The 60,948-nt window shown below is 49.5% G+C and overlaps 3 protein-coding genes and 1 long non-coding RNA gene across 8 annotated transcripts in view; 2 read left to right on the top strand and 2 right to left on the bottom strand.

The window, feature by feature from the left end:
* Window positions 1-220: 220 nt before the first annotated feature.
* On the bottom strand, window positions 221-28,304 carry LAP3 (leucine aminopeptidase 3). 2 transcript variants are annotated; one of them, XM_077301376.1, is made up of 13 exons: window positions 28,137-28,304; window positions 21,238-21,344; window positions 20,094-20,148; window positions 16,733-16,838; window positions 12,078-12,237; window positions 9,213-9,377; window positions 7,844-8,002; window positions 6,819-6,943; window positions 5,736-5,824; window positions 4,504-4,606; window positions 2,982-3,061; window positions 1,869-1,978; window positions 221-763 (listed from the first exon to the last, which is right to left on the bottom strand). In XM_077301376.1, the coding sequence occupies exons 1-13, from the start codon at window positions 28,242-28,244 to the stop codon at window positions 568-570; spliced, it is 1,563 nt and encodes a 520-aa protein (XP_077157491.1). In that variant the 5' UTR covers window positions 28,245-28,304; the 3' UTR covers window positions 221-567. The 2 variants fall into 2 exon arrangements, with proteins under 2 accessions (XP_077157491.1, XP_077157492.1); XM_077301377.1 differs by lacking the exon at window positions 28,137-28,304 and adding an exon at window positions 23,075-23,230.
* LOC143819581 (uncharacterized) lies at window positions 26,914-43,553 on the top strand. 3 transcript variants are annotated; one of them, XR_013225010.1, is made up of 5 exons: window positions 26,914-27,082; window positions 35,382-35,631; window positions 36,269-36,530; window positions 41,273-41,910; window positions 43,406-43,553. It is a non-coding gene; the product is annotated as an uncharacterized LOC143819581 (long non-coding RNA). The 3 variants fall into 3 exon arrangements; XR_013225009.1 differs by lacking the exon at window positions 26,914-27,082 and adding an exon at window positions 28,694-28,999; XR_013225008.1 differs by lacking the exon at window positions 26,914-27,082 and adding an exon at window positions 32,362-32,467.
* Window positions 34,634-43,784, bottom strand: CLRN2 (clarin 2). Its single transcript, XM_077301378.1, has 3 exons — window positions 43,532-43,784; window positions 36,262-36,441; window positions 34,634-35,593 (listed from the first exon to the last, which is right to left on the bottom strand). Exons 1-3 carry the CDS (start codon window positions 43,782-43,784, stop codon window positions 35,328-35,330), a joined length of 699 nt encoding a protein of 232 aa, XP_077157493.1. The 3' UTR covers window positions 34,634-35,327.
* Window positions 43,785-48,377: 4,593 nt separating this feature from the next.
* QDPR (quinoid dihydropteridine reductase) overlaps window positions 48,378-60,948 on the top strand; it is a 12,572-nt gene continuing 1 nt past the window's right edge. Inside the window, exons 1-8 of one of the 2 annotated variants that reach the window (XR_013225006.1) lie at window positions 48,378-48,534; window positions 48,848-48,940; window positions 50,176-50,272; window positions 52,387-52,527; window positions 55,878-55,986; window positions 58,858-58,941; window positions 59,957-60,176; window positions 60,318-60,948. The exon at window positions 60,318-60,948 is cut by the window's right edge and continues 1 nt beyond it. Coding sequence is in view for 1 of the 2 variants with exons in the window: in XM_077301353.1 (XP_077157468.1) it covers window positions 48,442-48,534; window positions 48,848-48,940; window positions 50,176-50,272; window positions 52,387-52,527; window positions 55,878-55,986; window positions 58,858-58,941; window positions 59,957-60,062 (723 nt within the window). In the remaining variant the exon portion in view is untranslated. Of the gene's footprint in view, window positions 48,535-48,847; window positions 48,941-50,175; window positions 50,273-52,386; window positions 52,528-55,877; window positions 55,987-58,857; window positions 58,942-59,956 lie in introns of both variants that reach the window. The other variant, XM_077301353.1, reaches the window with a different exon arrangement.

Raw genomic sequence — 60,948 nt, 5'->3', positions numbered from 1 at the left:
GACTCTGGCATCTCACTGTTGCCCCTCTGTCCAGTTTCCATTGCAAGGGCCTCCGTACAGGCACCTGTCTTAGGATGGAAGCCCTGTTAGCACTGTCTTCATAGACGAAGCCCCAGCAATAACACCCATCATGTTAGATCTGACCAAAGAGAGAGGAGCACGGTGGCGTTCCAGCTTGGACAGCTGTGAACAGGTTATGGGGTTAAGAATCTGACAATACTTTGGAGGTTTCAAAGTTCAGTTTATTGCCTGTGACAGATTCGTAGTCCTGCTTTCTAGGTCGGATTCCGACAGCTCCTTCAGGATTAAATGTACAAAAAGAGCATAACAAAAAGCAGGGCTGGAGAAGAGATCTTTGTTTGGTGAGGACCTTTTACAAATGAGCCGGTAGTCCATCATTATAGTATTTCTTTGTTTAATTTGCTGAAAACACCATGTTGTCCTTCGGGTGTTCTGGTAGAAAATCCACACCTATGGGAATGTTAGCTATTTCTGAATCCGTATCACAATTAACCACATATCAGATTTTAAGGCTGGAGGTTACAGAATGCCAGATCTGGTCACTCCCTAGATGCTTTTCTTGTCTTGGCTCAGCCGGGTAATAAACTCGACTAGAGTCCGCGTGGGCCGCCCTGCCATGCCTTTCCGAAGGTACGGAACTTCGTCCATGTTTTCCATCACCCCAGCGATGTCCAGGTGAGCCCAGTGAGGGGCTGTGACAAATTCTTTCAAGAAGGCAGCAGCTGTGCACGCTCCTCCAGATCTGAGCGGAAAGACAAAGATTGCCGTTATTGGCCCTCTTTCACGATTGATGTAAAAGTGACAATCCGTGCACCGTGCAAGCTCAAATTCATTGTGCAAGCTCAAATTCAATTGAAAACACTTCTGTGCCCTCTCTCCAGGGAACCTGCCTGATGTGGCTAGCAAAACTCTACATTGTTAATCTGAACTCAGCAGTAAAAACCTGGCCAATGCATAAAAACTTTAAAACATGAAGCTAATTCAGATGAGTCTTGTGCAGTGTTTTTTTGATAGTGGGGACACAGCAGGACTTATGAGAACGATCTTATCTGATGAGCTGAACAGTCTATATAGCATGGGTGGGCGAACTGCAGCCCTCCATGGACTACAATTCCCATGAGCCGCTGCCAGCAAATATAGTCCATGGACATCTGGAGGGCCGCAGTTTGCCCACTCCGGTCTACAGGATAGGGGGTGCCAAAACTGGCTTTCCAGATGTTCATAGACTACATTTACCATGAGCCCTTGTCAGCATGCCTTATTATACCAAGTTGGACTCCTGCATGCTCATGGAAACAGAACCACAGTTGGCCACCACTGAAGGACCACAGGGGGAGGTGGTCCTTCAAGGACGTTGTTCCCAAACCATTCATACTTTACAGGTACGAAACAGCTATCTGAACTGTGCCCACAAACAGATGGGCAGCCAGTGTAGATCTTTCTGCAGCAGCTTGACAGTGGAAACACGGATTTACACAACTGCCACTTAGAACCCAAACCAAGGATTTCGCTTTCAGATGTCAAAGTCATGGTTAACGGTAGTTTAAGATTTCTATCCTCTTGACTTCGGTGCCATCTTCGTAGGGCTCCCAAAACTGATTTTCACTTCTTACCAACCTAGGACTTCTGATCTGCAGGAGTACATTTCTCGAGGGAAACTGCCTTGCCTCCGGCACTGTTCCAACCACACCCTTTAAGCTCCTCTGGCCATGGTGGCACAAGAGCCTCTCTAATTTCTCTCCTCACATACTGCATTTTTGCATTCTTACTCCTGCCTGACACAAGGACTCGAACGAGAAGTTTCATGTCGTAGCAGCAACTACAGATTCCGGCTGTCAGCCACTTACTTGGATTTCCCGATGTTGTTCAGATCGGCCAGCTGAGCATCTGTAACCTGTTTGGTGTAATGTTCATAGAGAGGCATTCTCCAGACACGGTCTCCAGTCACAACACTAGCCTGCAGAGGAAACACCGGTAATGCATTGTGAGCTAAAGGGAGGCAGTGGGGTGGATCCTACCTCTATCCTACCTCTCCACCTAATAAAGTCTGAGGCCTTTCTCCATGATCTGGAGAGTCACTTAAGGGGGGGGGGGGACCTCTTAAGCTTTTTGCTCCCTGGAGTGGTAGGATGGTCAGATGCACTTTGCTGCACTTAAAACTTCAGAATCGCATTGAGCTGAAAGAGACCCTAGAAGGGCCATCTAGTCCAGTCCTTCAGCTTCTCAGGGACTTAAAAAACAACCTCCTGACAGGTGCCCATCCGATCACCACCTAAGAATGTCCAATGAAGGAGATTCCACCATCCTACGAGGCAACACCTTTAATCTATGAACAGCCCTCACCCTCAGAAAACTCTAATATTGAAGTGGAATCTCCCCATAATTGGAACCCATTGCTCCTTGAAGTTGACTCGAAAGCTGCAGTAAACAAGTTGGCCCCTCTTCAACACGTCTGCCTTTCAGCTTTCCTATCACCCCTTGCCCCCCTCCTCTCTAAGTTACGCATACAACCTCTTCTCGTAAGGCCTGGATTCCAACCCCAAAGCCACCTTAGACTCCCCTCTATGAACACGTTCCAAGTTGTCAATATCCTTCTTGAACTGCAGTGCCCAGAACACAATATCCCAAATTAGGTCTAGCCAACGCAGAATAGAGTGGGATTATAACTTCCCTTGTTCTAGATTCTACACTTCTAGCAATGCAGCCTAACATCCCATTAGCCTTCTGTATTTTGAAAGGGAGGCATCTAAGCACTACCATGTTGGACTGGGCTCCAGAACTTCTATGTCAATGCAACCAGCCAGATTCTCCCAGAAAGATCACCATGAGGCATCCCACTTGCAGAAATCCAGGCTAATAGTGTCTATTTTCCACAGAAGGATCCACTCTTAAGGCCCCCAAGCCAGGAGCCATCACCTTCCCTGATAGGCCACAAAGCTGCTCTCTGTCCCATGACTGACCTCAAACAGTTGATCCCACAGCTGCTTTGAATTGGTGAAAACTCCTGTGGCTGCAGATCCCAGCGCAGTAATCATGGCCCCTAGAGAATACCGGAGAGTCACAATTACTGATCTGTTTTTCTCCAGGCTGGTAGGAGCATCTCTTGTGCACTCTCTCTCTCTGCTTTGAGTGGTACTTGGATAATGTCAGATAGAAGAGATCACCGATTTGGTGGAAAGGGGAGGGCTCTGGCCATTTAAACCTTTGTTGGCTGAGGCTCCTCTCATTTCCAGGGCAAGGAGATGGGGCCAGCTGTCATCAGTGCCTGGTACCTCAAAGCCTGAAAGATATTTCAGTGGTACTTCCATGCTCAAAAGATAGAAAAAGGCTGGTATAGCTGAATATCCCTGAATAAAAGCCGGGGGGAGGGGGGGGGCTTTTATTTGCGCTCAGCTATAGCAGTAACCAATCAGATTCTCTGCTCTGTTCTCCACTTAAATAACTTCCCAAAAATACCGGGAAGGGTTTATTTTTTGTCCTAGTTTCTGCTGAATACACACCCTTAGTCTGGGTATAAAGGACACCCCCTCCATTTACCTGACTGCCAGACTGGCCCAAGGATGGTGTGGATTTTAACCACAGGACTAACTATGGGACCCTTGACAGAGTCACCACAGCTGAGTGGTGGAAGCGCCAGGAGAGCTGGACGTCATCCAGCTGCAGGGAGGGCGGAAACGGCTCCTGCTCTTTTGCAAGGTGATTAGTCCTTGCAAGAGGCTGGCAGCAGCCAGGGGGCCTGCATGACTTGCCACGTTGCCTTCCCAAAGGGCCAGGGAGCCGGCCAGCGAGGAGGCACCCCACTGCTCTCTCAGCAACAGTAGGGAAGGTGGAGGAGACAAGGAGGGTGGGGAGCTCCCCTCCTATTTATTTATTTCAGCCATCTCCACGGCCTTTCTCCTTTGCAGAACTCAAGGTCCCTTATGATAGCAATAGAATACTGTAAAAACAACAATGATAAAACTTATAACAGGCAAAGATTAAAAACTCCAATTGCGACCGCAAATCATATGATAAAAGTTAGGTCAGCAGAATGCGGTCCTAAATGAAACCATCCTCAACTGCCGCTGACAGATCCACAGTATGAAGGCTGCACACACCTTCCAGGGGGGGGGGTTCTTCCACCACTGAGGGGCTGCCACTGAAAAGGCCCTCTCTCGCATCCCCACCCAATGAGCGTCTTTAATTAATTAATTTATTGATTGATTGGTGGGACGGTCAGGAGGGCCTTTCCCCGCAATTTAAATTCCTGAGCAGGAATGTATGGGAGAATCCTACAGTCCTTCAGATACCCAAGCAACAGAGGGCTTTAAGGAACAAAACCAACCCCTTTAATTGAGCTCGGGGGCAAACTGGTAGCAGATGTAATTGGGGGAAGCTCCCTTTTGGGGCCGTGACTCTATCCTCAGAGAATCTGTCATTGTTCAGCAGATAGTCTGCAACCCCGAAGGATGGAAACCACAAACCAATGAAAAGGGACAATACCTGTTAATGTAGCAGCGTCGACGATGGCCCTTGGGTTAAAGCTGTGTGCATAGTAAAGCGCATCGGCCAAGATCAGCCTTCCCTCGGCATCGGTGTTGTCAATCTTTCACAACCAGAGGAGACAGGGAGAAAGGGTTAGATCCTCTCTTTTTTTATTGGATCATCATCATGGCATTATTTCAGTACACTACGAGGAAGAAAGCCCTGACCCCGATAGCCCAAGCTAGCCTGATCTCAACAGATCCTGGGAACTAAGCAGGGTCAGCCTTGGCCAGTGCTTGGATGGGAGACCACCCAGAAAGGGCAGGGCTGAGGCACAGAGGCAGGCAATGGTGAACCCCACGGGTCCCCAAAGTTAGGGAGAACAAACATAATCTTCAAGTTTGGAAAGGACAATTTGATCTTCAGGGTATTTCCCAAATATTACAACTGCTACCTTGTAAATTGAATTCATGTACCACAGAAGGGGGATAAGGGAGTCTCAAAGCTACTGAACAGGAATCTACCCATGCAGGAGAATGAAGAATGGTGAATACCATTGTGGTTGGTAAGGGTGCATTTAAAAAAAATTCTATGCATAAGAACTTAGATAGTTAAAAAAGGCCCTGACCTAGATGGCCCAAGCTAGTCTGATCTCAGAAGCTAAGCAAGGTCAGCCATGGTCAGTATTTGGATGGCAGACCCCCCTCCAAGGGTCATGACGCACAGGCAAGCAATGGCAAACTATCTCTGAACATCTCTTGTTTTGAAAACATCTCTTGTCGTGAGCAGGTCGCCATAAGCTGGCTGTGACTTGACAGCAAAAGAAAAAGAAAAGAAGAGCTAGTTGCTATATGTTGCTTTTCCATACCCAAAGGAGTCCCCAAGCAGCATACAATCACCTTCCCTTCCTCTCCCCACAACAGACATCCTGTGAGGGAGGTAAGGCTGAAAGCTCTGACAGAACTGCTGTGAGAACAGCTTTATCAGAACTGTGACTAGCCAAAGCTAGTCACCCAGCTGTCTACCTATCAGGAGTTTTTTAGGCTAGGAAGCATTTAGAAGAACTGCTGGAAAACAGGCTAGGCAGGACTTTGACAGAAAAATCAGAAATTCAACCCACTGTCCACCAAGAGCAGATTTTCTCTACAGGGGTTGATCTCCAAGGAGAAGTGTTTCCTCTGCTCAGAGCCAACCAACCCTTGCTCCTTCTGTGCAAGCTGTGCTGGGAGAGACCCTTGAAACACACCAACCTGAATTGTCTTCCCACTCTTGGCCCTCACGACATCCCCGGGCTTGTTTGCCTTCCCGCTGGGCAGGTTTTCACACAGAGGTGCCAGACCTGAGAGGGGGAAAAAACACATTAACTCTTAATTGCCATCAGACCTCAGGATCTCTGATATATATATCAAATGTCGGTATTCCTGAAATCTCTTGGGTCCATATACTGGAATGGTCTTCAGATCCAGGATTTTTAGCAATAGACGCATGAAGAAAAACCCCTTTAAAACGGGGGAAGGGGGAGCAAGGATCAGCAGGGCCCAGGAGCTGAGAGTTCCCTGCTGCCATGACGGATCCCAGGTTAAACTAGATTGCAAAGGGAAGCAGCCCCAGCCCTGGTGGGGGCAGAGCTGGCAGCTCCAGCCTCCCAAGCCCATCCTGGGCTGGCCTCCATCTAAACCTCTCCATTTCGCTTCCCTGTTTGGGAGGAAGGTTTTTTGAAAGACTGGCAGCCATTTTTGTGGTCTATTTCACTCCCCTCACTCCCTTCCTCTCCCCACAACAGATTCCCTGTAAGGTAGGTGGGGCTGAGAGAGCTCCAACAGAACTGTTCTGTGAGAACAGCTCTAACAGGACTCAAGATGACCCAGATGGCTGCATGTGGAGGAGTGGGGAATCAAACCTGGTTCTCCAGATTAGAGGCCACCACACTTAACCACTACACTGAGCTGGCTCTCTACACCAAGCATGTTGTTGACATGTCCTGCCTCTTGGGATTAGGAGAGTGGCAAGCAGGGACAGGGTCCTGGCACCATCTGGATCTCAATCCCTGGGAGACTTTCCCATCATCCACCTGGCAGGAAAAGCTTGAGCTGTTTCCCCTGGCGATCCCTCAGCCATCCTTCATTCCAGCCACTGGGTTTAATTGCTGTCTTGACGTTCCTGACTTTGCACTTGAGTTCCGGCTGCATTCTTTTACGGAGATATTTTTCCTGGCTTTTAAGACCCAGGCATGTTCTCCATCGGTCAGCCCTGGCGAGGGCAGAATGGCAGAGCACCCATTTCCCAAACCATTGAGAGCCTCTGTTCCTCCCCGCCCCTTCCCCCTGCCTTACCAATGAGATTGATGGGGATTTTCAGCTGTGCGGCCGTCACGATGGCTGAGGAGATGGTTGCCGCTCCCCCCATGTCGGCTCTCATGGCGTCCATGCCCGAAGACGGCTTGATGGAGATGCCACCGCTGGAAAAAAAGCATCGCAGACACACCACTAGGGCTTAGTGAAAACGTGGATCCTTGGGTGGTTGCACACCCACACGACTAATGTTCCCTCTAGTTTCTTCCCCCTACTGAGTGGGACAGTTCACCTCCTGAGCAGAACAGAACTGCTGTAATCTTAAAACCATCAAGACAGGACACCCCTCAACAGGAATATGCCATCCCCAAAAGGAAAAATACCATAAAGACTCTCATATATAGCATATATGACAGAGCTTAAACAGTTCCGCAGGGCCTGCAAAAAGGAGCTCCTCCACCAGGTATTTGGCCGAGACCAGACGTAATCTACAGCGACCAAAGGGCCCCTGCTCCCCCCCCCCCCAGATTTCAATCAATAAGCCACCCCCCTCAGAATCCCATCAACAAGCCCTGGACCTGTTTGTATTACGATTGTTTACTGTTATACTGTGTTGTGTTTGGTTGCAATTGTTGGTTATCGATGTACATGTTCCACAGACTGTTTTCCGTATGGTTCTCTGTTATAATGTAAACCGCCCTGAGCGTCCGGGGAGGGTGGTATAGAAGTATGATAAATAAAATAAATAAATAAAATATTGATAAAACTCATTGAATCACAAAGATAATCCATAATGACACAAGAGCAGCCTTCACCAGCTTTACTCTTATCATCCTCAAATTAGAAACAGTAGTACTGTTGGTTGTTATACCCTGCTTTTCACTTGCCCGAGGAGGCCATTTTTGAACCCACTGCTCTCGTGGGGTCAGAAATAACCAGGAGCATACAGGTCCCGGAGGTGATTTTCAAGCAGTGTGACACTCCTGTCTGAGCCACTTGGTATATGTGTGTGTGTGTGTGTGTGTTTCAGATTCTGCTTCCCCAAATACGTGCCACCAAGTACTTACCTATCAAATGTAATTCCTTTTCCAACAAACACCAAGGGGGGCTCCTGGGGGTCGCTGCTGCCCCTGTAGTGAATCTCTAAGAAAACTGGGGGCTCATCAGAGCCTTTGGCCACACTGAGGAATGATTGCATCTCTTGGGCTTCAATCCAGGCCTGATCCCTGAAACAGAGATGGAGCTCCATCATTTCAACTGCCAACAGGACAGAAAGGATAAAGCTGAACAACTCCCACCTTGTGTGCAAAGACAGGGGTCTCCCCCTCTACGGCCTGGCAGGGGGGCTGTGTGGCAAAGGGCCCAGCTCCATCTTTCACCTGGGGATCGTCATGGTACAAACTGCCTGAAAATATTCTAGTCCAGAGTCCCCAACGTAGCGCCCCTGGGCATGACAGTACCTGCCAACACCTTGTCTGGTGACCACCAAAGGTTTTTAGGAAGTGGGTGGGGATAGGGAGAACTGTTGACCAGCAAGGCTTCTGATTGGCTGTGCAGCAACGGCCACCACAGCACATAGGTCTACACCAGGGGTAGTCAAACTGCGGCCCTCCAGATGTCCATGGACTACAATGCCCAGGAGCCCCTGCCAGCGAATGCTGGCAGGGGCTCCTGGGAATTGTAGTCCATGGACATCTGGAGGGCCGCAGTTTGACTACCCCTGGTCTACACTGTATTGCTGATGTTAATCTGTGGCAAACATTGGCGGCTGGACCCACCTCCTGCAGCAGCCATTTTGTGCTTGTACCTGCCACGCTATGTCAATATTCCAAATTTGCCCGCAGGCTCAAAAAGGGGTTGGGGACTTGACAGCACTTGACATCTTTGCAAGTTCACCTGCGCAGGTAAGAAATCCCTGCCTTCTGGGCCTGCTTCTCAATTATGAGTCTTAAGAACTAGAACTGGAAAAAGTTCCATGGGAGGTTGACTGGGGGCCATCCATCAGCTTGCTAGGTTTCTGGCATACTACGAGCTCGTAAAAGTTAAAAAGGCTACAGTTAAAAGATTTCTATCTGCCCTAGAAGCTAAATTGATCAAACTGAAGCTATCGTCCTTTGGTCACATCATGAGAAGACAATCCTGCCAGGAAAAGTTGAAGTAGCAGAGAAAGAGGGACAACCAACAAAGATGGATGGACTCAGTTAAGGAAGCCAAGGCCCTCCACCTGAGAGATCTGACATGGATGAAGTGAAGGAACTGGGCCTACTCCACCTCACAACAAACATGACACAGATGTCCCCAACGCTAGCGCCGAAGAGTAGACAGATCATGCCTGCACAGTGGTCTGTTCTCCATTCCATTCCAGCTGCCTCAACCCACCACAGGCTCCAAGTGAAAAAGGCAGCGCTAATCTGCCAGCACAACCTCAAGCCTTACCTGATATGGACCGTCACATTGCTGCTGACGCTCTTCAGCTTCTCTCCAATCACTGCAGCAAATCTGGTCGGTGTGACGTAGTTGGCTGGGCCCTCCATCAGGGTTCGGGCCAAGTTCTGGCCCTGTGCATAGATCACGCCTTTCTGCCAAGCTTCAGCCCCATCACTAAATGGAAAAAACAGACAGTGGAGTCATGCAGTATCCTTACAGGGACACACCAGAATTCAGCTTCTCTCTATTGGGAGCTGGGTTTTAGAGCATCAACATTCATTAACAGGAGCACCAGGAGAGTAAGGTAAGTCTGGGATTGTGGGAACACTAGGCAATGCAGAGGAATGCTCAGGGAAACTAAAAAGATTGGGGAGAAGGGGATCACCCAAACCTTTGGGAACCTGCAGGCACGTCTGGGAATTCTAACACAGCATGGTGGGCACAGGCAGCCACAAAATGGCTGCTCCAATTTGCTCCAAGTCACACAGTAAAAAATCTCTGTGCTGTGATGGTGGCTGCTGTCAAAGGAACATTATTTTAAACCTCCAAAGTCAAAAGCCTTGCTGGGAAATATGCTCTATCTAAAGACACTTGGCAGGCACCAGAAAAGGTGTCATTTAAGGACCCCACTGATTGTATGGGGCCTGCACCATTTTTGACCCACCTATGGATTTTTGACCCACCTATAGAGCCTCTTGTGGTGCAGAGTGGTAAGGCAGCCATCTGAAAGCTTTGCCCATGAGGCTGGGAGTTCAATCCCAGCAGCCGGCTCAAGGTTGACTCAGCCTTCCATCCTTCCGAGGTCGGTAAAATGTGTACCCAGCTTGCTGCTGGGGGGTAAACGGTAATGACTGGGGAAGGCACTGGCAAACCACCCCGTATTGAGTCTGCCATGAAAACGCTAGAGGGCGTCACCCCAAGGGTCAGACATGACTCGGTGCTTGCACAGGGGATACTTTTACCTTTATGGATGATGCATTGCTGTTGTTACCGTGCTGGACTAAAACAGCCATGCCCACCTCCTGGTGCCTGCCAATGCTGGGTTTACCCACCAAGAAGATTAGGTCTAAATATGTAAACAAATTGCATTGTCCTAATAATTTTAACTCTGACTCTGTATCTATTAGTCAATTTTAGTTTTGTGGCTTTAGAATATCATTTTCATTTTATCTCATGTTTTTGTATACTCTGTAGATTTGACAGTACTGTGATGGCCAATGGCTGATACAATAAAACTTAAACAATGAATGAATGAATGAATGAATGAATGAAATGGCATTTTGTGGGGCCCACACCTCTTTCATAAAGCAAAGAAGCTCTCTTCATCTTCATAGGGGTTGGTGGGGTTTCAGAAGAGCCCAGGAGGCATCACTTGCCTTCGTTGTCAAAGGATGCTTAGCCTACAACCTCTGAACTATTTGTTTAAGCATTTTGTGACTGGAACCAGTCTTTCTGGCAGCCATCTTGTGACTTGGTTCCCTCTCCTCACAAGGCAGCTCTTTTTATGTGGCCCCCAGTGCCCACAGGTAGGGTTCAACAAGGTTGGGGGCCCTCCTAGAATGGGAAAAATCCAGGTTCAAGCCCTCATTCTGCCACAAAACACGCTGGATGACTTTGGGACCAGGAACTCGCTGTTGGCATAAGCAACTGAGGGGAAAATGGAGGAAGGGAGAACCACGCTAAGCACTATGAGGTTAAAAAAGGGCACAATAAATGGGCCAATTGCAATCAGCCTACTGGCCACGGCTCACTTGGGTCCCCTGGAAGCCTGCTGTGCTCCACCACTCAGGGGCAGACCCCCTAAAGTTCTCTTGGCCAACTCTCTACCCCATGCATATCTTTAATAAGCCTCTCTTAGGTTCCCGTTAGCCATTTCTTGTCCAAGCAGGAAAGTCTGAGACCCTTCAGCCTTTCCTCCTAGGGAAGGTGCAGAAAATCTTCTCCCTTGCTGGGTGGCATCCTACTGCTTCTCTCAGCCAGCATGCGAAGAGAGGCAGGGGGCGGGCTAGCAGCGGGTTCTTCCAAAAAGCAGCAAGGAAAGGCACACGTCATCAGGCTGCACTGCTCAGCAGGCCTTTACAAACTTGCTTGGACAAATGATTAAGGACTGTTGCCTGCCCTGCTGTGTTTCGCTTACTGGAAGCAGAATTCCACATAGGTAATTTCAGTACCACTTATGGTGTCATCTGGATATTCAGGCCCTGTTTCAGTTCTGTTTGTTCCAGACTTCTAAAGCCAAAATGCACTTTGTCTGTACTGACTCATGATGCCTAATCCACCTTTAGTCCCTCGCAGTCTACAAATAATGTCAATCCAAAAAAATTAACTGGGCGTTCGACCATAATTGACAGCCTAACAGGTAGGACTCTACAACCACCGGAGGGTCCCGGCCCATGGATCAAAGGCAACTGCTGTACAGGGTCCTACAAAAGAACACCTTGGTGTTGTGGTTAAGAGCGGCAGCTTCTAACCTGGGTTTGATTCCCCACTCCTTCACATGAAGCCAGCTAGGTGACCTTGGGTTCATGAAGCCAGCTGGCCACAGCCCTGATAGTGCTGCTCTCTTAGAGCTGTAATAGTAGGGCTCTCTCAGCCTCACAAGGTGTCTGTTGTGGGGAGAGGAAGGGGAGGCAATTGTAAGCCGCTTTTAGACTCCTTCAGACAGTGAAAAGCAAGGCGCAAAAACTTCCTCCTATTATTATTATATCTACTTTTTCTTTTCTATGAAAGAACTCCCCAAACTATTGGGATGTGGGGGGTAGAAGACCTATGAAACCCGACGGCTGGCTATTTTAAAGTAACCATCAAGAAGAGTGAGTCTGAAGAACCTCGGCAGTCCTGTGTTGTGCAAGTCTGACTGTCTTGGCTAATCACCTTCCATGAAGCTGAACTTCAATCGCCGTCTTCTTCTTCTGCTTAAATTCATTGTACTCGTAGAGTCCCAGGATGGCTCCTTCTGCCGCAGCCTGGGGGTCTCCGCAGGGGTCCACTTCCACATAAGGGAACTCCAAGTCCTGAACTTGCCTGCATCCAGCTGGGGAACAAAATGCATTCGCATGAATCCCCTAGAATTCAGCAGTCCAAGAACCTCCTGCCCCAAGCCAGAACTTGGCAAAGTCATTAGTGCAATCCCAAAAAGAGTTAAATCCCTCTAAGTTCATGAATGTCAAAGGGTATAACTCTGCTCAGAATCTGGTTGCAGTTTACAGCTAGGGTTGCCAGCTCCAGGTTGGGAAATATTTGGATATTTGGGAGGCAGAGCTTAAATAGGGCAGAATTTGTTGAGTGGAGGGATTTCAGGAGGATGTAATGCCACAGACTCCACCTTCCAAATCAACTATTTTCTCCAGGTGAACTTGTCTTAGAACAAAACAAGAGAGTCAACCTACAGGGACTTTTTTACCTGCTCACTGCAAACACCAGAACTGTGTCTCTTTAAAGAGGGACCACCTCGCCTGTAGGAACCCAGGGCATGCCAGGGAAAAAGAAACCCAAGGAGAAAGGCACCTTCCCAGACCCAAAGCGTGCTTCTACTTGCTTCAACACAGCAGGAGCAAACCCAGGCAGGACCACAGGTGCCAGCTTTCCTCCCTGACATTGCTCCAATTCGCAAAACCCAAAAACCCAGACATGCTCACTAGCTCACTACCTCCGAAGTGACCGGCTGACCTCCAGTCCCGGATTCCCAGGAGTGAAGTCATATCACACCTTCTGTATGCTTCTACTTGATTTATTTGCTGCCGCTCCACATAATTAGCTGTTGTGCTTTGAGAAAGCAGGTCGATTCCTAAAATCTAGCTCTAGGTTTGGGTGTATGCTCGGGCCTGGCTCTGAACAGAAACCTGCAAAGAATCTAGGGCAATATTTCCCAACTCAACAAAGCAGAGTGACTGTCACAAGCATTAAGGACCCTGAGGGTGGGAGGAAGAAGCTTTCAGGGGAGGAGGCTCAGAAAATAAAACTCAGTCCCGTTTACACCAACAAACAGCAAACGTGGTAAAGGTAAAGGTATCCCCTGTGCAAGCACTGAGTCATGTCTGACCCTTGGGGTGACGCCCTCTAGCGTTTTCATAGCAGACTCAATACGGGGTGGTTTGCCAGTGCCTCCCGTGGTGGAAGGTGCCATCAGATCACAGCTGACTTTTGGCAACCCCACCTAGGCCTCGACATTGCCAACCTCTATGTCATGACCCCGGCATCCCTTGGAGGTCTCCCACCCAAATACCACCTAGAGCCAGATCTTGCTCAGCTTCTGAGATCTGATTAAGACTGGGCTAACCTGGGCCATCCAGGTCAGAGCTATTAGCAAATCACATGAGATAGCGACTTACCCATGACTAGTGAGTGCACTTTGGATGGTTTTTATCTTGCCACTTTTTGCCTGCTAGCAATTCTGCCCAGAACAGGAGAGGGTTCTGCCCAGCTGCCCCACACAGAAAAAGGATAATGGCTATTTCGACTGGTCAAGGTACAGTCGTTATTAAAAAGGGAGGCCATAAAACTAATGCTTAATTAGCACCAGGCCATAAAACTAATGCTCAGTTAGCATACTCAGCGTTTCACCTGAGAACATCCCCTGTAATCAGTTTGATTCATGAGGCAACTTTAGGAACCGGCTTAAACTCTGATAATATTTAATACCCTCTCAGCTGTAAGGGACCTGGATAGGGCTGACCTCCACCGGATTCTTCATTCATTCATTCTCATCCCAGCCCCCTCTCTCCTGCAGGAGCAATGTTCAGCCTGGAGAAGAGGAGTCTAAGGGGGGACTGGATGGCTCTCTTGAAGTATTTGAACCTGAGAGGAGGGCAGGGACCGCTTCCTGTGGGCAGCAGAGGATTTGGACTCCCAATAATAGGTTGAAATTGTGGGCAGAAAGGTACTGGCTGAATATTAGGTAACATTTTTGTACAACAAGAATAGCTCAGCAGTGGTTTCGGCTGCTTAGGGAGGGGGTGCACCCCCCCCCTCAGTCTTCAAGCAGCGGGTGATGAACGCTTGTGCAATGAGCAGGATCCAGGATTCCACAGCTCCTGTCCCACAGGGCTTCTGTCCATTCAGATGTCACGATCCTAGGCAGAGCCATCGGGAGGGGCGTGTCAAGGGAGACCCGCTCCTCTCACTTTCCACCAGCAGGAAAGCTGGTGGGATCTGGCTCCGAAGGTTTAGATCAGGGGTAGTCAAACTGCGGCCCTCCAGATGTCCATGGACTACAATTCCCAGGAGCCCCCTGCCAGCGTTCGCTGGCAGGGGCTCCTGGGAATTGTAGTCCATGGACATCTGGAGGGCCGCAGTTTGACTACCCCTGGTTTAGATGATGCAGCTCTAAAAAGGAAGGCTCCCCGCATTGTAAGCCAAGTCTCAAACTTCCTAGGGCTTCCAATGAATGCCTGAACTGGTACAGGAATCAAGAACGGTGGTTTATAATCCGGTGAGCTGGGTCTGCTTCCCCACTCCTCCACAAGCAGTCAGCTCTCTCAGCCCCACCTACCTCACAGGGTGCCTGATGTGGGGAGAGGAAGGGCAGGCGATCCTAAGCCGCCCCGAGATCCCTTCGGGCAGTGGAAAGCAGGGTATAAAACCCAACTCTTCTTAGCCCTTTTGTGGTCTTATGCAGGCACTGAGGGTAAAGGTAAAGGTATCCCCTGTGCAAGCACCGAGTCATGTCTGACCCTTGGGGTGACGCCTTCTAGCATTTTCATGGCAGACTCACTACGGGGTGGTTTGCCAGTGCCTTCCCCATTCGTTACCGTTTACCTCCCAGCAAGCTGGGTACTCATTTTACCGACCTCGAATGGATGGAAGGCTGAGTCAACCTTGAGCCGGCTGCTGGGATTGAACTCCCAGCCTCATGGGCAAAGCTTTCAGACGGCTGCCTTACCACTCTGCGCCACAAGAGGCTCTTAGGCACTGAGGGTACAGAGGCTCAAGGTGAGTCTGAGGGCTGCATCACAGCCCGATGGCGGCTTTCAATTGAATACCAGAAATTTAGGCCACCTGGGACTCCCACATCCGCCTCTCTCTTTGCCCAAGGGGCCAGTTGTGCAGTCTGAAAAAGCATGACTTCTTGTCCCTTTATTGGCTGACTCCATTTATGCCCTCCCCTTCTTCCCAAGGGAGACCCCAGAAAGGCTGATGTCATTCACCTCACCTCCCTTTGATCCTTACAACCACCCTGTGAGGCAGGTGAGGCTGCGTGTGTGTCTCGCCCAATCTTGTGTAACGAGGGGACTGAAACCTGGGTCTCCCAGACCCTAGTTCAGGCTTTCTCAGTGAAGGTTTCGTGAAACCCTGGGATTTCTTGTCAGCCCTGGAATGGTTTCCTGAATGGGTGGGAGTTAATTAATTTTAAAAATATTTTTAAATGTGTTAAACATTTATTGGGTAATATGACCATATATGATCATGTCGAACTGCCCGCCCCTCCCAAGATGGGCAGTGATGGGCCTGGAGGGGGTGGGAATGGGAGGGGCCCTGGGTGGGCGTGTCCACAGCTCTGCTTCCCCAACCATACTCTGCACCATTTCACCACTTCTGGGGTTTCTCGAAGCCTGAGAAATGTTTCAGGGGGTTCTCAATGGTAAAAAAGCTGAGAAAGGCTGCCCTAGTTGGACGTTCTTAGCTAGCACACAATACCACACTGGCTCATACAAGAAGCGAGTACAGCCTTATAAGGTAGTCTCTTATGAATTATTTCTTTAAAGAGTGATACTGTCAAAGAAAGACCATGCACTTGGATCCAGATCTGTGCTGGGATCATGTACATGACTATTCCGGTACACAGGTGAGGAGGGTATTCCTTTTAAACAATGAATAGTTAATTTTTAATTGTTTCAAAAGGTTTAATCATTACCAAAGGAATCTGCAAAGGTGTTTGCCAGTTCATCTCTAAGGGAAGAAAGCACCGCCTTACAGAACAGTTCAGAAATATGCATTCTGGGCAAAAGTACACATTGTTTTAGAAGAGATGTTTAATATTGAGTTTCCTAGGAGAGCTGAATATATGTTGTTTGTTAAGTTTGTGTCCGGACCTACTTCCCTCATATGCTAGAAACTTTTTCTTTCATGCTACGACAGTGGCAAGATTAGTTCTGGACAAGAACTGGAAATCTACAGAGATACCCGCTATTGAGCTATGGCTGGACAAACTTGCTGATCTTGCAAAAATGGCAACAGTTACATCCATAGTCAACAAAAAGCCAATGGAAGAATTCCAGGAGCAGTGGAGCTTCTATCTGGACTATCTCGCCAAATGAACCTTTAAGCAGAATATGGGGATTGTGGGAGGACAAAGGATGGGGACATATTGTAATCAACATCTATTTCTTCTTTTCTGTATACTTTTACATAAAAAATAAAAAGGGAGTTTATCTTGGCAAAAAAAAGAAAGAAAATAAATATTCCAGGTATGAGCTTTTGTGTGTATTAACATTTCTTCAGATGTCAAAGGCTTAAAGGGTAAAACTCCGCTTGGGATTGGGCTGTTAACAGATTACGTAACAACAGACAAGTAAAGAGTTAAATTTCACCTGCAATCGCTGCCCTGATATTCTCCTTGTCTTCATCCCAGTTTTCTTGCTCATTCAGTCCTGCTCCCTTCTTCCCCAACCCAACAACGACCACACTGGAGAAGTCCTACAGGAGACCAGAAAAGGAAATATTCAGTCATACACTTAAAATCAATAAAGGACTTATTGGGGAGGGGGGATTTAAAGATGGGAGACAAATCCAACTTCAAATAAAAACAATAATTCTGTATAATCTTTCTGCCATTTGGACCAAACAATGCATTAAACCTGTCAAAAACGGTATGGCTCCAATCATCCAAGATTCATGGAGGGAAGGGCTATCAGTGGCTACCAGCCTTGGTGACTGAGAACCTCCATAGTCAGAAGCAGTCAATCTCTTACTCTAGTACTAGGAGGCGACAACAAGGGGAAGGCCTCAGCCTCTATATCCTGTTGCTGGCCCTCCAGAGGAACTGATTGGCCATTGTGTGAGGCAGGATGCCGGACCAGATGGAGCACTGGTCTGATCCAGCAGGACACTTATGTTCTTCAGTGCAAATCCAGATAAAACGAATACGAGACTTCTTTTAATTAAGCCCTTCCTGGACAGGGTCCTGCGTTCCTCCAAGAGCACCTGATAAGAGCTCCAAGTTCTTACTTAGCAGCCCGAATAGACTAGCTTAGACCAAAGCATGGAAGCTAAGCAAGGTTGGCCAAAGTTGAATGAGAGTCCTCTAAGATGTCCAGGGTTGCAATAGCTAAACGCCTCTTGCCTGGAACAACCCAGGGATGAGTGAGTCAGTTGTGACTTGCTGGAGTCTTCTGTGGCTGGAGTCTTTCTTAGGCTGGGCTTGCTCCAGGTTCCTTCTGACCCCACAGCATGAGTGGGCAGCAGGAGAAACAGGGACAGGCCTTTTCTGCGGTAGCGGGAGCAATCCAATTCTGGCGGATCCCGTTCCACTCCGGCACATTTCGAAAAAGACTCCTTAAGCACAAGTTTTTTAACCTCATGAGCAGCAGCCATATCCCACTCCAGCAGAAAGAAGCATGATCAACAGCCCTTGCATTGGACATTTTTGTCCGCATTCCCACAGCCTTGGAGGATGCCCTATAGCAGAGGTGGGAAAACTGTGGCCCTCCAGATGTCCATGGACTACAATCCCATGAGCCCCTGCCAGCATTTGCTGGCAGGGGCTCATGGGAATTGTCATCCATGGACATCTGGAGGGCCACAGTCTGCCCACCCCTGCCCTATAGCTATCATCTGTCACTGGATTTCTCTGCCTCGACAAGGCAATCCAGTAATTAATGACCCCACGGCAGTGGCACAACACCCAGAAATGTGCTGAGGCAGCCTTAAGCTTTTGCCTCACATGAGCTGACTGAGTTTCAAATCTTCCCCAACATGACTCTGCATTGAACCTGCTCGCTCAGCATAAACCAATTAACTTCCCTCCGTATCTCTAAACTGCCGAGTTTGCAGTTTTCCTTCCTCTCAAAACAATTTGTTTTTAGACCTGAAGCCTTCCCTGTAGCTGAAGCAGCCTGAGGGCATAAGGAAAGAAGGCGGCAGGGAGGACGGGGAACTATATAAACCGAATTGTAAAGTAGGGGAAGGGAGGGGGGGAGTTACACCTCGCCTCAGCCACACGTCCCTCCTCAAGCAGCTTTTGTTTTGGGCTCAGAGGAGAGACAGAATCTGTCCAGTGGCTTAATTAAGTATTTAAAAAAACGTCTCTTATCTCATTTATTTAGACTTTGACTCTGCCAAAGAGTCAAAGTCTAAATAAATGAGTCAAAGTCTAAATAAATGAGTCAAAGAGACTTTTTATCTTCTTATACTTAATTAAGACACTGGACAGATTCTGTCTCTCCTTTGTTTCTTTTGGGCTCAAGCAGCACCATTAAGGGGGTTTGCTTGCCTCCCTCCTACCCACCCATATTGTGCTTCAGGTCAGTGTTCTCCCAACTGGTGGTTCTCAAAAAGGTCTCTGAAAGGCAGGGCCTCCCTCTTGCCTGCCCAGCCCTTCCCTCTTTTGGGTTTTGGAGAGCAAGATCTGACCCTGGAAACAGTTTCTTCCATGTCACACGCTAGAGGCTGTTTTTCCCTCACTGCCTGCACATGTCAGTCGAGCGAAAATTGTTACTAAAGTGAATTTCTTAGAATTCAGGGGGGATTTGATGTGTGGGTACTACCCTGTGTCGGGTGTTGATGCACTTAGAGCAGGGGTAGTCAAACTGCGGCCCTCCAGATGTCCATGGACTACAATTCCCAGGAACCCCTGCCAGCATTCGCTGGTAGGGGCTCCTGGGAATTGTAGTCCATGGACATCTGGAGGGCCGCAGTTTGATTACCCCTGACTTAGAGGTTCCTGTTGGCAGCAGATAGGACACGCAGTAAGGCTTTAACGCAGGGGTAGTCAAACTGCGGCCCTCCAGATGTCCATGGACTACAATTCCCATGAGCCCCTGCCAGCATTCGCTGGCAGGGGCTCATGGGAATTGTAGTCCATGGGCATCTGGAGGGCCGCAGTTTGACTACTCCTGCTTTAAAGTATGTGTAGAACAATATCTGCTAGATATCCGGGGGGGGGGGGATTTCACATAGGAGTTCAGCATTGGAATGGGCTGCCTAAGAAGGGGATGAGCTTCCCCTCACTGGCAAGTATATTTGGACTTGTGGGTCACCACACCAAAAGGCTGGGAGCAACTGCTTTAGACGGGCCCTTCTCTATTCTCACACTTTACAGCACAGGTGGCCAAACTGTGGGTCTCCAGATTGACTGATTGATTAAATTTCTAGCCCGCCTTCCTCCCTGGACTCAAGGTGGGTTACATATAAAATCCCCATAAAACCCATCCTAAAAACAATGCAGATCTAAAATACACTGAGAAGGCAAGATCCCTCCTCCTTCCTGCAGTCAGCTAACAAGGGTGTGCTAGATATTATAGCGGAACTTGAGGGGGGCCCATCGATCTTGCTAACCCGGCCTCAACCAAAGACTTGGCAGAAGAGCTCCCTTTTACAGGCCCTACAAAACTTTGCCAACTCCCTCAGTGCCCTCAGTTCTCCTGGTTGCTCATGCCACCAGGTCGGGCCCAGGACTGAACAGGCTCTGGCCTGGGTCAAGGTCAGGCATCTCTCTCTGGGGCCAGGGACCATGAGCACATTAGCGCCTGCACAGCGAAGGGCCCTGCGGGAGGCATAAGCAGACAGGTGGTCCCTCATACAAAGGAAACCAGTGGGCATCCCCTGGACAATGCAAGTGGGCTCTATCCTCTCTGATGCAGCGCCACAAAGTTAAATATGCCTCTCCAAGAAATTATGTGAAAGCTCAGTTGGAAGGGGGACAAGGTACCAAAGTAAAGGTAAGTGTCCTACCTGGTGTAAGGCATGGAAAGTGCGGGTCTTCCCTTTCTTCAGCGGAGGCCCCGAGCTAGAACACAAGCATGTTTGTGAGTCCTTTTAACGCACACGCAGAGTGGCCAATTGAGCAGGAAGAAAGAGGGGTCGGCTTGCTCCTGTGACTTCAGCAGAAGCCTCCTCTAGAGTAAGCAGGCCATGAAACCTGCAAGAGCAGAGATCCATCGCTGCTTCTGCATCTTTGCAAAGGAGGCTGCTGGGAGAGCCAATGGGAACGGTAGAAGGAGCCATTTTCCACACCCACATAACAGCCCCAGTTGCTGCATCTCCAGTGTGGCAACTTTGGCAGGCTCTGCTGACTTCTTTGAAGTCCACATCTAGGTCACTGCCCTTTCTGCCCACAATTCTCCCAGGAAGAAGAGCACACTTGACAATCCTCCTGATAACCATCAGACAGTTCCAGTAACAAACTGTGCTCAACAAGTATAACTTGCCAGCCTTGGGACTAACTCTTCTTGATCTTGGGGGAGTAGAGCACCTGCTACTCCTCACTCCAGAGGACAGACAGCTCCCCGTATCTATTCAGAGACAGCTGTTTGGCGGCTCTTCCCATCCAGGAAAGCCCCAGGGAGAAAAAAGGGATTTTCTGCATTCTCATTTTCCTGATTTATAAATTCTTCTTCCCCCATCCTCCCCGCACTCTCTAGTGGTCAATTCGATATTACACCAATTTATATCCGGCATTTCTCCTTGCAGATTGAAACTGAGTGAGAAGAATGAGAAAAGCCCAGAAAACTGGGGCTAAGCCAGCATCAGACAGCCAGGAGAGAGGTGCTGAAGAGCCCATTGCTGGCTCCTCCTGACCAGCAGGGAGGAAAGAGCAGTGGACACAGGATAGGAAGAAGGAAGGTGGTGGGGCAGCAAAACACATGTAGGAATACTTAGCTATTTAATCTTTGGATACTCTAAGGCAGGGGTAGTCAAACTGCGGCCCTCCAGATGTCCATGGACTATAATTCCCAGGAGCCCCTGCCAGCAAATGCTGGCAGGGGCTCCTGGGAAATGTAGTCCATGGACATCTGGAGGGCCGCAGTTTGACTACCCCTGCTCTAAGGACTGGTGAGACTCTCATACACGGGAAAGAACTCGTTTTGCTACTTACATTGATAGCAGTTCCTTGAGTTTTCCAGAAATGGCTTGATTGAAAGCATCGCCTGCCTTGGTCAATTGCACATCTTTCTCCGTGGCATAGACTCCGAGGACAAGGCCCTGAAGGAAATGGCATTGCTTTTAAAGAAATGGCATTGCTTTTACATCCCATCTATCACTACCCAAAGGAGTCCCAAAGCTGCTTCCAAACACCTTTCCTTTCTTCTCCCTGCAAGACGCCCTGTGAGATAGGTAGGACTGAGAGAGCTCTAAGAGAACTGCTCTGCAGGAACGGCTCTGCAAGAACAGTGACTGGACCAAGATCACCCAGCAGGCTGCATATGGAGGAGTGAGGAATCAAAAGCCGGTTCTCTAGATCAGATTCTGCCACATTTATCCACTATAGTACACCACAGGGTCTGCAACTGACCCTGGGAAAGAGTCCTGTCTTCAGAACCAGCTAGACGGACAAGCCAGATTTGATTTGGAAGGCAGACCATATGAATGCGATGTGATGAACTGTTCCTTATGCAGCCATACCCTGGAAATGTTTAGCATATTGGGTGAGTGCTTTTACATGCTAGAAATCAAAATGGAGGGGTGACCGAACTCACATTTCTCTACAACCATTCAGCAGTTCGCTGGTAAGTTTCTGGACTGTGCATGCAAACATAGGACCTGATCAAGACAGGCTTGAGCATTCGCTGGCAGGGGCTCATGGGAATTGTAGTCCATGGACATCTGGAGGGCCACCGTTTGCTCACCCCTGGACTAGAGTGACAGCTTGCTTATTATCTCACAGAGAAAATGCCACTTCCCAAGTTTTAAGGATCCAGATCATGCGCACATGTCCCCGGACCACTGTCAGCACGCTTACAGCCCCTCCCATGATAAACCGCCCTTCCCAGTATGAGCCTCCGCTTTCAGAGGCTGCGGGAAAGGGGGATACAAAAGGGTGCCAGAGGAAAGCTTAAAGAAAAAATTTAACCAAAGAAGAAAGGGCCAACCAAACTCTCCCAAGTCATTTTTCGACCTGAGGACAGGGCTGTATTCGGTTTAAAAAACACACACACACAATAGAAAACAGCACAGAACTTTGCGTGGTTTCTCGATTTAGCCCCAAAAGGATATGAAAGCAAAGCACGCAGCAGAAGATTGGACATTTAGCCAGATCAGATGTTATAGGCTTCAGAAGAAAGAAAAATGAAACAACTAACAACCACCACCAAAAGAATATGGGTTTGACTCAGTTGGAGTCCTGCCCTGCTGCCCACAGGTTTCTAGACACATAACAGGACAAAAGTGTGACCCAGTCAAAGGAGAGCACTGCTCAGTGGCTTCCATTTTAACTAAATTCTGCCATTAAAATGTGTTGATTTAATTCATGTATACCCTGCTTTCTTCCCCAGTGGAGGTCCACAGCAGCTCATCCCGTTCTCCTCTCCTCCATGCTGTCCTCCCAACAACCCTGTGAGGTAGATGAGGCTGAGGGAGTGTAGTTGGCCCAACGTCACCCAGAGAGGTTCCATTGCACGAGTGGGGATTCGAACACAGCTCTTCCAGGTGCTAGTCCAATACTCTTAACTAGTACCCCACACTGCCTTTCTAATCTCACAGACTATTTTTTTTAAAAAAAAAAACACTTCTCTTCAGCTGGCCAATTTGCCACAACATCCCCTCCTCATTTAAGCCACTTTATAAAATGCCACAAATAACAACTCAGGGAAACAGCCTATTCTGCAGGACCAGCACAACATCCAGTTTAAGATCAAATCCTTACGGCTTGGAGGGTCCCGGACCCACCAATGGCTCATGCACTCTCCCCAACCCCACCACTCACTTCAGCCTACCTTCCTTGCGCTACAGTTGACCGCGCATGGCTCCTCTGCCTCTGTGGGGAAGGCAGGACAGAGAGGGAGGAGAGAGAGCAAGACGTAAGATGCCCACTGCATGGCTGGCGCTCCTCTCGGGGCCAGAAGCGAACCCTGTCCCTTTATAGTCCTCTGAACCGCTCCCGGAAGGCCCAATTCCTTTCATGAGCCGTCATCTGGCCAGTCGTAGAGGGAGGGCCCCCTTCATTGAATCAGAGCCAGCAGAGTTGGGCAGTTTCCCAACCAAAAGGGGCAGGACAGGCCTTGACCTACTTTCTGGCCGGGCACGTGCCGAAAAAAACCGGGAAGGGCAAACAGTGTTTTTGGGAGAGCCGGAAGAAGAAGAAGAGTATATGCCACTTTTCTCTACCCAAAGGAGTCTCAAAGCGGCTTACATTCGTCTTCCCTTCCTCTCCCCACAACAGACATCCTGCGAGGGAGGTGAGGCTGAGATTCCTGCTCGGTCAAAACAGAAGAAGAAGAGCTGGTTCTTATATGCAGTTTGTCTCTACCCAAAGGAGTCTCAAAGCGGCTTACAGTTGCCTTCCCTTTCCTCTCCCCATGACAGACACTCTTTGAGGTAGATGAGGCTAAAAGAGCCCTGATATTCCTGATCAGTCAGAACAGAAGAAGAAGAGTTAGTTCTTACTTTTCTCTACCTAAAGGAGTCTCCAAGCAGCTTACAATCGCCCTCCCTTTCCTCTCCCCAGAACAGACACCCTGTGAGGTGGGTGAGTCTGAGAAAGCCCTGATATTACTGCTGTTCAGAACAGCTTTATCAACACCCTGGGCAAGCCCAAGGTCACCCAGCTGGCTGCATGTGGGGGAGTGGGGAATCAAACCCGGCTCGCCAGATTAGAAGTCCATGCTCCTAACCACTACACCAAGCATCTCCTGTTGGCTGCGGAGGGCAGGACCTGCAAGTTTGGATTTAGATTATGGGCAGAAAGCTACCGGATGGATACTGGGGGTGGGGGGCAGGATTTACAGTACGAGTGGTCCAGTAGTGGCTCGGCTGCCCGGGAAAATGGGGTGAGCTCCCCTTCCTGGCAGTCTCCAATCAACCGCTGGATGAACACTTGTCACGGATGCTTTAAGCCAGGGGTGGCCAAACTGTGGCTCGCCAGATGTCCATGAACTATAATTCCCATGAGCCTCTGCCAGCCCCATGCTCATGGGAATTGTCATCCATGGACATTTGAAGAGTCGCAGTTTGCCCACCCCTGTATTGAGATGGGGGCTGGACCAGATGGCCTCTGTGGTCCCTTCCACTGCTATGATTCTAAGACAGGGGTAGTCAAACTGTGGCCTTCCAGATGTCCATGGACTACAATTTCCATGAACCCCTGCCAGCGTTCACTGGCAGGGGCTCATGGGAATTGTAGTCGATGGACATCTGGAGGGCCATAGATTGACTACCACTGTCCTAAGAGCATTCATCCTCAACCTCTTCAGAGCACCAGACCCTCTCATGTGGGTGAGGGGAACCCCACAGGCCTTCTAATGAGCTTCTCCACTGCTTCTGGACACCCTTCTCTCATCCTCTCTCCTTCCCTTTCAGAAGAAAAATAGGGGGTTGTCATAGCGCACCCCACGATGCATTTCCAGCAGAAAGGCAGTGCTCCAAACACAGGGGGGTCCCAATCCAGCTCCAATTGCCCGCCACATCCGGTAGCCCTTGGCAGGGCAGTCACCCCTGCCTGAGTCAAAAGGGCCAACCAGTCTGACGAGATCCAGAGAAGCCCGGGGAGGCAATTTGGATCCCACCCAGATGCAAATCTGAGCTTCCTCTTGGCAGCTCACTTCCTTGGGCAGATGGCAATCTCTCTTGCCGGGCTATGGCAACAAGGTGATATTCAGGGGAAGGGAAGGGATTCTTTGCCAGTGGAGATCTAGCAGAGGGTGAAACCTGAGTCCCTAATGTCAGGGACGTACCCCCAACATGTCACACAGCCACCGAGTCAAAATCCTCAAAAGCCACTCTCTAGTCAGAGTACAGCTGTGTGGATCCACCCACTTGCACCCTGCTCTTCTTCCCCAAACCTGACCTCAAGGGGCTGAAGAAGGAGAAGAAGAGTTGGTTCTTATATGCTGCTTTTTTCTACCCGAAGGAGGCTCAAAGCGGCTTACAATCGCTTTCCTTTCCCCACAACAGACACCCTCTGAGGTGGGTGAGGCTGAGAGAGCCCTGAGATTCCTGCTTTGTCAGAACAGCTTTATCAGTGCTGTGACAAGCCCAAGGTCACCCAGCTGGCTGCATGTGGAGGAAGAGCGGGGAATCAAACTTGGCTCCCCAGATTAGAAGTCGGTCCTCCTAACTACTACACCAAAATGGCTCTCTCCAAGCCGCTCTATCCACATATCATGACTCCTCCACATCCCTGCAGTTGGCCAAGGGTTCCCAGCAAAGCTTCTGATCGACCACTGAGGCTTCAATCATCTTTGCAGATTTTTAAAAGCATCGCTATGGCAGCAGCTACGGACAGCAGAAAGATCTTCACTGAATGGTGGAAGGTAAGCTGCGGCAGCCATTTTGTGGCTGACTCCATCTTGTGCAGCAGCCATTTTGTGGCTCCCTCGCATCTCATGCTGTGCCGGAATTCCAGTGGTGCCTGCAAACTTTAAAAGGCCGGGAACGCCTGCAAGCACACAGTTCGATTCGGGGCCAAACATGAATTCGAGCCCAGCTATCCCTTGCCAGATTTTAACACTGTAGTGAGTACAACACACCCAGGTTGCTGCAGAGCATCTAACGAGAAACCAGTCATGACCCCAATTAGTGGTATGACCCCCGGACCAATCCTCCGTAAAAACTTATAAATGCAACAGCATTTCTGTCCAAGTGGGCGCAGTACCTAGGCAGGGGTAGCCAAACTGCGGCCCTCCAGATGTCCATGGAGGCAGGGGCTGGCAGGGGCTCCTGGGAATTGTAGTCCATGGACATCTGGAGGGCCGCAGTTTGACTACCCCTGACCTAGGGGAAACTGGCTTAGGAAAACTTGAATATAGCTCCTTATCTTTCTGAGAGCATAAGACTGCCTCTGAGCACGGACTTTGTCCTTCTGTGGCAAGCGTCTGCTGCAATCCATTGACCTGAGGGTCTGAAAGGATCCTCTCTTCTTTTCAAAAAGAGAACAAGCCCCATTCTAGAGTACAAAAGGAATTTAAAAATAATAAGGTTTTTTGCTTTTTCTAACTAACTTCCTTACAGTCCGGCAATGGGCTACAAAACTGGCCTTCTGAGCAGATGCATAAACTTGCCTGGCTAAGCAGTCTTCAGACGGGGATTCAAGATCAGGTCTTGATCCCTCCAAAATATGAAACTGGCCTTGCAGAACTGACCCCATGGCCCTTTCCCAGGGAAAGAGGGCTACCTCCTTCCCCATACATGGACCAGGCTGCCCACAGGAATTCGTTTTTTTTTTGTCAAAATCATTTGTTCAGAAGAGGAACCTGTACTTTGCAAGGCGGTGCGGAGATGTCAGCAGAGCATTTCGACAGAATGGAACTTGTCCCCAACCAGGAAAAACCCAAATTATTAATTAAAACATTCAGATCTCTCCCCATGATCTTTAATTAAAACATTGCTCATGGGGGTGATGAGAAGTAGATATATTAGGCCATAGCTGCAGGCGTGGAACAGAACAATGTGAAGAAACGTCGTTGTTTCCCAGAACAAGGAATTGCCCAGTGGCTGATGCAAAGCCATAGTCTTGTCTCTCTCCAACCCCTACCTCTGGCCCCTGTGATCTGGCCAGATTTGCAGGGGGCAAAGTCACACTGTCCGCCACACCAGGAGGTTCCCTTGGAGCTCACAGAGCGAACACCAACTCTCTGCTCTTCCACAGAACTTGGAGAGCACCTAATGAGACTGATAGGCCACAGATTCAGGACAGACAGAAATTATTGACTCAAGAAGAGCCAAGAAATGCTCACAAGTATCGGTCTGCAGTAGAACTGTGACTCCTTCAGGAGCACCTTCAGAAGGTATTTTGAGATGCACCCAGCCACCTTGGTCCAGGCAAGGCTTACAGCAGGGGTTGTCAACCTGTGGCCCTCCAGATGTCCATGGACTACAATTCCCATGAGCCGCTGCCAGCAAATGCTGGCAGGGGCTCATGGGAATTGTAGTCCATGGACATCTGGAGGGCCACAGTTTGACTACGCCTGGCTTACGGACAGGTGATCATGAATTCCGCTCAGAGACCCAGGATACTGATTGGCACCTCTCAGTAGGACAGACTTGTCTTCCACCTTCCTGGCTGTAGAAAGTGTTTTTGTTTATGCATATGTATGTGTAGATCTGTAAATGACCTCAGAAGAAGATACGTTTTGGATCGAACACATCCAGTCGTTTTGTTCTAGGTCATTTTGTTACCTGGGCATATTTTGTGCCTCTCAGGGCATTCTTGTGTATTTTCGACTGAGATTTTAATGCATCAGTTTTAATTGGCCGTTAGCACCGCACAATAACATTTTACACTACTCATTTTGAGACTTCTCAACCCCTTTGGTTGTGAACTCAATAGAGTCACCAGAAGTTGGTTGACTGCGCTTCCCACCACCACCAAGGGGCTCCTGCCACAGCCTGAGCTCAAAAAGGGGGCAGGCAGATTCAGGCAGAAGAGGCCCACCAGCAGCCTCCCTCTCCCAAGGCAGCAATCCTCTGCACCCAGCCCTGGGAGACCACCCGGGGGAGGGGGCCTGGCCTCGGCAGCAGGGGGGGCAGACCGGCCGCTGGAGGGATCCGTGGTGGCCAAAGGGAACCTCCACATTCCGTGGCAGTCCACCGCTGGATCCCGTGGCCAGGAGCTAACAGCGGAGAGCACCTGGTTGGCCGACGGGTTGCTCGGTCTCCCCCAACCACTGGGCTGTGCAAACTCCAGGAGATTTGGGGGTGGAGCCGGGGGGGGGGCAGCCAATGCCAAAGGGACCCCCTTTCTCATTCCCGGGATCTCCCGTCTCCCCCGCCCCCTCCGGGAGGCCTGCCTCCTTGGCGTCCAGCGGGGAGCCCCGATCGGGGCCGCGCGCTCCGCCCTACCTGCTTCTGGGGCGCCGCGTGCGAGGCGGCGGCCATGGGGACGAGCGTGGCGCGGCCGAGGAGCTGCAGGAATCGCGGCTTGCAGGCGGCCAGCACCGCGAGCACCATGCCGCCCTCCGCCCGGCGCGCCCCAGGGCAGGGAAAGGGAGGGCGGGGAAGGGGGCGGCCCACCCTCTCTCCCCGCCCCGCAGCTCGGACGCCTAACCCGGCGGCGCACGGCGCTCGCTCGCTCGCTGGCTGGCTGCTTGGCTCTGGCGCGCCGTACAACCGCCGGGTTAGGCAGCTGCAGCTGCAGGTGCGGGGGAGCCCGGCGGGCGGCCGGACAAGACGCCGGGAAAAGTTCTTTCCAGGGCGCGCTGCTCGAGGTGCTTTGGAGGGTGGCTCTGGCGCAGTGTGCACGCGCGGAACCCTTTTGACCAGGGGTAGTCAAACTGCGGCCCTCCAGATGTCCATGGACTACAATTCCCAGGAGCCCCCTGCCAGCGAACGCTGGCAGGGGGCTCCTGGGAATTGTAGTCCATGGACATCTGGAGGGCCGCAGTTTGACTACCCCTGCTTTTGACCTTCAGTAAGCATGCTTGGCCTTCAAGGTCACCCCGGGCGCAAGTTTTGTCCCGGTAGAGCAGGAGGCCATCTGGAGAGGGGAGGGATTCCACAGGCTGAATGACATAAGAAAAGCCGCCTTGGAGCAGGCTCTGCTGGCTGGCACGGGGGCCAAAGCCAGTTGCCAATCAGGAGGCCCACCAGGGAGGCCAGGTGCCCTCCCACTGGTGCCCCGTCCAAGCGCCAGGAAGGCAGAGCATCCCTGCCTCAGACAGGTGGCTCATAGCCGCTCCTGGTCCCCAAAGAAATGACAATAGCAGGTGAGTGATAATTGCACGGATGATAAGATTGTCATTCGCCTGCTATTTTTTTTTAATTAGTTTTCCAAGTAGAGGAAACCCTTTTCTGTTTTTCCCCCAGGGAGTTTTCTTAGGGCAACCCTATAGCAAATTTTGTCATGAATGAGTGGAGATAGCCAGTGCGGTGCGGGGTTAAAGTGCTGGACTAGAATCTGGGGGAGCCAGGCTGGAATGGAAGCTTGCTTAGGCCCGTCACACAGTCTCAGCCTAACCTCCCTCACAGGGTTAGTGTTGATAGAAGATAAGAGGGCTGGAGAACATTGTAAGCTGTGGGATGCAAATGAAGTAGATGAATAAAGCAAATTTGCTGGGAATAATTTGCTCTTTTGGAATGAGTGAAATGCTTTTTCAGACATGGTTTTACTCACTCAGAATACAGGGTGGTCTAACTGCAGCCCTCCAGATGTCCATGGACTACAATTCTCATGAGCCCCTGCCAGCATTCGCTGGCAGGGGCTCATGGGAATTGTAGTCCATGGACATCTGGAGGGCCGCAGTTAGACTGCCCCTGGAAGACCGTCCGTGGCATTTTAGAAGGACCATTTGTGTACCTACTATGGAGCATACAGGAAATGACCTAAATATTTACAGGGGACTAATTTTGTCTGTTTATGTGCCTCAGCTGGACTAATATTATGAACTCATAATTGCATGGCTTTCTGTACGTGACTTCCCTCCAGGAAAGCTCTGCTTATAAGTGAAGCATCCTCCAGAGTTTTCTCATGGGGCATAGACATGTCTGGCGCTTATTGAAGGAATTACGTGCAATTATGCCGTGAGGGCGGCCTGCCTCACCTGACCTCATCAGCTCTCCGAGGACAGCATGAGAGTGGCAGACTTTAATCTGGACAGCTGGGTTTGTTTGCCCGCTCCTCCACATGCAGCCAGCTGGGTGGCCTTGGGTCAGTCACAGTTCTCCCAGAGCAGTTCTCTCTCAGCCCCACCTACCTCACAGGGTGCCTGTTGTGGGGAGAGGAAGGGAAAGGTGTTTGTAAATCACTTTGGGACTCCTTCAGGTAGTGAAAAGCAGAGTAGAAAAAAAGTTTTTTTTCCTAAGCTGTGTCCACCCTGCTTAGTGCTTGGGTAGGAGAATCATCCTTATCCATTGTTGTCTCTCTATATATTTATGAAACAGCTTAGGGGTTGGGACATGTCCGGCTGTTGGAATAGGGCCAATCAGGGTGCAGCCAGCTTTGCCCTGATTGGCTCTGCCCCTGCAGCTCCCGCCCTCTGTCTTTTTGCTTTCAGACGCCTCAGTGCCTGGAGCCAGCAGCAGGTAAGGGGAGAGGCCCTGGGCGAAGGATTGTGGTGGAGGGCCTCCTAACGAGGGCCTCTTCGCCTGCTAGGCTGGGCCTGCTGACGAGGGCCTCTGGCCTGCTGACTGCTTGTTAAGGACTGTTAAGGAGCTGACTAGCTGACTGCTAAGGAGCTCTGTTCCAGCCCTGCTTACAAGCTGCCCAGCCCCCGCCCGCCCCACTTGATCTGGCTGCGAGCTGCTGCCCAAGGCCACCATAAGCTGCCTGACCAGGGGAGGGGACCTTTTCAAAGGAACGGGCTTTGAAGCTAGTCTTTAAACAGCCCGTGGCGCCACGGGCGCCACGGACTATATAATTCGTTAAGCCCCCTAGAGGTGGGCTTTGTCCGTGATGAGGAAGGGTCCGGGTTGGACCCTTCCTCACGACAGACAATCGGACAGACAATCCGATTCCCAGCCTGAGCAACTGCGAGCCGCGCGCAGCGCGGCTCGCAGTTGCTCCCGGACTGATGCCTTCTCCCCTTTCAAAACCCCCTTTTATAAAGGGGCTTTGAAACTAGTAGAATCATAAAGCTGAAAGAGACCTCCAGGGTCATCTAGTCCAATCCCCTGCAAAATGCAGGAACTCACAACTTCCTGCCGACCCACAATGACCTCAATTTCATGCCAAAGTAATCCCCCCACCAGAAATCTCCAGAATCCAGCCTGGCCCGGGGGAAATTCACCTACTATTTCAAAGTGGGGATGAGAAATTCTGATTGTGTGCAAGGAAGGGCCACAAGAGATAAACACTGGCACATCCCTTCTGCCCACCCACTCACCATCTGCCTAAGTTCATAGACCATCAGGGAATACCAGGGCCGTGACCCAGAAACGGGCACTGACCAAGCACCTCTGTCTTGCTTTGAAAGCCCTGTGGGCTGATGGTAGATTCCACCACTGTTAAAGGCCTGGAAGGCCCCAATTAAGCAGGGCTGACACTGGTTAGATTTTGGATGAGAGTCTACTGAGGAAGTTCAGGGACATAACACAGAGGCAGGCAAGAGCAGACCACCTCTGAGTCTCACTGACCTCGAAAACCCCACGGTGGCCCTCACAAGTCGGCTACAGCTTGGCAGTATGTCCCAGTGCCACCAAGGGACCCGTGGAGTCAGATACCACGCAGCTGTAGAAGCCTGTGGCCAGCCGCATACACTCACAGGTTGTTGTGAGGACAAAACTAGAGGGAGAATTGTGGAGGTTAAGCTCCCTGGAAGACCGGTGGGATAAAATGCACCTTTCCTGCAAAAAAATGAAGACTCTGGGATCTGGCAGGGGGGGGCGGGTGGGGAAAGGGTTAAGTGCCCCTCCCCACCATTCCTCCCCTCTGTAGTAGAAGCTTCGGACACAGTTGTAATATGCAGTTTGGCCCCTGTAGTTCGAGAGCAAAATCTCCACTTAAAAAAACCCCTCTCTTTCCAGCTTTGTTGGCCTTGATCATGTCACCCACGTAAACACAAGGCTCACATGTGCTGCTGTGACTGGCTCTCACTTGCACAGTGCATTAATTCCAGATGAGCCAGAAAATCCCTCGAGATGTACAAAAGACGGTTTGTGCAATACTTAAGAATGTGAGGCCCTAAGGCAGAACGACCTGACTCATCAACACAACTTCAGGGACTTTTTGAGTCCAGTTCCTCACCGGTTGGGGAACACTGACCTAAAGCACAACATGGGTGGGCAGGAGGGAGGCAAGCAAACCACCTTAATGGTGCTTCCTGAGCCCAGAAGTGGCTTTCCTTAGGAGAAAGACAACAAAAGAAAAGCTGCTAGAGGAGGGAAGTGTGGTTGAGGCAAGGTGAAACTCCCCCCCCCTTCCCCTACTTTACAATTCGGTTTATATAGTCGGGGGGCGTGGTCATGCAAATTAGTTAGTATGCAGGGTAGAAGTCAGATTCACCCTGGCTAGGCCAGAAGCAGAGAGGTAGGGTGCCAGTTATGCCTGGCATAGGTGGAAAAAGGCCAGGTGGGCAACATTTGTGATCTGGGCTGGTTCTGCACTTACATTTTTTTTCCTGTTGTCGATCCTGCTGAATTCTGATCAATCTTCCGACTGTTTTTCCCAAACTGAAACAGACATTGTATTCTACACTAAATTGTCTGGCTGCAATCTCCTTCCCACTTGATTGGAGAAGGTAAGAGGGGGGAGGGGAGCAGCGGTCACGAGGTTCCAGCAGGCAATGAAGGAGCACAAGGCTGGAGAGGGGTTTATTTCCTGCCTTTTATCTCCTGACTTTATAGCCAAAGCAAGCGGGGCTGTGGCATAATAGAGCATGAGGCTGCTTGTTTATATTTCTTTTCCAGAATGAGCGGTGGGCAGGGGGAGAACAAGTGTGGAAAGACAATCCAAAATGCAAATCTCGGCACATAGACGTGTGAGCTTTTGGACAAGACCACAATCACTTAAAAGATGAGGGCAAAAATAAACCTTGCAAGGGAATGTCAACCGGGAACCCCTCCTGCTTGGAAACTGGCTTCTTTCTGTGACAACATTCTGCTTATTTCTTCTTCATCCTTTTGTTCTCAGCTTGAGTTATTTTATAAACCATTTCTTTCATTTAAGACCTGAAAGTTTCAGACGTGTGTCAAAAACTATAATCTCTTTAAATAGTTGCAATTGTTTTCTTCTCGGGTTTGTATGCAAGTGTTACGACATACCGTATATACTTGCATATAAGCAGAGCTTTTCAGCCCTTTTTTTAAGATGAAAAAGTCCCCCTTGGCTTATATGCGGGTATAACAGGCTGCCTAAGGAGGTGGTGAGCTCCCCCTCACTGGCAGTCTTCAAACAAAGGTTGGATGCACACTTTTCTTGGATGCTTTAGGATGCTTTGGGCTGATCCTGCGTTGAGCAGGGGGTTGGACTAGATGGCCTGTATGGCCCCTTCCAACTCTATGATTCTGTGTATAAAAAAAACAGCTGCCAGACAAGACAGGAAGGTGGGAGACAAGCATACTTGCCTGAAGAGCAGAAGCAGGAACAAAGGAGAGACGCAGCAAACCCGGAAGGGAAAGAACAGTCTCCCCCTCTCTCTGCCTTAGCGAGGCCAGCATGTGCAGGAAGCTGCAGGAAGCTCTGAAGCTCTTTGAACAAAGAGCAGAAGGAGGAAGCGCCCCTAGAGGGAGGCATGGAAAGTGCAGGGAACAGAACACCCGGCTAAGAAACAAAACACTGTCCAAACACCACCCTCGGCTTATTTGCACGTCAATAAGTTTTTCAGCATTTTGGGTGAAATTAGGCGCCTCGGCTTATATGCGGGTCAGCTTATATGCGAGTATATACGGTAATAGTTCACTGAGCCTATAAAATGAGGCATCAAGAATTTGCTTTTAATACATTAGTAGTTTAGCTATTCAGATGCCCAAGTATACAATCCCCGTTTTGAATATAAACTAGGAAAAACAATTTTAAAATATCTTCTTCAATTTGAAACACTTTCGAAAGAAGTGTCTGAGTTTCTGATATTGCTGGTTTTGTCAACACATCTTGGGTTGCATTTTTGGTAACTTTTCTGTTTCTTAAACACAGTTATGTCCAAACCAGGGGTAGTCAAACTGTGGCCCTCCAGATGTCCATGGACTTCAATTCCCAGAAGCCCCTGCCAGCGAATTCTGGGAATTGTAGTCCATGGACATCTGGAGGGCCGCAGTTTGACTACCCCTGGTCCAAACCCTGTATCCATGCTGCAACCCCAGGGCCATGAGTTTCCCACAAGCTCTCACTGAGGCACAGTCCCCACCCCCTCAAAGCCCAGGACCCACTCAGTGAAAAATCCATTATGTGACGGATGTTAATAAACCAGGCCCATAATCAGTTCTTGCCCACAGTGGGATAGCTTGAATTTACTCTGCAGAGCAGCATCAATCCCACTTTCTGCTGCATCTCATAATTTACCAAGGTCCCTGTAAATAACTTACGAAGTTTTCCATAAATCCTTTCAGGGACTGGACCATGCCAGAATGGTCCAGCAGACAGAGGGCTTGTGTGCATTTGCATTTTCCTTGCTCGTAAATTCTTCAGGCGGGCGATCTATTCTGCTCATGTTTTGCTCCCTTTAATGAAAAGAAATGGGGGCTGCACCAAAGAGAAAGAAAGGGAGCAAAGGGAAAGGGATCTTTAATGGCTGAATAACCCCCATGCGCTTTGTCGGGGGAATGTCCTTTTAGTTCAGGGGTAGTCAAACTGCAGCCCTCCAGATGTCCATGGACTACAATTCCCAGGAGCCCTTGCCAGCATTCGCTCCTGGGAATTGTAGTCCATGGACATCTGGAGGGCCGCAGTTTGACTACCCGTGTTTTAGTTGCTTTTTCAGTTCCTTTTCACATAACTCTCAAGTCAGAAAGTTTCCTTTACCTTTTGCACCGTTCCCTTCACTCCCTCTGGTGGTCAATCCAATATGACACCACTTTATGTAAAAACCTGCTATTTAAATATGCCTGGAGATACACTGGACATAAACTGGATCTCAAGGAGAAAATTTCCCTATCCCCGACGCATGGAAACCTTTATGTGGGGAGAACATTCCCCCCCCCCACACAGACATATCCATCAGCTGCACTCTGAAGCTGTACTGTCCCTTGAAGGCTATAACGAGTGATTTTCCTGAATGTTTTTGGATAACTTTTTATTAAATGGGAGCAATTTGCCATCTGCTTAGTTTTGTGCTTGGGCTCTGCATAGTTCCCCAGGATGTTGGAGAGTCCTTAGGCAAGACCCTTAGCCAGGAAACTGGAAGGGAATGCTCAGTTTGCTCTGGGCTCCCTGGAAGGAAGATTTGCATTGCTTCCCACCTCCCTGGGAGTTCAACAGAAAGTGGACAGTGCCTTGCTGGATGTTTTGCGGGCCTTGGACCCCTGGCTCTTGTCTCAACCAGCCGACCGAGAGCTGGTCTTCCCCTACAATGATGCCTCCTCCTTGTTCACTTCCTAATAGTGCAGAGGGCAGGATCGTGCCAGTCCAGTGCTGATCGGGGGCATGCTCAAGAGGACCGGTGGCTAATACATGATGTCTTCTGCTGTAACGTTCGCTTCTTCTGTCTTCGTCTTCAGGGTTGGGAAGCGAATCCCGCTGATGGCAACCAAGAGCAGGTTCACCCCATGAACTGCTGCGCTCGCTACGCAGAGCCAAAAAGAGTCTTCGTACTGCTCTTCCAGGACAACAAACTGGAAGATGTTTTCTCGGAAATTGGCAATCCTTTCGGTGAGATGATGCAGTTTGACGGCAGCCATAAAGCTCGTCGCCGCCAGGACTGCGAAGCCCCCTGCAAGAGATTTGGAAACAGGACCTGTAAATTCAGAGGTGAATTTCCCATCCCTTCTAAGCCGGTTTTCAGATTCAGCTGCTACAGGCTTGGTTGGGTGTGAGGGACAGGTTGTGAAGTCTCTTGCACCAACAGGTCGGCAGATGACTTCTGGAACTGGTGGCCCACCAAAAAAACATTTTTTTTGGCTCCAAAACGTCTTATTAAGATGAGAAGTCTGGGTTGGTGCCTACTGACTTGGCTAATCCCAATGAGAAGAAAAAGGTTGGGTTCAACTTACAGGAATGGGTGCAGAATAATAAAACCAGTGTAACAGGCCCTGTTTGGCCAACTGATTGGCAGCAGGAGGTGGGGCTTGGGGTGGGGAATCCCCCACGTCCAGTGGGGTCCAGGAAACCAGAGGAGGCCAAACCATGGATCTCTAGATGTCCATGGACTACAATTCCCATGAGCCCCTGCCAGCATGTGCTGTCAGGGGCTGATGGGGATTGTAGTCCATGGACATCTGGGGAACCACAGTTTGGCCACGCCTGGTAGTCTAAAATATGCTTCATCAGCAAAAATAGATTCAGCGGGTCTGACTAGCTGCGGCTGTTATGTCCATCATTTGCTTGACCATGGTTGAAAGTTAGTTTTTAATTTAAAGGGAACTTTCTTTTTTGTTTTACCTGCAAGGAAGTTCCACAAGGCGATGCCAGCCGGACCTTGAATGGCCCGAGAGGGGACTTTAATGATGTTGAAGATGCAGAATCCCAAACTGACCAGGGCAAAAGAAAAGGCTGTGCACAGGAAGAAGATGATCAACACATGGAGGGTTGTGTTCAGATGCTTCACCAGCTGCGGGAATACTGGGAAAGGAAAGGAAACAAGATGAAGCTGTCACACGTGTGTCCATGGAGGGTTCGCTGGAAAGACGCTGACACCTGGATTCATTCAGGTGAGGGGCACCTTTAAGACCAACAAAGTTTATTTTGTTTGTTCGTTCGTTCATTCAACTTGTTGAACATCACTCTTGGACCAGCCGGCTTGCAGGGGTTCACAACAGGATAATAAAACCGCAATAAAATCACAAAAGCAACAGTCACTAATAAAAAAACCCAAGCCCTCTATTAACCCCATTCAGCCCAACCAGGTCAACCAGGTGGTTGCTTGAGGCCACGGCAAGGAAAATCTATATGGCCCCTTGTCAAATTTCCAAACATCTGAATAACTAAACACCTTGAGGCATGGAACCAGGGCCTGTTCTGCACACATAGGATAATGCACTTTCAATGTGCTTTGGCAGCTGGATTTTCCTGTGCAGAACAAGAAAATCTACTTTCCTTGCCGTGGCCTCAAGCAACCACCTGGCGGAAGAGCTCCGTCTTTGCGGGCCCTGCGGAACTGCGATAGCTCTGGCAGGGCCATCAGCTCTTCTAGACAGGGGCCAGGATCAAAAAGGCCCTAGCCCTGGTCAAGGCCAGGTGTTCTTTGCATGGGCTAGGGATCACCAGCCTGTTAGAATTCACATAGCGAAGAGCTCTCTGAGGGGCATAGGGAGTTGAATGGTCTCTCAGATACACTGAGACCAGGCCATTAAAGGTCAAAACCAAAATTCTGGGTATAAGCTTTTGGGTTCATGCACACTTCCTCAGATACAATGAAATGAGATTTTCCAGGCATTACCAGCACCTTCCTCACCCCCTCCCTATATGCAATGGCCTAGAGAAGCTCTTTTCTGCTCAAAGGCCGAGGGCATGTGCTTATTGGACTAGTAGGGTTGCCAACCTCCTGGTGGAGCCTGAAGCTCTCTCAGAACTACAACTCATCTTCCGACTTCAGAGATCAGCTCCCCTGCATGAAATGGCACCCTTGGAGGATGGGTCCCACGGCATCATGTTCTCTACTGATCTTCTTCCCCTCCTCAAACTCCACCCTCCATAGAGTTGTCAGGTCCCCCCCCCCCCGGCCACAGGCAGAGGATGGGGAGGATGTGGTTGCCAGATCCAGGATGGGAAGCTACTGGAGATTTGTGGATGGAGTTGGGGGGAGGGCGGGACAGGGACCCTCAGCTATGCACAATACCATAGAGTCCAGCCTCCAAAGCGGCCCTTTTCTCCAGAGGAAGTGATTTCTTTAGCCTGGAGATGAGGTCTAATTCCAGGTGATCCCCAGGTCCTACTTAGGGACTGGCATCCCTAATTGTCCACAGACACTGCTTCCACACCTGTGGGAATTTCCCCATCTGGTTTTGGCAACCCTACCTCCTGGTGAAGGCAGAGGAACTCATGGCTTTCTTTCCACTTTGCACGTAACAGAAGCTGTTACATGCATAGCCCTTTTGAAGGAGGTTGATAAGTGTGAGTTCCAATTATGTGATGTACTCAAATCTTTCCAGGGATGTGAAGAAATGCAGTTTTTCTGTGGAGGTTTGAATTGAGCATTTTAATAAGTTTTTCCCCCCTAGGAAGGGATGAGGGAGTTAGTCAAAGGCTTTCCAGACTGTCCTCAGCGACTTCTTAAGAAATACCAAAAGGTCTAGCTAAAGACAATGGGATGGTCAAGCCCCACCTTCTCCAAGCAAGAGACAGATGTGGAGGAATGAAATACTAGGGAGTCTTCAGGAAGATCTGACCTGGGCTGAATCTGCACTTACTTTGTTTATTCCATTGTGGATCCTGCTGAATCCAGATCGATTTGAACTCGGGTCTTCCTCCCCCCCCATTGAAACAGAAAAGTGTTCTGCACTTGATTAGGGAAGCTCAGAAGGGGAGTGGGGAGCCAAGCGCAGCAGGAACCTCTTTCTTTTCTTGAAGGGGTGGGGGAGAATTGGAGACAGTAGAGGAGGGAGAAAAAACCAAGAGGCAAATCTCTACTGAGAGAAGTTTAGGCTTCTGGAGCTTCTGCTGAGAAAAGTTAGGGCTTCCCTTTTAAGGTAAGCTTGCAGCCTGGGAACGAGGAACTGAAACTTGGCCAATCAGGGCTTCTCTACCATGGAGTTTAGGAACAAATTCGAAACAGGCAGAGCTCTGCATGCTTTCTCATTCTTTCTCAATCCGATTGAGGGTTATATCCACTCTAGGATATTGCAGGATAAAGGTAGGGTCACTCCAGATCAATCATGCTTGTTGCAGAGGGAAAATTTAAATCAGACAAAATCAGAATGGAAATAGCATTCAGTGGAGATGGCAGGGACTGAATCGACCTGGGATTGCAATAAATGTGCAGATTCAGCCCTGGCCTGACTGAGTCAGGGGGTGGAGAAACAGGCAGAGAGATCTCTTGAGGTCTAGAGTAGTTAGCCATTGACCATATGCTCTCCTGGAGAGATGAAGTAGACTTCAACTGAAGTCTATAGAGATCTGTAATTTCCTAAGTTAAGGAGCCTGTCCTATACTTAAAAATCTGGTAGGACATGTATGGAGTGTCCCTCTATACATGTTTTGCGTTTTACCCAGTTCTTTTTGAATCTCTTGCTCCATCAGGTGCTGTGCTAAAAATTCGCTTATGATAAATTTCTATCAAATAAATACTTCATAACTTTGAATGCCGGTAATGGTTCTCTGTACCACATAGACCTCTCAGACAATGTTAAAATAATAAAATAACAACAACAACAATATTACAAAAGAGGTGCCAGGAAAGACCACTGGTAGGGAGGCGGGCAGGGTTGCCAAATCCAGGTTGGGAAATTCCTGAAGATGTGAGGATGGAGCCTGTGGAGGACAGGAACTTCAGTGGGGTCCAAGGCCACAGAGTCCGGCCTCCAAAGCATACAATTCTCCAGGGGAATGGATCTCTGTACCTGGAGATGACCTGGAATTCCAAGGGATCCCCAAGTCCCACCTAGAGGCTTCCCCCCCTAGTGTCAAGAGAAAGGCTGGCAGTTGGCAACGGTCAATTCCTCCAGGGCCACACAAAGCAGTAAAGTGTTCCCATTGCAACCAGTCGCTGGGCAGTGGGATTGCAACTGGTTGGCCGAGGGCTTGCAAGGGCAGGACATTTTCCCAGCATAACATAACGAATACTGCTGTCGCCTCCTCATTTTACTTGGACACTTGCTTGCGGCATCTGTCAGGATTTGTGCCAGGTGAATCCACTTTTCCTGATTACACTGCTATCACTACAAATTGGCAGATGTAGCAACAGCAGCACTGGGAGGGGGCGGGAGGCTTACGGTGTTGTCTGAAACCCTGAATGTAAAGTGTCAACAGCAGGTGATGATTGCACTGAATTTTCATGTGGAATGGCCCAGAGGCAAGGCCTCAGAAATTGGAAGGGAAGCTGGGAGTCCTGACCCTCTCAGTGGGCAGTCCTGTACAGAGGTCAGGTGGCAGCAGCAAAGTTACTAGAGGGGGAGAGAGAGAGAGAGTTTTCCAGGTACTGGGGAAAGCCATAGGGTGGGCAGGGTAGAATACGGCCTGCAGGCCTGTTCTGCCCCAGAGAGTGAAGAATCCTGCAAATCAGGCCTTCTCTTCCATGCTGATGGTCCCATTATAGAATCATAGAATAACAGAGTTGGAAGGGGCCTCCTGGGTCATCTAGTCCAACCCCCTGCACTATGCAGGACACTCACAACCCTCTCGCTCATCCAATGTAACCTGCTACCCCCTTGAACCTTCGCAGAATCAGCCTCTCCAGCAGATGGCTATCCAGCCTCTGTTTAAATATTTCCAAAGATGGAGAACCCACCACCTCCCGAGGAAGCCTGCTCTAGTGAGAAACTGCTCTAACTGTCAGGAACTTCTTCTGGATGTTTAGATGGAATTTCTTTTGAATTAATTTCATCGCATTTGTTCTGGTCTGTCCCTCTGGGGCAAGAGAGAACAATTCTGCTCCATCCTCTATATGGCACCCTTTAAAATATTTGAAGATGGTTATCAAATCCCCTTTCAGTCATCTCCTCTTTAGGCTAAACAGACCAAGCTTCCCCAACCTTTCCTCATACATCTTGGTCTCCAAACCCCTCACCATCTTTGTAGCCCTCCTCTGGACACGCTCCAGTTTGTCAACATCCCTCCTCCACTGTGGTGCCCAAAACTGAATGCAGTACTCCAAGTGAGGCTGAATCAGAGTAATACGCATGTGGTGCTGAGGCGGGGTTGCTGGCCAGATCCTCCAACATAGAGGGGAGCTGGAGTGACTCAACATGCCTGGACATGGGGAGGGGAGAGACACCAGATAAGCTGGGTTTTTTGTACCCCACTTTTTATTACCCAAAGGAGTCCCAAAGCAGCTTACATTCGCCTTCCCTTCCTCTCCCCTGTGAGATAGGTGGGGTGAGAGAGCTCTGAGAGAACTGTGACTAACCCAAGGTCTCCCAGCTGCCTGCCTGTGGAGGAGTAGTGAATCAAACCCAGTTCTCCAAATTAGAGGCCACCACTCTTAACCACGACACCAAGCTGGCTCTCATTTATTCTGTGGCTCTCATTCAGTCCTTATCTCTAGGGTTACCAGTCCCCAGGTGGGGGCAGGGGATCCCCCCCCCCGATTCAGAGCTATCAGGAAGCAGGGGAATCCCCTCACCCCAAAAAACAAGCTGGTAGCCAAAATAAATGCAACATGTCTATTTCAGCGAGAAGTGATTTAGGCACATCAGTGAGACTGAAGAAGAAGAGTTGGTTCTTATATGCCACTTTTCTCTACTGAGGTGTCTCAAAATGGCTTACATTCACCTTCTGTTTCCTCTCCCCACCACAGACACCCCGTGAGGGAGGTGGGGCTGAGAAAGCCCTGGCAATCCTGCTCTGAGAGAACAGCACTGTGATGAGCTCAAGGTCACCAGCTGGCTGCATGTGGAGGAGCGGTGAATCAAACTCAGCTCGTCAGATTAGAAGCCGCCGCTCTTAGCCTCTATATCAAGGTGAGTGTGTCCTCTTTTTTGGGGGAAAACTCTATGGTAGAAGGCTATTTCTACCATAGAGGTTTTGCCCACAAAGAAGAGTATCACCTCCAACATGCCTACATCGCGTCTGGGTGAGATAGGCACGCCGTATTTATTTCTAGTGCCTTCCTGCTTCTGATAAATCACCCCCCAATCCCCTTTCGGCTGGTCCAACAGACCTGGCAACCCTTGAATGGGATACCTCTCTTTATCTTAACCTAGGAGCTGCCTTCTGACCCTTCCTCTCCCCCTTTGTCCTCCCACTCACTGCACGTGGCCTTCCTTGAAGACGAAGTCTGTGCAAATCTCTCCTGCAGAGACAATGCCTTCATGGCCCCCCACACCTGATGCCAGACCGGCTGGCCATTTGCAATAGGGAAAGGACTCTTCTGACTAGTCGTCTCTCCTTTCTACTGCACCCTGCATGTGAACTTCTGGATCTCCTTGAATCAATGTGAGTTTATGGTTTCTTGCAAAATACTTCTTAGGAGATTTATTTACGCCACTCAGCCACACACTGAGAGGGCAAAACTCTGCTGTATTAACCAAATATCCCCATAAGGAGAACTCTTTTATCTCATAAAAACACAGAAACAGAACTCAATGGAAGGTTAATTTTAAACAGTTTAGTTCTATTCAGGACCAGTCTGCGTAATTCAATCATTCTCCAATGCCACTAAGAAACCGATCAGTGGCTTCTGTTTTGACTATAATGTAATTAATCTGTCTTCAGAGGGGCTGCAATTTGAGGTCTGTTCCATCGCAGATAAGCTTCCAGTTTCAGAATTAGACGAGAATGACCTCCTTCTCTGGCTATGGCCATTGTGGGCGCTGAAGATTTAGCAGCCAGCTTGGTGTAGCGGTTAAGAGCGGTGATTCCTAATATGGAGCGGCAGGCTTGACTCCCCACTCCTCCTCCACATGCAGCCCGCTGGGTGACCTTGGGCCAGTCATGGTTCTGTCAGAGCTGTTCTCACAGAGCAGTTCTGTCAGAACTCTCTCACCCCCACCAACCTCACAGGGTGTTTGTGGTGGAGAGAGGGAAGGGAAGGTGATTGTCAGTCACTTCGAGACTCCTTCGGGTAGAGAAAAGCAGGGTATAAAACCTAAGTCTTATTCTTCTGAGATAACATTCTCAGCCTCAGAATCAAAGCTCTTAGGGGTCAAGTGTCAGCGACCGAGGGAGGATGAGGGGGGGAAGGAGAAGAATTTGGCCACAGGCAACTGTTCCTCCCACCGCACAAAATGTTCAGGCATCTGATTCCTTGGCCTGCAGGCCCTATTCCACCCTGCCCACCGTAGGATCAGCTCTAATTCCGGGAGATCTCCAGGCACCCCCTGAAGATTGGCAACCCTGGGGGAATTCTGCAGGTCCCACCAGGAGGCTGGCATCCCTAGTCTGAGAGAGAGAGAGAGGCCTTTGCACACACTAAATAATACAGTTTCAATCCACTTCAGCGACCCTTTTCAAGTGGATCTTTGCCAGTGGGCCTTGATTGGCAAGTTACCTGCCAGCGGGCCACAGGAACTGCTGCAGGTTGCCCTTCTCCCCTCCTTGGCCGTGTGATGGGGATGAGCAACTAGCTGCAAGCTCTCCCTGTGTCCTTATCAGGGCTGCTGCTTGTGCAACCCGGGAGGGGGCTGGGACTGGGGCTGCCAGGTCCCCCCTGCAATGGGAGTGGGAGTAAAGTGTCCAGATCCAGGCTGGGAAGTTCCTGGAGGGTTGAGGATGGAGCCTGGGGAGGTCAGAGACCTCAGGGGGTACAATGCCACTCAATCCACCCTCCCAAGCATCCATTTTCTCCTGGGAAACTGATCTCTGTAGTCAGGAAATGATCTGTAATTCCAGGGGATCCCCAGGTCCCATCTCGAGGTGGCTCCCTGATCCACCACTCAATGTTTCAGTTCTTCCAAGAATATTAAGAATGTACTCACATTTTACATTCCAGTTTTAGAAAGAGAAAAATCCCAACTAAAACAGAGCCCAGAGAACAAGAGTTCAGATCTCCTGCCACTCATTAGCCCATCCCACGTGCAGGTTTCCACTTCGAAACGAAAAGGAACATCTTACTTACTTGTGAATTTGGAACGCCTTCCGCCCAACCCGCATTTCCGCATTTTGCCGCCCCCAAAGAGTCCATAGTAAATTTCCCCGATGAATTTGACCAGCTCGGGGTCTGTGGCGTTCACCAGCTCCGCTCCCGTCTTGCAGAGGATTTTGCCTGTCATCCACTTCGGGGTGCCCATTGCGACGAGGATCAAGAGGAAAGATGCAAAACTCGATGCGGAAATTAATGCAAACAAAGTCTGTTTGAAGACGCCAGGCATCCTAGTGGCCGGGAGAAGTCATGTTTCGAGGCCTCCCCGCAGGAAAGAGCTTTGCTGCATCGTTGGGAATCCACCCGTGGGGGGCTGCTTCTTTCAAACGCATCCTTCTACATTTCATCGTCTGCAGGGTAAAGGCTGCAAAAGACGATTTCCAGCAGTAATCGGCAAGGACGGCAAAGGAAAGCTTTGCAGTGGCGCAGGGAAACAGGTATTAGTGCTCCAGAGAGTAACCCCCGTATCGGTTACATGATTAATGTTTCATCCAAAGGCTCAAATTCTTTGCTTGTTTTAAGTCTTCAAATGGCACCCATTTCCGACCTGGGAGATGTTTCAAGGCGTGATCTGCTGGTAAAAGTCTGCCATAACTGCTCACAGGGAAAGGTTAAAATGGAGCACCGCAATTCCAACGCCCCCCTCCTCGAGGCTGCCTGTGTTTCCTAAATGTCACCACTGTCATCTCTCCGGGAATTGTTTGTAAGCCTCCCAGTGACGACTCGCTGCTTTCCAAGACTGTGAATGGAACATCAGATGGATGCTCTGAAAGATTGTGTTGGTTGTGAGATTAATTTTCTGTGCAAAGGAGGCTGAAAACTGGCCACAGCTTGCCAGAACACATGCTTGTTTCCCTCCTCCAGCCTCTGACATCGACTCACAAGCCAGGGGTAGTCAAACTGCGGCCCTCCAGATGTCCATGGACTACAAATCCCATGAGCCCCTGCCAGCATTCGCTGGCAGGGGCTCATGGGAATTGTAGTCCATGGACAACTGGAGGGCCGATGTTCATCAAAGGCGCTTTGATTGGGTGATGGTGAGTGTAGGGAGCTAAGAGAGGCATTGCCCTGCTTGGGATTATTAAAACGGGCTTAGCTACCAGCATATAACCACAAAGAAGAGCAGAATGAATGAACAGCACCCAAAGCAAACAAAAGCAATAGGCCAAAGGTTGTGTCTTCTTGAGATTTATTAAATCCTAAATAATTTTGCAACCAGAATGGGATCCCAAGTATTCAATCCCGCTTTCTATTGCTTCTTCAATGGTTGCAATTGTAGTCTTAATATAACATCATATAACATCACCAGTATTACAGGTACAGGATATCACATAGACAATAGCTCTTCAGTAAAGGGGTCACCTCTTCAATTGTACAATTGAATTGTCAATTGTACAATTGAAGAAGCGGTGATGTTATATGACGTTATATTAAGACTACAGTTGTAACCACTATTTCCCTCACAAGAGAAGACTGAGGAGAAATAGGAGTTAAGCAGTTCAGCCCTTTCTTTATCATCTGTTATAATTTTCACTTTCGTTTGCTTTGGGAGTATTTCTACAAGAAACCAATGGTGTTTCTTCATTTGGACTGTGAATGAAAATCAGAACAAGGCAGTTAGACAGTTAGAAATATCTCTCTCTTGCTCTCTCTGCCAAGTTGTTTTCTAAATAAAACTATTTCATTTTTTTTAAGCTTCCCGGTGCTTTGCCCTACTTTGCGTATTTCATCTCTGCCAACAGTTTAATCTGGATGAAAGACTGGGTTACGTTGAAGAATGGGTTACAGGATTTAGGAGGACACAATTGGAGATTGCATGGCACACCTATTTATGGTATGAGAAAACTAAGGTTAAATGTGGAATTTAAAAATCATTTTATTAGATGTGCCATTTTAAGAATATGGAACAAATATACATACAGGCTATGTTTGAAAACAAACACTTTTATGGATTTCTAGACAAGAATCTTTTTACAGGAGATCAGTGATCTTTAGAGATAAGTGGCTGACACATCCTAGACTTCTCAGAGGGGGCTGCAAAATGAAAACCAGGGGAGACTTGGTGGCTGAGGGATATTCCTGCCAATGGTTCTTTCAGGCACAAGAATTAGAAAGGCTCAAGGCAGGCAAAAAAGCTCATGGTTTTAGTCAAGTTAAGGCTGTTTTTGAAAAAAGAATTATGTACAAATGAAGACCATATTATTGCCATGATGTATAAAATTTTATTGAAATTTGAGACATAGAATCTCTGACATACAATAAAATATGATAAAACGGCAAAATGGGGAAATCTGTGGATGAAGAGTCTACATTAAGCTCTAATCTTAAGGAGAATTTTTATCAAATGACTAGTAATAAAACCCGTTGTGGGGAAAACGACAACGGGCTCTAGAAAAGGTGGGGGTGGGGGAATGGGCTCAATGGGCTATAGTAAAAGTGAGGGTCAAAGAGCCTGCTCTCCCCAAGCAGGCTCCAGCCTCACCCCCTGCCAGCCCGCTCGCTTACTTGCCCACTTCTCCTGAGGACCAGCTGCTTGGTGGGGTCTTTAAATCAGGGGTAGTCAAACTGCAGCCCTCCAGATGTCCATGGACTACAATTCCCAGGAGCCCCTGCCAGCGAATGCTGGCAGGGGCTCATGGGAATTGTAGTCCATGGACATCTGGAGGGCCGCAGTTTGACTACCCCTGCTTTAAATGCTTCCCCTGAAGACCCGAGACGATTGTGGCCTGGCCCAACTGCCACCCCCCCCAAAGCAGGCACCACTTGACTGGTAGTACCCATCAGTGTGGGAGAGGGAATGGGCATGAGGTGCGGCACCCTCTGACATGCTGGCATCACACAGACCCAGCATCTGCTTCCGCCAGCCACTGATTTAAGGGTTGTGTCGTAGGCAATACGGCCTGCCCTTTATATAGTAGAGCAGGGGCAGTCAACCTGTGGTCCTCCAGATGTTCATGGACTACAATTACCATGAGCCCCTGCCAGCAAACACTGGCAGGGACTCATGGGAATTGTAGTCCATGGACAACTGGAGGACCACAGGTTGACTACCCCTGTAGTAGAGGATGCATCATTGGTATTTGTCACATGAAAGGTTGTCGGAAAATGTACAAAATATGTCTGATATTTTTTTCGAAATGTGAACAACATGAAGGGACTTTTAAAAATCTTTGGTGGACGACATGTAAGAAGGCAAACAAAAATTGGATACAAATACATGCTTTAATCCAGAAGATACCAGTGACTGATAAACAAATGAAAAGAATTTGAAAAAAGGAACTTTGTTTCTGTGTATTTGATTACCCCAGCAAGACTGTTATATGCTTAAAATGCAAAGAATAAAGATATCAGCATTGGCTGACATGGCCAAACTTACAGTTTTCATTAGGGAAAAGTACAATATTTATACTTATCTGGAAACCTTTTATGGAGTTTCTATGTGACACAAACAAAAATGAAGTGATGCCATCTCCATTGGCCTTCCATGATATGAATTCCAGAGGGGTGGCTGTATTAATTCTTTGCAAAAGAAGCACACAGGAGTCTTGTGGGGCCCCTGAAAAACTGATCACATTTTATTCCTTTCTTTCCCCCCCCAATGGAGAATCCCCCCCTCCATTGTTTCCCCAAAGCAACCCTGTGAGGTAGGTAGGCTGAGAAGTTATGACTAACTCAGTGTTACAAAACAACCTTCCAGAGCGGTGCAGGGAATTGAAACTGGGTCTCCCAGGCCAGGAGTTGGCCAGACTGTGGCTTCCAACATGAAATATGCCTTGAGCTGAACAGAAAGGCAGGGTGCATGTGTTTCAATTAACAAATCAATAACTAATATGCGGAGGCCAACCAGTTGTCCTGGATGGCCAACAAATGCCACAGAGCAAGGCCTTCTGAGGTTGACTTCCCCTAAATATGGAGGTTCCTTTTAGTGGCCAGTGGCCATTGACTGACCGCCATAAACCAACTGGTAACAAAATATTGATTGCCTTGACTTAAGAGGGAATCTTGCGGCACCTTAAAAGTTGATTGATGTTGATGTAAGGTGGAAAACTGTAGGGTGTTTCCTTGGTGATCCTCATCTGGGGCCTAAGCAGCCAGCCAGCCAGTGTAGCAGAGCGCTTAAGAGCACCAGACTAAGGTTTAGGAGGCCCAGGCTCAAATCCCCACTCGAGCCACGAAAGCTTTGACTTTGGGCCAGTCCCACTGTCGCAACCTAACCCACCTGGCAAGGTTGTTGTGCGGATAAAACGGAAGAGAGGAGAAATGATGTAAACTACTGTGGGTCTCCACTGGGGAAAAAAGATGAGGGGTGGGATGGGTATCAAGGAATTAAATAAAGAACTAACCCGCTTAGCCTGCCCAATCTAATAAGGTCAGGCCTAAGGGCAGATTTAGTGGCCTGAAAAACCCAGGGGGAGCGGGGGAGGCGGGAGAGCAGATGGACAAAATACCGATATAAAACAGACGGATGTCTTCAAGTTGTCAAAGAAACACCCACCCCCCACCCCCAAAGGTCTGGGTGCGGGCCCTGACATGCCCAGCAGATGCACTGTAAGTGCAAGGGGGGGGGGAATGCTACCAAGGTGTTATAGTTCACCTGGTTCACTTGGACTCCAGGCAGGTGGCCATGAAGGCGCCCCCATAGTGGGTGGGGAGGGGCGTTCAGGAACCCTTGGCCGGCAGGGGCAGGAGGGCCGGATCCCGCCTGGAGCCTGGGGGGCGGAGGCTGGCCAAGGCACGCAGCCCTCCCTGCCCAGCGGCCAGTGGCGGCGGGAGAGGCGGGTCATCGCGGCCAGCCGGCCGGCCCCTCGGCGTCGCTGCAGGGCGGGGCGGTCGGGGCTGGCGGCCTGGGAGGCGGCGGGGAGGCGAGGCGAGGCGAGGCGGGCGGCATGGCTGCGGAGGCTCCCCGGCGGGTGCTGGTCTACGGCGGCAGGGGCGCGCTGGGCTCCCGCTGCGTGCAAGCCTTCCGCGCCAAGGACTGGGTAAGGCAGCGCCCGCCCGGGGGCTGCGCCGCGGGGAGACCGCCTCTTGTGCCCCGAGCGAGGCGGGCCGGATTCGAACTCAGGCCTCCCGGGGGGGATGTGGCCGGTCTGCCTGGCTCTGGGCTGCTCCGCCGGCTGCTCTTGCGCGCCTCTCGGACGGCGGTGACAGTTCGAGGCCAGCTCTAGGGCGAGGCACCGGGGAAGGGTCTCCGGCTCAGCGCGCAGTTGGGGGGGGGGGGATTTGCGGGGGTTTTGCACGGATCTCGCCTGCTGCGTAGAAACCCCGACCTGCCTCCTGTGTATGTTTTGGCAGTGGGTGGCCAGCATCGATGTGGCGGAAAACGAAGAGGCCAGCGCCAACGTGGTCGTGAGGATGGGCGACTCTTTTGTCCAGCAAGCCGAGCAGGTAAGGGGCCTCCCTCCCCCTTAATCCATGTTAGGATGTTGGGGATTTAGTTTAAATCAGGGGTGGTCAAACTGCGGTCCTCCAGATGTCCATGGACTACAATTCCCAGAAGCCCCTGCCAGCATTTGCTGGCAGGGGCTTCTGGGAATTGTAGTCCATGGACATCTGGAGGGCCGCAGTTTGACTACCCCTGGTTTAAACATTTGTTAGTTCACCCAGGGGCATTGCTGCCAGGTTTTTAAAACCCCTTTTGATTCCTCTACATCTGGAACCTCCAGATGTCCATGGACTACAATTCCCATGAGCCCCTGCCAGCTGACATTGTAGTCCATGGACATCTGGAGGGCCACAGTTGGCCTACCCCTGTCTTAGGCCATTGAAATGAGAATGCCTCTGTCCTCCTTCTTGGCTTGCTTTAGGCAGAATCTTTTAAAGAAGTGTCAGCATTCAATGACAGAACCAAGGTTGGGGCCCAGCAGCACCTTTAAGAAGTGTGCCTGCAAAAGGAAGTTTGCATACCCAGAATTAAAATGTTGTTGGCCTCAAAAGGTGCCACGGGACTCGACCTTTGTCCTGTTGCTTCAGACCAACACGCCAACCCACCTGAGTCTCTCTGCATTAAATTATGTGAGACCCACCTGCAGCCCAGATGGCGCTCTGCCACTTTGCGGGGGGCTCCTTCCGCCCATGAAGTGCAAAGGGCCGGCTTCTTTTGCTGCCTCAGTTTACCTTGGGCTGCCTGGGGAGGAAAGCGGAGGGTCAGCCCTTCGGTGCCTGCTAGATTTTGCTGTTTGGGCTTCCTGCTTTGTTAATGGGGAGAGAGAGACGGAGTATATTTTCCCATTTCTCTTTTGGAGTGCTCCTGACGAAGCAAGGTGCCACGTTTCGAAGGGCAAAGCCGAATGGAGGTTGATGGAACACCCCCTCCTTGCCTGCATAGCCCTGAGGCAAACTGAGGCTGCTGTTTGCATTTTTTATAGCCTGAAGGTCTGATTTGTTCGAGTTTAGAGCAGGGGTAGTCAAACTGCGGCCCTCCAGAGGGCCATGGACTACAATTCCCATGAGCCCCTGCAGGGGCTCATGGGAATTGTAGTCCATGGACCTCTGGAGGGCCGCAGTTTGACTGCCGCTGGTTTAGAGTGAATCATCACCTTTTTAGCCTGGCTGCTTGCCAACTCTGGCCAGCGCTCTAGGGACGGCGCTCTCACAAAGTCTTTCCCTTCACCTGTTTCAAGGTGACAGAAGACGTTGGAAAACTGTTGGGAGACAAGAAGGTGGACGCGATCCTTTGCGTGGCTGGCGGATGGGCTGGAGGCAGCGCTAAGGCCAAATGTAAGCTGACCGTTCACAAGGGCGAGCAAAACTGTTCTGTGGGTGCGCCTTTGGGTGCCTTGCTCCTTAGATATTGGACCAGGAGAAATATCGCAGCACCCTCCAACCGATTCAGTCATAATCTAAGCCTCTAGCGGCATAATCCTGTGCCCTGTTACTCCCATTGAAGGCCAACAAACTGGAGTTACCCCAAACAGTTTTGCAGTATAAGACAGTTAATGTTTAATTCAGGGGTCTTCAACCTTTCTTGAGTCTGCGGGCTCCTTTGGAATTCTGACATGGCGAGGTGGGTCCAGCGACAAAATGGCTGCCACTGGAGGCGGAGCCAGCCACAAAATGACTACTGCTGCTTGCTTGCAGAGTCACACCGTAAAAATCCTAGTGCCGCAGTGGCACCTACTGCCTAAGAAACATTTTAAAAAGCCCTTCAAATCTTCAGTGGCCAATGGAAAGTGTTGCTAGATAGAAGCCTCACTTGGTCCCACCCCCTTTCTAAAAGTACTTGGTGGGCCCAAAGAAAGTCATTGACTGTCGCAGTGTCACCCAGGGGAGCCAGGTTGGGGACCCTGGGCTACGTAAGTGCAAGTTATTCATATATTACGGATTTTTGAAAACATGTACACCTAAGATACGTCAGGTTGAGGTGGCCAGTTGGGGTGTGTGTGTGCTGTAGGTTGAATCTGGACCCCAAAACAAAATTTTCTGGACCCCACATTTTGGCCATAGCCATTTTGGTCAGGGTGTGGTTAAAAAAGAATACACACAGTTTTGCTTTGCAAAGAGAATCCCCCTCCCTGATTAGGAACAGCGAGATTCTCCATGGTTGATCTCTCACTTGGATTTCATATGTAATGGAAATTATTATTATTATACTATTTTTTATTTGATTTTTATACCGCCGCTCCCATATCTGGCTCGCAGCGGTTAACACAATAAAAGCATCCATACAATTAAAATCCCCATAAAACGATTAAAACAGTTTACACATATAGACATACACACATTTAATTGCCTGAGCATATTGGGTCAGTAGCTGGAAACCTCTTACGGCCGAACATTAGGAAACCTGATTTGTCTTGGGAGGGAGGTCAGCTCCTTTCCCAAGGTGGATCCAGGATCAGTCGGTGTGTCCCTCAGTCTCCCCTCTGGGCTGATGGTGTCCTTGGTGGCCTTTTATAGGGGTTCTGAAGCCACTGTGTGCCACGTTCAATGCTCTGCCCGCTGCTAGCGCAGGCAGTGTTGTTTGTGCTACGCGCACATTATTTTTGCACAGCAGGAAGCCTGCTGGCGAAACCAACTTCCTGGGTGGTTCCCCAATAAGATTCCAGCCAATATTAGCTGCCTCCAGTTCTGTTTGGCCTTTCAAGAGATCAAAGCGCATCTGGTTTGGGTGTCTGTTATCCATTAATCTCTGGGAAGTGAGCATCTAGTCTGGACTACAGATATTTTCCAACCACGGCAGGCATTTCCTTCTCTGTGTTGCCCGGGAACAAGTCCCAAAGAGCAAGCTGCGGGTCATGAGCCAACTTTAGCTCCTGGGATGAGGACTGTAACGAACCACAGTTTGTGGAATAACCAACGTTTGCAGGGGTAGTCAAACTGCGGCCCTCCAGATGTCCATGGACTACAATTCCCAGAAGCCCCTGACAGCATTCGCTGGCAGGGGCTTCTGGGAATTGTAGTCCATGGACATCTGGAGGGCCACAGTTTGACTACCCCTGGTTTAGAGGGTGAGGCTAACTTCAGTTTACCAAAATCCCTGTTCGCTCCACACCTGAGTGTTTTTGTGTTGGGCAGAGGGTGAGCTCAGGGTCCCTCTTGGCATCAGTGGGGATACACATCAGCAATTAGGCTGTGGTGAACTAGCCACTGGTCTCACCTGCAGGCCCGTGGATCGTGGCTACGGGGAGTCAGGTAGGGGTTGTACTTGCAGGCCCTTTGGAATTTCTGCCATGGAGCAAGAGACTTCAGAAGGCGTTTCAAACCTGACAAACAAAAGGACATGTGAAGGTTGCCAGTTCTTTCCAAAGTTGGGCTGTGAGGTCTGAGCGAGGGGGTCATCCGTGCTGGGGCCCCCGTGACGTCTGATGCCCTACCATTTCCTCGTCACTCAGCTTTGTACAAAAACAGTGACCTGATGTGGAAGCAGAGCGTCTGGACCTCCACCATCTCCAGCCACTTGGCGACGAAGCACCTGAAGGAAGGGGGACTGTTGACCCTGACGGGGGCAAAAGCGGCCTTAGCTGGAACTCCAGGTAAGATGGACAGCGCTATTCATGTTTGGGGCCAGAATTCTTTGGGCCTTTAATTAGTCGGGCTGGAGAAAAGCTGCTTCCAGGTTCTCAGGCGCACAACACCTGTGATGTGAGGGCCGTCCGGATCCTCGTGGGTGGAATCATAGAATCATAGAGTTGGAAGGGGCCATACAGGCCATCTAGTCCAACCCCCTGCTCAACACAGGATTAGCCCTAAGCATCCTAAAGCATCCAAGAAAAGTGTGTATCCAACCTTTGCTTGAAGACTGCCAGTGAGGGGGAGCTCACCACCTCCTTAGGCAGCCTATTCCACTGCTGAACTACTCTGACTGTGAAAATTCTTTTCCTGATATCTAGCCTATATCGCTGTACTTGTAGCTTAAACCCATTACTGTGTGTCCTCTCCTCTGCAGCCAATGGAAACAGCATCCTGCCCTCCTCCAAGTGACAACCTTTCAAATACTTAAAGAGGGCTATCATGTCCCCTCTCAACCTCCTTTTCTCCAGGCTGAACATTCCCAAGTCCCTCAACCTATCTTCATAGGGCTTGGTCCCTTGGCCCCAGATCATCTTCGTCGCTCTCCTCTGTACTCTTTCAATTTTATCTACATCCTTCTTGAAGTGAGGCCTCCAGAACTGCACACAGTACTCCAGGTTGTCAGAATGTCAGACTCTGACTGAAATCAGCAAACTGGGACGATGTTGTGGAGGCCTCACTCCGAGAACCTTTCAGCAGGCGCCAGGAGGGACCCCAGTAGGCTGCTGTGGGAGAATGAGAGCCAGGAGGACTGAGCTTTGGGAGAAAGACAGGGAGGAGGACTGAACTCGGCATTGCTTTTGGAGGGGCCAGCAGGGATTGAGTCAACGCCAAGAGCGGCCTGTTTACTTTGACTTCTGCCTTAAGCTGACCTTGTTCCAAAGGTCAGTGACCTCCACGGCTCTTCTGCCCTGGATTGTGTCAGGGACCTCCTGCCTGGCAGGGAACAGGAGAAGAAAGCATTTCCCTCTCAGGGTCCTGGGCCCATCCACCTTCTGAGAAACCCAGAACTCTGCCATTTGCATTCATTGTGTAAATTTGACAGGTTTGACTAATTGATTCTAATCTTGGGGTGAGGCAAGCAGATAAGCCAGGCTGAGAAGTTCAGCCGCGCAGCCCTGGAAATCCTGCCCAGTTGCCTTTGGAGAGTGCAGTGGGCGTTTTTCTGAATTGGGCCTCTGCAGAATTCTACCCAGAGTTGTCTCCAGGGCCTTGTGCCTGCAGTCTGGCTTCCAGTCCCCACTGAGACCAACATGACATGCAGTTTGGCCCTTACCTGGTGTGCAGGATCTTGGATGCATCTTCCCAGGAGTAGGAACCATAAAGAGAATTGCCAGGTTCCTCCTGGGCCCATTCCGCACACCGTGGTTAACACACTTTCAATGCACTTTAGAATTAGATTTTCCTGTTCTTCCCAGAAAAATCCAGCTGCAAAAGCACATTGAAAGTGCATTATCCTACATGCAAGGAATGAGCCCTGGTCACCCGTGGGCGATGGGGTGGAGTTGGGGTTAGGGTTGCTAATTCCAGCTTGGGAAGCGCCTGGATATTTGGGGGGTGGAGCCTGGGGAGGACAAGGACCCCAGTGGGCTACAATGCCACAGAGTCCCCCCTCTAAAGCAGGGGTAGTCAAACTGCGGCCCTCCAGATGTCCATGGACTACAATTCCCATGAGCCCCTGCCAGCAAATGCTGGCAAGGGCTCCTGGGAATTGTAGTCCATGGACATCTGGAGGGCTGCAGTTTGACTACCCCTGCTCTAAAGCATCCCTTTTCTCCAGAGGGCCTGATCTCTGCGATCCAGATGTGAGGTGTAATTCTAGACAATCCAGAGGTCCCACCTGGCGGCTGGCATCCCTATCCATAGACTGACGGATGAGTAAACAGGATTTGGCTGGAAGGCCCCTTGAGTTCCACAGGATTTGAACACAGTTTCTGTCCGTCTCTTGTTGTAATTTGATGGAGCGTAGAAGTGCTCAATGGTGGTTATGATGCACCTTTATGTTGGAGCACGACAAAACAAAATCAGTTCCAGGGGCACCTTTAAGACCAACAAAGGTTTATTCAAGGCGTGAGCTTTCGAGTGCAAGTCTGAGGAAGAGTGCTTGCACTCGAAAGCTCACGCCTTGAACAAACCTTTGTTGGTCTTAAAGGTGCCCCTGGACTCTGATTTTGTTTTGTTGTGCTGCTTCTGATTCACACTGCTACCCACGTGAATCTATCTTTATGTGGGAGCTCTAAGATGTGTTAACAGCGTACAGTCTGTGAATTTTGTGTTTGTGAATTCACTGCCCTGAGATCTAGGGAAGAATTTCGAGTTCAGATGTCTTTAAAAGGGCTAATAATAATAATATTTTTATAGCCTGCCTTTCCCTGTTGGTTCAGGGCAGGTAACAACAGGATTCATACAATTAACTACATCACTAAACAGGTTTTTGAACATATTTAATTACATTACATTAATTCAATTATATTAGTTATTATTCGTGAACCACCTTTTTGACCTTATAGAGAGAGCCCGATTTTGTTGGGCGGGTCGGTGTTTCAGATGGTGTATTTTCTGTTTTGTGGTTACGGAATCCAGCCTTTTCTTGGTGTTAATTTCCTTGGCCTCAAGCATAGGCCTGGTGGAAGAACAACAATTTTAGAAGAATTTGTGGAACAGAGCTCTATCAGTGGCTATTGTCTTGGGTAATTAAATGGAACCTCCATGTTCAGAGGCAGCATGTATTTAAACCGCTTTTAATGTGGACTGTCCAGTGTTTACTGCAAGACAAAACTGTCCAAGTTTCCTGTGCCGTTTCCTAAGGGGGGGGTCTGGGAGATCCCAGTTTCTCACCAAAGTGACCTAGTTTTGATGCTTGGAAAGCAAAGGACATTGGGGTGGGGCCAGGTCCCTTGAGACTCGTTCACACTAGAGATAAACTTGTATCTGGCTGTTGCATTTTTCATTGCCACTGATCTAACGCTCTTCCACAGAAAAACATTCCCTGCGCCAGAAACCTGGATGAGTATAATAGAACCCCTGTTCCTTACATGCTAGTTTTCTGTGTGCGGGGGGAAGGTGAGCTACTCCTACTTCCAACAACCTAGTCTGGACGCAGCTTTACCACCCCCTGGGCTTTCCCATTGCTTCTGTGACTTGACTTTTTAGCAAGCCCGCACCCTTGTGTCCAAGAGCATGAGTCTGTGGAGAGCATTGCTGGGTGGAAATGTTTGGGATAGTTCCACTGGATTACCTTAGAATGTATAAGACCAGTTTGGGTTTCCTGCCTCAGGTTCACTGTATTCCCATTTTCCTCCTTTCCTTGTAGGAATGATTGGCTACGGCATGGCCAAAGCAGCTGTCCACCAGCTGTGTCAGAGCCTGTCTGGGGCAAACAGTGGCCTGCCACCGGGGTCTGCGGCTGTGGCTATTCTCCCGTAAGTGGCTGGGTCGTGACCTCTGTGGTCTCTCGCGATCTTTACATACATCACGGCACATCTGGAATACCATGCTGGATCGTGAGGTTCCTTCCGGGGGAGCCAGTGTGGTATCATGGTTAAAGAGTGGCGGATTCTAATGTGGAGAACTGGGTCTGATTCCCACTCCTCCTGCACATGCAGCCAGCTGGGTGACCTTAGGCCAGGCACAGTTCTCTCAGAGCTGTTCTCGCAGAGCAAGTGTTTGTAAACTCCTTCAGGTAGTGAAAAGCGTGGAATAAAAATCCAGCTCTTCTTCCTCCTCCAAAAGATCTCTCATGGAGGAAAGCACCTTCGCTAGCAGAACACATCCAGTGCACTGTGTCCCGCTCTGCTTTCCCTGTTCCAAAAAGCTATCATGGAGTGGAGAAAAGTATTCATATTTTCTTTATGCATCCTGCCTTTCTCTGCTGGGTGGACCAAAAGTGGCTAACATTCTCTTGTCTGGTTTATCCTCCCAGCAACCCTGTAGGGTAGGTCAGGCTGAGAGTGTGTGGCTGGCCTGAGGTCACCCAGCAGAGTGGGGATTTGAACCTGCCTTTCCCAGATCCCCAAAACACAAAAGAATCCATAACATGGGTTGAATTAAGTGCAATAGAGACATCACCGGCGGTCTAATAGACCCTGGAGTAAATTTTGAACACTAACTTCTCAAAAGTGGTCTCATAAGAAATACCTACAAGTCATGACTTATGATCTTCCTAAACTCTCTTCCCTCGGGGGAATTAGACCAGGATCAATTAGACCTCTTTGCCACGGAGGAAAAATATTTTTAAAGCAGTTGTTACCGGAATGCGCTTTGGTGAAGACTACAAATAAATCAGAAAAAAAGAAAAACAGACAAGAATAATATTTTTTCCATTGATTTACTAGTTACATTTATTGTCCCTGATCCCCTGTCCAGGATTTTTTTTTTGTTTTCTGCGTTTATACTGAACAAGCTGCCTGATTGTTTTTGTTTGTTTGTTTCCCAAACTTAAGCCTGACATTTTCACCACTGCCCCATGCAGACTCAAAATGGGAAGAGGGTTCAGGATTTTCTCTAGCAGGAAAGGATTTAAGCATTTGGGACTCATTAGATCAGGGGTAGTCAAACTGCGGCCCTCCAGATGTCCATGGGCTACAATTCCCATGAGCCCCTGCCAGCATTCGCTGGCAGGGGCTCATGGGAATTGTAGTCCATGGACATCTGGAGGGCCGCAGTTTGACTACCCCTGCATTAGATGAGCAGAAAGATGGTGTGAATTTTACAATAGGAGGGTTTGCCTTTGTTTTTTCCCTTCAAGGCCATTCCCCTCTGTTGAGCGTCTCTTTTTCTCAGCCAGCGGGAACGTGGATTTTGAAAAGTACACCAAGAGTACAACATCTCTTGCACACTGGCTCCTGTCCACGTGGACCCTCCCCCCGCGCCCTTTTGCTCTTTGATAAACTCAGTGGCGATCCTGATTGTGGGTCGTCTCCCCGCATGACATATCATGGCCCCAGGAGATGTTACTTGTTCATGCTCAGCGCTCTTGACCATGTCCGGGGTGCAGAGAACAAATGACGGACTGCATGAAGGTTTGTGATTTCTCCCCAGGAGATGGGGGTAGAAGTAATCAAGGGCCCTTCTTCCCTTCTAACCTGCAGCCTTTAAAAAAGAAGGCTGACTTCTGGGAAAACTGGGAGCCAGGCCCGGCCTGCAAGACTGCCTTCAGAGATGAAGCTGTGAATGAGACGTTTTCTGGTCTGAACGTCACCCCTGCCATTGGCAGAGTTGTGGCCCCTGACAAGCCACTTTCTTTTTTCCCGGGCTCCCCCTGGTAATAGGGGAATAATGATCATTGCCTACCTCACAGGGCTGTTGTTATTGTAACCCAGTGGGGTGCCTGCGGCTGCCGTGGTGGCTTCTGACACCTCTTCATGCATCCTCCAAGTGTTTTTAGGAAATAGGTGGGCTTTTACCCAGCAAGGTCTCAGACTGACTATCGAAGATTTCATTGGCTGTGCAGATTTTTGAAAGTGTAGCTTGCACAGCGTCCGCCGCTGCAGCACAAGGACCCACACTGTGTGACTGAATTTGAGCTGTGGCAGCCATTTTGTGGCTGGCTCCGCCTCTTGCGGCAACCATTTTGTCTCTGCAGCCACCATGCCACGTCAGAATTCCATATATGCCTGCAGCCTTAAAAAGTTTGGGGTCTCCTGCCTTACAAAATCACAGAGATGAAATGCTTAGAACTCCGTGCAGGGTGACTCTGCTGCCCAAAGTTTCACCCTGACAGTCTCGTAAGGTGAGATCAGATGGATTTTAAAAAGTCAAATGTTGGAAGGAAAACTGCATTTGAAGGCTAGAAATTGGAGCTCCTTTTTCTATTTGTATAGTAGTTTTGTAGTAAAGAGGCTGCCATGACGTCTAGCCAGCATCCTCGAGAGGAAGGGAACGGTGTTTCTAAGACACCTTTGGGACTCCTCCATCTGTGAGAAAAGTAATCAGAAAATTTATATTTCTCTCTTCTTGGTTCAGTTGCCTCTCTAGGATGCATCTTTCCAGAGCAATTTTTTTTGGGGGGGGTGGGGGTTCTACACATACACGCATGATTCTTCATCATACAAATAAGAAATGTGTAAAGACCAAAGACACCTTGTTTTGTTGGGATCTTCCTGTTTATAGAATATCTTTCCATGCAATAGAAGGCAAGATCTTAATTTGAAACTCGTACGAGTACAGTCTGAGATGGACGGGATTTGAAAGCACATGAGTCACTCCATGCGCTGATGGCTCTCTGGAAAGGCAGGCTGCACTTATCAGATGCGCTCGGAGACAAACAATGTGCTTCTCGTTCTCCCTCGTAGGGTTACCTTGGATACCCCCATGAACAGGAAATCCATGCCTGAGGCAGACTGCAGTTCCTGGACACCGCTAGATTTCATGGTGGAGTGAGTAAACAGGTCTCCTCGCCCCACAGCTGGGGCATTGCCTGTGTTTTGAAAATCTTGAAAACTGGTTCCTAACCAGCGGGAATGAAAGTAAGCGTGTTCCCTGCGGCATGCAAGTGGTTTCAGAGCTTGGCCCAAACACTGTTTTTGCCTCTGATGGGTCATACTAGTTGGGCTTGTTGCCACTAAGATGTACCCTGCCCTTAAGTCATCGAACTCTTCAAACAGACAAAAGGCCTACAAAGGATCATTTGGGGATTGATCCGAGTGGGGAATTCTGCCTCTGGGGCTGGGAAGGCTGAACTGGCCAATCCAGAATGGCGATGCTTGAGGGCCCTGGGCTAATCAGAGGTAGTAGGTTCAGGGTGGACAAAAAGAGAGTGGTTAAAATGGGGAATTTGCTGCCAGAGAATGGCCATTGGAATAATGGGGGAACCTCCACATCCAGAGGCACTAAACCACTGAATCCCAGAGCCAGGAGGCAGCATCAGGGGAAGGCCGTGGCCTCTGTGCCCTGCTGTTAGCCATCTGGAGGAACTGGTTGGTCACTATGTGAGACAAGATGCTGGACTAGATGGACCCCTGGTCTGACCCAGCAGGGCTGTTCTGATGTTCTAATGAAGGCCTCGGCCTCTCTGCCCTATTCCTCGTCAGGAGGAACTGGTTGGCCCCTGTGTGAGACAAGATGCTGGACTAGATGGACCCCCACTGGTCTGACCCAGCAGGGCTCTTCTGATGTCCTAAAACCACTAAAAGAGATATCCAAACACAGCCATGACTTAACAGTTTCATTTATTAAGCCTGAATGGATTTAGATCAGGTATTTACGGTGCTGTACCCAGCCGAATTGCAAACTTCTGTGTTCCAGGATGTAACTCTGCATAGGGTCGTGCAGTTAAAAATTAAAACACGCTAGAAAAATGGAAGCACTTTGCATTTCTCTACCCATTGCGATATGCACATGAACTTGCAGACATTCACCACTGTGTGTGTGTGTGTGTGTGTGTTTTAACAGCACTTTTTCCGACTGGGTCACTGGAAAGAACCGTCCGGGCTCAGGGAGTCTGATCCAGGTGGTGACGACGGGAGGAAAGACGGAGCTGACGGCTGCAAACCTCTGAACTGGAGGCGTTTGCATTTCTGCACACAACAGAGGAAGAGTTGTTGTGCGTCTTAGTGAGTGTGTGTCTGTGTGTGTCGTCTGTGCGGTTATCACTTCCGGCCAATTAAAAGAGCTCTCTAGTGCAGGGGTAGTGAAACTGCGGCCCTCCAGATGTCCATGGACTACAATCCCCATGAGCCCTTGCCAGCATTCGCTGGCAAGGGCTCATGGGGATTGTAGTCCATGGACATCTGGAGGGCCGCAGTTTGACGACCCCTGCTCTAGTGTCTCTGTCTCTAGCCATGAGTCAGTTGCACAGAATTACCAGAAAGTGCAGCAGGCCTTGCGTTTAAGGCAGCATTGCAAATGGAGTGCATCGCGAATGGCCAATGTGGAGGAGGGGCTAAAGTTTTGGACTAGGGCCTGGGGCAGTCAGGGCTGACTCTCCCCTCTGCCATGGAAGCTCGCTGGGTGGCCTTGGGCCTGTTCCAGACTCTCTGTCAGACCCACCTGATAAAGTTGTAGTGATGAAGAACAGGTAAGGGCGGGGGGGGGGGGGAGAGTAATATGGGAAGCCGCTTTGGGTCCCGATTAGGGGAGAAATCAGGGTATAAATGAAATGATTTTGCTGCATTTGTGGAAGAATTCCTCCAAGCCTTAATAAATCAAATAGGAGCACAAATGGGTAAAAATTGGTGAGGGGAAAATTGCTTTTAGCCTTAAGAAATCAAATAGTTGTATGAATGGGTAAAAATTGTGCTTAATTGTATGAAGTACGTGTTACGTGGCTGATCTGCCATTTGGGAGATTTTCTGCCTGCAAGATTTGTGTGACTTTTAATGCAGATGGTGGTTTAGTTTTTTGCTGTTACCAAAGTTAACCATAAATGAAAATACAGTCCCACT

Source organism: Paroedura picta, chromosome 10 (assembly GCF_049243985.1).
Source record: "Paroedura picta isolate Pp20150507F chromosome 10, Ppicta_v3.0, whole genome shotgun sequence".
Classification (NCBI taxonomy): Eukaryota; Metazoa; Chordata; class Lepidosauria; order Squamata; family Gekkonidae; genus Paroedura; species Paroedura picta.
This window is presented reverse-complemented; position numbering and strand designations above follow the sequence as displayed.

Excerpts from the sequence above, each read along its gene's own strand:
- LAP3 (XM_077301376.1), bottom strand. The coding sequence starts at position 28,244 with ATGGTGCTCGCGGTGCTGGCCGCCTGCAAGCCGCGATTCCTGCAGCTC. Across the intron at positions 21,345-28,136 it reads ACGCGGCGCCCCAGAAGCAG|GGCCTTGTCCTCGGAGTCTA; the intron begins GTAGGGCGGAGC and ends CATTTCCTTCAG. Across the intron at positions 1,979-2,981 it reads TGTGGGATCAACTGTTTGAG|GCTAGTGTTGTGACTGGAGA; the intron begins GTCAGTCATGGG and ends TTTCCTCTGCAG.
- CLRN2 (XM_077301378.1), bottom strand. The coding sequence starts at position 43,784 with ATGCCTGGCGTCTTCAAACAGACTTTGTTTGCATTAATTTCCGCATCG. Across the intron at positions 36,442-43,531 it reads AAGGCGTTCCAAATTCACAA|TATTCCCGCAGCTGGTGAAG; the intron begins GTAAGTAAGATG and ends TTCCTTTCCCAG. Across the intron at positions 35,594-36,261 it reads CTTGTGGAACTTCCTTGCAG|GGGGCTTCGCAGTCCTGGCG; the intron begins GTAAAACAAAAA and ends AATCTCTTGCAG.